At 39.1% G+C, this 72,089-nt stretch overlaps 3 protein-coding genes across 7 annotated transcripts; all 3 read left to right on the forward strand.

Moving 5' to 3' along the window:
- The first annotated feature begins 16,230 nt into the window (after positions 1–16,230).
- On the forward strand, positions 16,231–19,830 carry LOC107766924 (elongation factor 1-gamma 2-like). The gene is given in 8 exon segments (XM_016585823.2): positions 16,231–16,387; positions 17,565–17,714; positions 17,809–17,869; positions 17,958–18,010; positions 18,109–18,210; positions 18,299–18,434; positions 18,437–18,796; positions 19,204–19,830. Coding segments are annotated over 8 exon segments (1,251 nt in total). The 5' UTR covers positions 16,231–16,378; the 3' UTR covers positions 19,584–19,830.
- A 136-nt stretch (positions 19,831–19,966) lies between these two features.
- Positions 19,967–24,596, forward strand: LOC107766923 (MATH domain and coiled-coil domain-containing protein At3g58250-like). 5 transcript variants are annotated; one of them, XM_075252538.1, is made up of 7 exons: positions 19,967–20,536; positions 21,154–21,283; positions 21,625–21,810; positions 22,020–22,189; positions 22,362–22,636; positions 23,016–23,179; positions 24,260–24,596. In XM_075252538.1, the coding sequence occupies exons 3-5, from the start codon at positions 21,689–21,691 to the stop codon at positions 22,508–22,510; spliced, it is 441 nt and encodes a 146-aa protein (XP_075108639.1). In that variant the 5' UTR covers positions 19,967–20,536; positions 21,154–21,283; positions 21,625–21,688; the 3' UTR covers positions 22,511–22,636; positions 23,016–23,179; positions 24,260–24,596. The 5 variants fall into 5 exon arrangements, with proteins under 5 accessions (XP_075108639.1, XP_075108640.1, XP_075108638.1 ...); XM_075252539.1 differs by having other exon boundaries at positions 21,635–21,810; XM_075252537.1 differs by having other exon boundaries at positions 21,154–21,810.
- Positions 24,597–51,809: 27,213 nt separating this feature from the next.
- LOC107766926 (uncharacterized) lies at positions 51,810–53,027 on the forward strand. Its single transcript, XM_075251077.1, has 4 exons — positions 51,810–51,925; positions 52,036–52,205; positions 52,334–52,574; positions 52,703–53,027. Exons 1-4 carry the CDS (start codon positions 51,810–51,812, stop codon positions 53,025–53,027), a joined length of 852 nt encoding a protein of 283 aa, XP_075107178.1.
- The last annotated feature ends 19,062 nt before the right edge of the window (positions 53,028–72,089 follow it).

The raw sequence follows: 72,089 nt of genomic DNA on the forward strand, positions 1-72,089 counted from the left end.
CTTGTGGTTGTCATAACCACTGAGCATCTAGACTGTCTTTGTCTGGAGAATCATTATCTTCAGTTACTATTCTTCTTCTGCGTAGGCCCGGTAGGCTTGGGCTATTCCGTGTGGGTCTTCCATGTCCCCATTGTCTTGGTTTTCCGTTGAGGAAGATGCTGATACTGTGTCTAACATAGCCTGTACTTCTACTGGGCTTGCTGTTTCAATGTTTGCTAAGACTTCTAGGAGTCTCTTTTTTTAGTTCTGCTTGTGAACTGGTAGATCCACTCCTGCTGGCTGGTTTGGGTTTCTTGATCTCTCTTGATTCAGGAACCCATCCTTTGATTTTTGGTATCTTAACTAAATATTGGATTCGTTCGATTTGTTCTATTTCGAACGTCCAACTAATAACAAATGAAATCCTTTTTGCACAGTAATATTTGCAAATCTTGATATGGTCTGGTAGGGTAGAGATTTCCTGTTCTTTCTGGAATCTCTCATAATGAATATGGAAGCTTCGGGGCATTGATTGCTCTGTTCCTCCGAATGCTTTCCACCAATCATAGAACCATCTCGGTATAATTGACTTAGCTGCTTGTTCGCTATATTTTACGAACCATGTATGAGAACCCGGGCGTAGGAACATAAAGTTATACCATGCATCCATGTAATCCTTAAAATTGTATGTTTGAGGTCTGAATTGTACAGAGAGCACAATCGGGGTGTGCAAATGATCCATTCCCCATTCAAAAGGGGCTCATAATTTTATGAATGGTAAACCTAGAATACTTGATACTGTCAGGGTCTTTGTCATCTCTAAGGGTATGTTCAAAACTGACTGATCCTGTATCTGTAAGGATAAATTCATAATACCTTCTTGATTTGAGAGGGTCACTTGTTTCAACATAGTTCCTGTTTGTATAACAGGGTCTGATCAAATCTTGTTTGTCGAAGTTTTCATATCCTTTGTCCAATGCTATCACTTTAATTGGTGCTTTGGAGATTATTTCAAATGTTTCCTTTTCTTGAGAAATCGGTTTTTTACTTTTCTTTTTGGATAGTGTCTCTGGCTTGACTGCTTGTGCAAATGACTCTGGGGTCTTCATTTCATAATCTGAACTGGTGAGTGTTTTACCAGTTTGGCTTGTTGAAGCTTTCGAAGAAGCTTGTTGGAATGGTCCTGGTCCTTCTATTTTTGGAATAGTACCAAGGACTTTCATTGTAGCTGGTTTATTTATAGTGGGAACTCTCGGAGGGGTTACCATTATATTTAGAGGTGGTCTCACGGGTAAGGGGGGATAATAATCTGCTAGTGCAGAATATCTATTTTCTCTCTTTGGTGAGGCCCTGAAAGGACCCTTCTGGTTCGGTCTCATTTTTTCCCTGTAGGAATTCTCTGGTTAGAAAGTCGGGTAAAGAATTTTCCTCACCTTTAATAAACTCAATTTGAAAATCAAAACTAGATAATAGTGCTTGCCATCTGGCAAAAATCTATTTTGAAATGAGGTTTTTAACATCCTTTTGTAAAATCTCTTTAGCTGACTTACAATCAACTCTTAATAAAAATTCTTTATTTATTAAGTCATCTTGAAACTTCGTAATACATACTACTATAGACAAAATTTCTTTTTTGACTGTACTATAGTTTTTCTGAGCCGAATTCCATATTCCAGAAGTGAAACGGACTAATTGTTCTGAAGAGTTCAAAGAGACTCGTTGTTTGAGAATACCACCATATCCTTCATCAGAAGCGTCGGTTTCAACTATCATGAATGCCTGAGGATTAGGAATGCCTAGACAAGGAAGTTTTTGAACAATAGATTTGACTCTTTTGACAATGTCAGTTTGTTCTTGACTCTATGGAACTGGGTTCTTTCTGAGACGCTTGTATAGTGGTTCACAGATTTTTCTAATATCAGGAATGAAGTCTGCTACGTAATTAAGGCTTCCTAAAAACCTTTGTAATTGTGTTTTATCTAGAATTTCATCAGGAAACTTTGAGGAGAACTCAATGGCTCTACAGATTGGTTTGTAAGTGCCTTGGTAAAGATCATGTCCTAAAAATCTGATAGTCGTTTTAAACAACTTATTCTTCTTAGCACTTACTACTAGTCCATTATGTTTTACAACTTTAAAGAATGTATTTAAATGTTTAAAATGAGATTCTATATCTTCAGAAAATATTAAAGTTGCTGCATATTTGTCTGACGCTCTTTTCATTTTATAGGTAGTTACTGCAATACCGATTTCATGTAGTTTTTTGTAGATTTGGCTTTCAGCCAATCCGTTTATGTTCCATTCTGTGATACCAGTTCCTTCATGACTAGAACTAGTTAAATAGATATCTTCTTCAAATTGTACATCTGGGAATGAAGCCCTTCCATAATATTTCTTTTTATTAGAATGTCTTGGATCGTTAGTGATTCTGTTGATTTCAGAATCAATAGATTTGATTGTAGAGACTGTTTCAATTTTACTAATTTCTTCAGAGGTATTTCTGGAGCATTGTATTAGAAATTCGAGTTTTTCCTTTTTACCGGGGAAGCTGTGATTACTTCGCTTTGGACTGGTAATAGAATTTCTTCTAAGGGTGGATTAACGTCTTCTATTATACCTTTATTTTTGGTATACCATTTATTAACAATCATTTTTAAAGACTCCTTTTGTTTTGGAATCTGTCCAGTTATTTCAAACTATTTAAAGAATTCAATATCACATTTGATTCTTTTTAAGTCTTTAATCCATTTATCTTTAAAAGATAATCTTTGTTTTAAAGAATAAGTATCTACATACCATTTTCGATTGATGGTATTGTTGGGATGTAACCACTGAGCATCTAGACTGTCTTTGTCTGGAGAATCATTATCTTCAGTTACTATTCTTCTTCTGCGTAGGCCCGGTAGGCTTGGGCTATTCCGTGTGGGTCTTCCATGTCCCCATTGTCTTGGTTTTCCGTTGAGGAAGATGCTGATACTGTGTCTAACATAGCCTGTACTTCTACTGGGCTTGCTGTTTCGCTATGCCGTGTGCTCCTCCCCTTTGTTACTGGAAACTGAAATCGCGTTCATCTCCCTTGCTGCATGTTGATCTCCTCTTATCTGTTTATTGTTTAATTCCCTACGGAGTTGGAAATTTCAAAAGTTGATGGTATGTTGACGGCACAACCTTCATCTCGTGCAGCCATGGTCTTCCAAGAATGATATTGTAACCCATATCGCCATCTACTACTTTGAAAATGGTCATCTTTATTACCCCTTCGGCATTCGTGGGTAGTAGGATGTCCCCTCGGGTTGTTATGCTTGCTAAATTGAACCCGACGAGGAGCTTTGTGGCCGGAAAAGTGCTTCCGGTTAGCTTGGCTTGTTCCAGCACTCTCCATTGGATAATGTTGGCTGAACTTCCTAAGTCCACCAAAACACGTTTAATTTTAAAATCTAAAATATTAAGAGAAATTACTAGGGCATCGTTGTGAGATAGTAGGAGTCCATCTGGGTCTTCTTCCGTGAAGGTAATGTCATCCTCAGTGACTTCTCAGAGTCTCTTATTGTGGGTCACCGATACCTTCGTCTTTTTTGCTGCCGAAAAGGTGACACCATTAATCTCGTTCCCCCCGAAAATCATGTTGATCGTCAAGAGAGGAGGATCTTCACCTGCTTTCGAAGGTTTTGCGTTATCCCGGTTACGACCTTAAGATGTTCGTTTTTTACCAATGTCGCCACTTACTTACGCAGATGTCGGCAGACCCCAGTCCGATGACCGTTGGTCCCATGGTACTCGCACCATAGATTAGGATCCCTCTGACTGGGGTTGGATCTCATCGACCTTAAGAGCCGTGCTTCCTTAAAGTTTCTCACTGCCGATACTAGTTCTATCACGCTGACGTTGAAATTATATTCGGACAGCCTGGGGTAGGTGGAGTATCGGGAGACCGATACCTCTTCGTCTTGCAATGATCTGTTATTCCGGATGCGATCAACTCTCCTATCGGTAGTGAATGTTTTCGCAGGCCGAAAACCTCTGCCACATCCTTCGGCCCTTTCATAGGGCAAAAACCGACCTCTAGAAGACAGTGCGGTCTGCATCAAAATCATCCTTCAACTGGTCGTCCTCTATCTTTATCTTCGGCTCGTAGCGGTTGTGTACATCTGCCCACGTTGTTGCATGGAACTCAATCAGACTTTTTTTCAGTTTCTGGGAAGCGTTGGAACTCCTCGGATTCAGCCCTTTAGTAAATGTCTCAGCTGCCCATTCGTCTGGCACGACCGGTAGTAGCATATTTTTCTTCTAAATCTGGTCACAAACTCCCGCAACAATTCAGACTCTCCTTGCACAATCGTGAATATGTCGGCCTTTCGGGCCTGTACCTACCTGGCCCCGACATGAACCTTGATGAAAGAATCCACGAGCATCTCGAAAGAATCTATTGAGTGCTCAGTTAAAAGCGAATACCATGTCAGGGCCCCTTTCATGAGGGTTTCCCCGAATTTTTTCAATAAAACTGACTCAATCTCGTGCGGAGCCAAGTCGTTTCCCTTCACCGTTGTTGTATAGGTGGTGATGTGCTTCCGAGGATCCGAAGTCCCATCATATTTTGGCACGTCTAGCATCTTGAACCGCTTCGGGATCAACTCCAGTGTCGCGCTTGATTTGAACGGCAACTGGTGTATTTCCTTGAATTTGGTCCTTTCAATATTGGCGGTACTCTGGGAATTTGGTCCATTCGGGCATTTATTTTCCTCATAAACCGGATGAGTTCGGTTTTAAAGGGATCATTCTCATTGTTGTTACCGGATCCGCTACCGTTCCCCCCGGCTGTATCAAAGCCGCCCTCGCCCTCGGTGTGTTGTTATCAACCCTCTGTGTTGTTTGGTTTGCGGGAGTACCGGGAGGAACTGGACCTCATCCATTCGCATTGTTGGAAGCACCCGACAACGCTTGCCTCAACTCTGTCATGACCTGATCCTGTCGCGAGAGATGACCCATAATAGCCTTTTGTTGTTCCCTCATGATTCTTACTGTTTTCTCGACATGCTCGCTTCAGCATCATCAATAGTTGCCTACCGAACATGTCGTGGATATTGGCCGCCATGGAGCGGCGTGGCCTCATCCCCCTCGTTGAGGGTATTACTGATCAAGTCTTCGTGTTGAGGCCGATTTCGTTGGGCCTCAACGTCGTGTGTGACGTTGACATCGTTATATGCAATTTTTTGTGATTTTGATAAGAAACAGAGAGTTTAAACAAGTTAGTAATAGATGCAAGGATCAACTCAATTACGCAACTGTCTAAGCCCCATGGTAGGCGCCAAACTGTTTACCCGTAAAACGATACAATTGAATTTATACGTGATTTATAGACAAGCGAATCGATTTGATCCCAAACTGATAAATAAATTAAATAAGAATGCAAGACTTAGCGTTGAAATCGAGCTAAGACGACAGATAGCTTGGTTCCGGGAGCAGAGCTTCCGGAGGCAGTAATAGCAATATTAATAAGCAAGAAATAAAATGTTATTGAGCTTTTGAATAGTGTATACCATAAGTTTATCAGAAAATTCCTCCCTACAATGTTTGTTGAACTCACTATTTATAGTTGCGCCTAGGGAACAAGGTTCTAGGATCGAGCCTCTTTTAAATGACAATTATGAGGGTCATTAAAGAATGTGTAACAGCAGGCTATGAATGTCATATTCTCTATAACAGACTATGTATTTAATAATGCAGAATATTCCTAATGAAATGTTGTCGGGTGGCATGCATTCATGAGCAACATTCCCTTCGGGGGTTACCAAGATTGCTGCCCCCGGACTTAATTTCCTCGTGTCTCGCTATCTATTTGTCTCTGGTTCCACGTGTCGCTCTATTACGCGAGTATTTAATATGAATATATTTTGCCCTATATACTAATCACCTCTTCCCAATACTTCTTTGATGTTACAAAACAATTGGAAGGAACTTCGTTTCAAATATGGCGAAAATATTTTTTTTTCCCTGGAAAATATATCTAGGTTTTGGAGATTTTGGAAAGCGTTTCGCATAACTTTTTTCAGCCAAACATCAATTTAAAAAGGTTTCACCCTTGTTTAGCAAAATAGACAGATGAATATGAGGAACGGAAAAACATAATTAAACTTGGTTTATAACATACAAGAACTAAATGAATTTAATGCTTAAAAACAAAAGAAGCTTATCAATGGTTAGTCTAGCGAATAGCGATGCTAAAGTTGAAATAATTCTTTTGAAATTTGTATCACGATAGAGGGTAAAAGTCTGAATTTTTTTCTCTATTTGTTCAGAATTTAGTAGAAACAATTATGGATGTACATAGACCGGGTTCGGTTTTTATCAGAACCAAACCAAACCAATTGTATCGGTTTGGATTGGTTCGATTTTGTCGGGGTTTTCAGGCTTTTTGTTACTTAATTATTATTTCAATCTTACGTTGTTAAATTTTTGATAAATAAATATATATTTAGTAAAAATATAAAAATTTACAAACATATTAACTATTAAAATATTCTTATGGGAGAATTTTGTTAGTAACACATAATAGTAATTTTTTAGTCAGACAATAATTTTTTGTTGATGTACAAGGTTAACCAAATTTAGTAATTAAACATAAAAATCAATAAGATACGTAAATAATAATAATCACTTCACATTCGAAAAAGAAATAAAAATTTATTAGATCTTAAAATATGATATGAATATGGAAGAACAAAGAGATTGACGCGTTTCAATAACACTTGATGAGAAAGTGATCATACAACCCATTATTTAAGGTTAATAAATATGAAGCACTTCATATATTATTAAATATTATATCCCGCAAGAGAATCCCAAATATTTCTAGACATTTTTAAAAAAAAATCTATATAAAATCTTAAAAGTATATATAAAAATTATATATTTATATGTCGGTTTGGTTCAGATTTTTTTACTAAATACAAAACCAAATTAAACCAAACCTAATCGGATTTTTTAATCGGTTTGGTTTGACTTTTCGATTTGGTGCGATTTTCTGGTTCAGTTTGAATACCCCTAGAAATAATTATCGAATACTTGTATACATAGACGGATACTAATACCAATTACCAACTACCAAGTGAAATAAATGAAGTGCATAATTATTGATACGAAAAATAGTCATATATATCCCTCTACTTTCATTTATTGTTCAATCATATCCCCCGTCATACTTTCCGTTCAAATATACCCCTGTTGTTCAAAGTTTTATATTTGTCCCTATTTTAACGACGAATACATGTGGCAGCATTTAATCAAAAGATCCAACTCACAATATTAAAAAAAGAGGAAACTATACAATTTGCCTATGAGGCACAAACTAATTACCCATTTTGCCCATTTAGGAATTAATTACAATTTCTATCTATTCATCAAAATCTATTTTTGCTGGCCATCCATAACTTTTTCTTTGTGAAGAAGTATGAAATCTAATTTTAATTACCCGTTACTGTTCATTCTAATTTATCTTACAATGTGTACCTATGCAATGTAAAGTATTTACCCAACTAACTATTTTCAAAATCCTTTCCTTTCTAATCCCTAATCACGTGAAAATCCATTAATTGTCCCAACCTATTTTCTCTTTTATTGTCTTCTCAAATATAAATAAACGTTTTTCTTCTATCTTTCTCATTTCATAATAGGATCTACGTGTCCATTGAATATTTTTTATTAATCTATTCTCTATTTCAAAATGGTATATAATATATTATTATAACATATCTAAATTTTAGTATAATCGATGACGCACAAAATTGAGTTAATTAGATTATGTGACAATTGATATTATTTCAGTTTAATAATTGAATTAAAAAACTTTTTTTAAAAACTCTTTGCGTGCAATTGTATACCTTGTTGGTATATCTATATACTATACTGGTATCATATGTTAGTTGGAACGTTTTTTGGTTGTATTAGCTACATTTAATTGGTACACTATTTGATTTTTCTTTAGTAATAGTAGAATAAGACAATATCTTGAATTTTTTAAATTTTTCTTTATGCATATGTATTATGTAAGTATTTTTGATTTTTTCTTTATGTGTTTGTTTTATATATAGTATTATAGTACAATATCTTGAAATATATTATTATATTAATATGTGGTACACTATTTTTTAATTTTTCTCTTTATGCATGTGTATTATGTAATAGTAGTATAGTCATATATAGTTGCCTGAAATTAATTAGTAGAACTGTATACCCTATTGGTATAATTATATGTCATATTGGTATCATATGGTAGTTGGAATATTTTTTGGTTTTTTTAGCTACATTTTTAAGTGAATTCTATTCAGAAATGATTTATATTATCATATTTTCCTGTGTTGGATCTTCTTGTACCTATGGACATAGATTTTGTGTATTATGTAATAGTTTTTATAGTTATATGCAGTTGTTAGAACGACCCCGTACAACTATATGCCCTATTAGTATAGCTATATACTATATTGGTATCATATGTTAGTTGAATCCTTTTTTGGTTGTATTAGCTGCATTTAATTGGTATATTATTTGATTTTCTTTTAATAATAGTAATATAGTACAATATCTTGAAATACTTTATTATATTAATATGCGGTACACTATTTTTTATTTTTTTCTTTATGCATGTGTGTCAAGTAATAATAGTATAGTCATATAGTTGCCGGAAATTAACCAGTAAAACTGTATACTATGTTGGCATAGTTATATGCCATATTGGTATCATATGGTAGTTTGAACATTTTTTTTTGGTAGTTTTAGCCGTATTTTTAAGTGAATTCCATTATGGGGATATTTATATGAACATGATTTGCAGTGCTGGGATTTTTTGTGCCGATGTACATAGATCATGTGTATTATGTAATAGTTTTACAGTTATAGGCAATTATTGAAACTAACCCATACAACTATATACCCTGTTAGTGTACGGAATGAGCAAGTTGATTTGCAAATATTTAGCTTGCAATGCGAGCATGTAATTTCTCATATTTTTATTGCATCCTTTAATGTTTTAGTACAGTAGTATAGTCGCAGATAGTTGTAGCAATATTTTAGAGCAATCATATATTCGGTGGTATACATGTATACCATATTGGTATCATATGGTACTCGAAGTCTTTTTTGCTACTTATACTTTTATTGTATTTTTTAATATTTTATTATCATTTCTATTCTAACTAGTATATATGGAGATTTGGCGGCCGTAGATTATGTTTTGCTCCTTAACTGGTTGTGTTACTGCTAATGGTAGAGTGTGTACTAATATTTGTAGGGAAGGAGATCACGGTTTGCATGGCAATCGCGTGAAATTAGAAAAGGAACGAGAAATGAAGAAAATAAATAAAAAAGAAAAAAATAAAGAAGAAGTCAAATTTGAGTGTGAAATAAGTTATGGTAAAAATATAAATAATACGATTTGGGCAAAAATAAATGAATAAAAGAGAAAAAAAAAAGAAGAAAAAGAGAAAAAAGAAAAGGAGAAAAGAAAGAAAAAAAGGAAAAAAGAAAAGAAGCATAGAAATAAAAAAGAATTAGAGAAAAAAGAGAAAACTCCCCACAAAATTACTATGGGTAGTAAATTTAATTAGTTTGATGGGTAGAAAAATAAATAGGTAGGTAAGAATAAATAATTTTATTTTTTTGGGTAACTGTGTCATTCACCCATTACAAATTGAAACCCAACTAAAACACCCCTCTTCTTCTTCTTCTCAAAAGATCCAATAGTTCAAAAAAGGAAACTCGAGGAAATCAGCATACTCTTGGTTTCAATGCCATCTATTGAAATTTTTGGTTGCGCGCACCACAACCACCTCTATGCTTCAATCCACAAATTTAATAATTTACCCACTTATAACTTCATTAATAGTGATAAATGTATGCTCTGTAATTCAATCAATACAGCTCATTCTTCACCCTTTCATTGCCGCCATGGATTCTCGTTCTGGAGGAAAAATTGTTAAGAATTGGTAAAAGAGATATGTCGTTAGTCCTTACGACACCACTGCCGCCGAAACAACAGGCGTTTCCCGACAGCCCTAGTTGTCTCATCGGCCATGTTTTTCCAACGATGCGCACAATTCTTTCTGGCGCTGCTAAGACTCTGAATCGGTCTTTAATTCTGACTCGTCTGCTTTTTCCTTCTCCGATAGCAACTCCATGTTTGGTATTCCATGAAATTGATGAAAAAGAAGAAGAGAATATGTGGATGCTTGTGATTAACAACAACAATAACATAGTATAATCTCATATAGTGGGGTTTGGGGAGGGTAGTGTGTACGCATACCTTACCCCTACCTTTGTAAAGGAAGAGAGGTTGTTTCCAATTGACGCTCGGCTCAGGAAAGAATATGTACCATAATAATAACAAAAAACAAGATGGGGCAACAACGAAAAATCATGTAAAAGCAGCATACACAACAAGATAGTAAGATGATCGAAATGTAAAAAAAACACAACAATAACATACCCACCACACCATGGGGTCTGGGGAGGGTAGTGTGTACGCAGGCCTTACCCCTACCTTGTGAGGATAGAGAATTTATTTCCAATAGACCCTCGACCTAGGAAAATATAAGTACACATTAATGGAAATATAGGCAAAAAGGGACAGTACCAAAAAGCCATATAAAAGTAATATAAAAACAACAAGACAGTAAGGTGATGAACAATGAAAGAAAATAACGGTTAGTCATAAAAACGTACACCAACAGAAAGCGAGACTACATGCCAATACTACTGTTATGAACACTCTAGACTACCTACTTGTAAGGCCCCATAAAATTTTACTTAAAAATTCGAGTTTTCGTGGTGCCGAAGTGGATTGCGATTCGGACTTTTTAGATTGAACGGTGCGTTGGGGAGTTGAAGAATTTTTTTGAAAGTGTAGGGAGTTTCTGCGGTCGTAGAACTGATCTACAGACCGCAGATCTGTCGTAGACTGAAGCAGAAATCTAGGCAAATTTTTGAACTATTATGCGGTCCATTATGCGGCCGCATACCATTTCGCGGGTCGCACAACCCATCGCAGATCCAACATAAAATATTCTGAATGGAAGTTATGCGGCGCATTATGCGACTACAGACCGGTTGTAGAGTGAGGCGGGAGTGCCAGTTCCGGTGGGCCATTATGCGGTCCATTTTGCGGACCGCAAAAGCGCTATGCGGTCGCATATGCGACCACATATCTACATCGGGGTTTTATTTTTCTGGTTTTATAAACTCCCCATTCTTATAAAACAATCTTAGGGATCTTTTTAAAAGGTTCAAACTTATATTTTAGAGAGAGAAAGGTGGTCTAGGGTGAAAAGGAATTTCTAAGTCATTTGTTCATCAATCTTTGCTCAAGCCTTGAAGATTTCACAAGGGTAATTCACTAGGTTTTCATCCTAGAGGTAAAATTCTACTCCCTAGCCCTTAATTTCGTGATTTTACTGAAAATAGGTAATGAGAAAAGTCATTCTTAGGTGTGGGAGTACCATTATGCATGCATGTACTATCAAGGGCTGGGGAAAGAATTTTGAGCTAAATTGGGTAGAGTTTGGGTAGTGAGATGGAGGAATCCACCATAGGAGGACCTTGAAATTATAATACTCACCTAGTGTTTGATAAAATGCTCAAATAAGCTGGAACCATAAACTCTCTCCTAGTTTGTGTTTAATTTTGCTATATTTCTAAATAGATCGAAGTGGCTAAGAATTTCGGAATATTGTAGTAATTTAAAAGGCTCGAGGCGAGGTATGTTAGCTAAACTTATCTCTTAGAATTGAACCCCACAATATCCTTGTAAGTCCCGAGTTGTTCATTATGAATTGATTATTCCGAATAAGCATTGTGTCGAAAGTTATATGTTCAATATGTATTCTAATGTTCTTGTTATGTTATATTCTATTTGAATGTGTTCAAAGTATGGGTTGCATGTCTAAATGATATAACTTCAGGTCGTGATCAAGCGAAAGCTATTATGCCAAATTGTGTAAGAAATCCCAATGTGCTTAAGACTCTTACTTGCTCACATATGTACTCAAGTCTTGAATAAAGAAATACTTTGTTGTTAATAATCTGTGATGATGTTTGAAAGTGAAAGAGGGGAGCAGAGCATGAAACATGAAATACAGCCAATGTGCCAAGAATGATTTTACATTTGGGGCCACTAGTGCCAATGAAACTAAGGAACGTTTAAAAGACGTTGAAATGAGTTGTTAATCCTTTTTAATAAATAAACACCCTGAGAGTATCGTTGGTCACCGAGGAAGGGTAGGTTGAAATAACCTAACCCTGAAACTACACGTGCCGATGTAAGAGTGAATTGTGATTATACCCCTTTATTGGGACGAGATTATTGTAAAGAGAATATCCCCCTTCGTTGGGATGAGACGATTGCTAGAAAAGGGTGATGTCGATCTACACAACATTATGGTGAGACGGCCTAGCCGGTCGGGTCGTGATCGGATGCCATGCCGCACACATGGCGGTGATTTGTGCTTGAACTTGTTGTTGAGATATTGATTGCAAACGTGATAATGATTGTGATTGTGGTTGACCTCTTTGGATGAGACGGCCTAGCCGATCGGGCCATGACTGGACTCCGTGCTAAAAATCACGATGGTATATCAGTGCTAAGATCTCCCAACCTAAAATAATGGAAATTTACTTGGCACTTATCTTGCTCCTAATTTGATGTTTTAGTATTGTCTGAGGCTTCAATTGATTTATGACCGTCCTTCCTTGTGTTATCATTCATTCTAATGAGAGGGCGTTTAGTCTCACATACTAGTACTATTCCATATGTATTAACGCCTATTTTTCCGGGGGCACCACATCTTTAATTGATGCAGGTGGTTCCGCAGCAGGTGGCATTGATCATTGATAGCAGTACACCCTCTTCTCAGCAGATTTGGTGAGCCCTACTTCATCCGGGGTCGTGTATCTTTTGTGCCACGTGTATTATGTTTTGAGGTATAGTCGGAGCTTTGTTGCCGGCGTTATCATAGTATTTTATATCCGTAGAGACTCCGTAGATACAGTGTGGGTTGTATATGGGTGTTGGAAAAGTCAAACTAGCCTTGTTGTATTTGAATCACTTGTTACACTTTAACTATGATTGTGTATGTATTTTGAGACTATAAAATGAAGTGACTAATGGTAATGGAATTGGCGTTGTTTAATTAATGATATAAATATGTCTTCTCTTTATTCATGGGCGAGTTGGGTAGAAGATATTGCACAAGCTTGCTCGGCTGGGGTATCTGGATTTAGCGTCGGTCGTGCTCCCTATAGTCGAGGCGTGACACTACTCTACTACCCTAATCACCGACTTTCATACCTTCCTATCAAGGGTCATGTCCCCGGTCAGCTGAAGTTGCGCCATGTCTTGCCTAATCACCTCTCCCCACCTCTTCTTTGGCCCACCTCTACCTCTATGTAGGCCCCTCAATGTCAACCTCTCACACTTCCTCACCGGGGCGTCTGTGCTCCTCCTCCTCCTCACATGACCGAACAACCTAAGCCGTGCTTTCCCCATCTTGTCCTCAATAAAGGCCACACACATCTTGTCGCGAATAACCTCATTTCTGATCCTATCTAACATGGTGTGCCCGCACATCCATCTCAACATCCTCATCTCTACTACCTTTATCTTTTGGACATGAACGATCTTGATTGGCCAAAACTCAGCCACATACAACATCGTTGGTCTGACCACCACTTTGTAGAACTTACCCTTATGTTTCGGTGACACCTTCTTGTCACACAAAACACCGGAAGCGAGTCTCCATTTCATCCATCTCGCCCCAATACGATGAGTGATATCTTCATCAATCTCCCAATCCCCCTGAATAATAGACCCAAGATACTTAAAACTCCCTCTCCTAGGATGACCTATGAGTCCAGCCTCATATACCCTTCCCCTCCTTAAGTCTTGCCATTGAACTTACACTCCAAGTATTCTGTCTTGGTCCTTGAAACCTTTAGATTCCATGGTCTGCCTACGTACTTCTAATTGCGCGTTCACACTGTCTTGCGCCTCGTCAATTAATACAATATCATCTGCAAATAGCATGCACCACGGCACATCCCCTTGGATGTGGCGCGTCAGTACGTCCATCACCAAAGCAAACAAAAAGGGCTGAGTGCCGACCCCTGATGCAACCCCATCATAACCGAAAAATGGTCCGAGTTCCCACCCACCGTCCTCACTCGGGTCTTTACTCCATCATACAAATAAACAACATGTATTCAAATAAGCCTACTACCAACCAAATACGAGAGTACGTACTAACACTATCGGTATGAATAATCTAGACTACCTAACCTACTATCCTAATCTTCGATCTCCACACCTTCCTATCATGGGTTATGTCCTCGGTCAGCTGTAGCTGCGCCATTTTATGCCTAATCATTTCACCCCAACTCTTCTTCGGCTTACCTCTACCTATCCTAAGGCCATCTAATATCATCCTCTCACACCTCCTTACCGGAGCGTCTCTGCTTCTCCTCCTCACTTGTCCAAACTATCTAAGTCGTGCTTCCCGCATCTTGTCCTCAATAGGGGCCACACCCACCTTGTCCCGAATAACTTCATTTCGAATCCTATCTAATCTGGTATGCCCGCACATCCATCTCAACATTCTCATTTCTGCTACCTTCATCTTCTGGATGTGAGAGCTCTTGACTGGCCAACACTTAGCCTGGTCTGACCACCGCTCTATAAAATATATCCTTAAGTTTTGGTAGTACCTTCTTGTCACACAAAACACCGGAAGCAAGTCTCTATTTCATCTATCCCGTCCCAATATGATGTGTGACATCTTCATCAATCTCCCCATCCCCATGTATAATAGACCCAAGGTACTTAAAACTCCTACTCCTAGGGATGACTTGTGAATCCAACCTCACCTCCCCTTCCACTCCCTCAGCAGCACCACTAAACTTATACTTCAAGTATTCTGTTTTAGTTCTGCTCAGCTTGAAACCTTTAGACTCCAGTATCTGTGTCCACACCTCTAACCTCGCGTTAACACCACCTCGTGTCTCGTCAATCAAAATAATATCATCTGAAAATAACACGTACCACAGCACCTCCTCTTGGATGTGGCGAGTCATTACGTCCATCGCAGGGCAAACAAAAAAGGGTTGAGTACTGACCCCTTGCAACCTCATCATAGACCGAAAAATGGTTCGAAACCCCTCCCACTGTCCTCACACAGGTCTTCGCTCCCTCATACATGTCCTTAATTACCCTAATGTAGGCCACAGGTACCCCTCTAGCCTCTAAACATCTCCACAGAACCTCCATCAGGACTTTATCATAAGCCTTTTCTAAATCGATGAACACCATATGCAAGTCCTTCTTCCTCTCCCTATATTGTTCCATCAATCTCTTAACAAAGTGAATAGCTTCCGTAGTCGAACGCCCTAGCCCAAACTGTTTCTCGGAAATAGACACCCTTCTCCTCACCGTTAGCTCCACTCCCTCTCCCACACCTTCATAGTATGACTAAGCAGCTTAATACCCCGATAATTATTGTAATTTTAGATATCACCCTTATTCTTGTACACAGGAACCATCGTACTCTATCTCCACTCTTCGGGTATTTTTTTCGTCTTAAAAATGACATTAAATAACCTAGTAAGCCACTCCAAGCCCACCCTGCCCACACTCTTCCAAAACTCCACCGGGATTTCATCTGGCCCGATCGCTCTGCCCCTACTAATCTTACGAAGCCCCCACAACCTCCTCAACTCTAGTCCGTTTGCAATACCCAAAGTCGCAACGACTCTCAGAGGATCCCAAATCACCTAGAACAATGTCTCTGTTCCCATCCTCGTTCAAGAGACTATGGAAGTAGGTCTGCCACCTCCGATGGATATGCGCCTCATCCAACAAAACTCTACCTTCTTCGTGGATGCTTGTGATTAAGAAGAGTGAAAGGGGAATAGGGTCGGGCGGATTATGGGTAACGAGTCGGGTTGGATTCTTTTTTAATGTTGGGTTGGTTCAATCTCTGAGAAAACGCCATGTGTCTTGGCCGTTAAAATAAGGACAAATATAAAACTTTGATTGACGGTAGGAGTATTTTGTACGGAAAGTATAACAGGGACATAATTGAACAATAAATGAAAGTAGAAGGATATATGTGTCCCTTCTCCGTTGTTGACACCATACATAATTTTATCGCAAAGTTAATTTAGATACTCTAAGAAAAAAAATAAAAATAAAAAATCTTCCGTGGTATTCCAAAATTGTCCATGTTCCCGTGCTCACGAGGGCCACTACATTACATATATAGACACATCACTGCGAAACCCTAAAATCTCTTTTTCTCTCTTTCTGCCTCTCTTTGCTTAATTTTGGGTGTAAAAGGGTGAGCAAAGTTTCAACTGTGCAGCCATGGCTTTGGTATATTTCTTAGATCTTTATTGATTCCTTTTGATGTTAAAAAAATAGATCTGGGTTTTCAATTCTTTATGATTTTATAGCTAAAGATTTCTATCTTTACTACGGGGTTTTCGATCTGTTAGTATATTTCATGTTCTTTTGGTTGTGGGGTTTGTAGTTTTTATTGAATTATTACTGTATTTTGTTTTGCTAAGTTCTTTATCTGGATGTCTAATAATTTTATTTTTATCTCTTCTAGAATTGAGTGTTAATATGAATTTTATAGTTATAAAATCTAACCGGTGGTTAATTATTTTGCTGAATTTTCCATCTACCTATGCCTATTGGCTATTTGAATTTGTCTTCTCCTAAAGTATTTTTGCATGTATGAAACACTCAATTAAGTAGAGAGCTTATCACTGTATTGGCTGAACTGTGAAGTCCCTTTTTTTCTCCTTTTCTAGATAGCATTTGACCTCTTGCACGCACCTTGACAATTCCACTGATTACTTATTACGTCGCACTATCATAAGTACCGGGTAACTTTGCCCACCTAGAATTAGGCTGACACGTTTTTGGCCTCTGCTGTCGTTTGAACATGTGAACTCATGGTTCTCCTACCACTTCATTGATCACTAGGCAACACCCTTCGGTGCCTTGCCTTGAGTGGAGAATGCTGAACCTTTTTTCTATTTATAGAGAGGGGGCTTCACATTCTTAGTATGGCCCTTTGTTTTTAGTTGCTCTGTCCTATAAGCATCTCTTTTCCCTTGAGAAAGACAACCTACACAGAAGACCAGGTATCTGTTGGAGGGTTCTGTATCCGCTGAGTCAAATGGCATTCAAATTATTATTTTTTATTATGAAGAATGTGGCATCTTGAAAGTTTTTAGGATTTTTGAGGTGTTTAACTTGATGATATATTGTGCCTTTATTGAATCTGTTGGATGGGAGAAAACATCAGAGGATCCAAATCTATTTGGATTGCTAGCTGAGAATTGAGGTTCTGCGTTCCGATTGATTAAAATGGGACATTATGCATGAATGCTAGAAGCTTTTCCTCAGCTACTTTTTCAGTAGCAGAACTCTCTTAAGAACAAGTGCAGATGATATGTCCAATTGTATTCTGTTCTTCTTGGGGATGAAATTTCTTGACGATATCCTCGCATTTAAATTTTCTTCATTATATATGTTGCAGGTTTTGCACTCAACAAATAACAACAAAAATGCCTCAAAGGCACTCATTGCTGCTGAGTACACAGGTGTAAAGGTTGAACTTGCAAAGAATTTCGAGATGGGTGTATCAAACAAGACACCTGAGTTTATCAAGATGAATCCAATTGGAAAGGTATGTTATATTCTACAGAACCGTATATATTTTCTCATGTACTTCAGACAAGGTTTTGCTAATCTTGGTTGGTGTTTTTTTTTTTGACATATAGGTTCCTGTGCTTGAAACACCCGATGGACCTGTTTTCGAGAGCAATGCTATTGCACGCTATGGTGAGGCTATTTCTCATTTTTTTTTGACTTATGATCATATAACAGAAACTAAATCTGAGTATCTGACATTGACCTTTAATTCATGTAGTTACTAAATCGAAGCCCGACAATCCCCTTTTTGGTTCATCATTGATTGAATATGTAAGTATTTTGGTTTCTTAGTTTCATTCATTCAGCAGTTACTTTTTTCATATGTGAAATTCTTAATTCTTGATTTATGTTCACTTTCTCCTTGATAGGCTCAAATCGAGCAATGGAATGATTTTTCTGCCACTGAGATTGATGCAAACATTGCACGATGGCTATATCCACGCCTTGGCTATGGTGCATATATTCCTCCAGTATGTTTCGCACTGTGCATTATTTATAATTTTTCTTGAAATAATAGAAAAAAGCAAAACAACTGAAATCGTCTTGTTTTGCAAAAAGGCCGAGGAAGCTGCAGTAGCTGCATTAAAGAGAGCTCTTGATGCTTTGAACACACATCTGGCATCTAACACTTACTTGGTTGGACATTCAATCACATTGGCCGACATCATAATGGGCTGCAACTTGAGCATCGGTTTTAGGATATAATGACCAAGAGCTTTACCAAGGAATTCCCACATGTGGAGAGATACTTCTGGACTGTGGTTAATCAGCCAAATTTCTGCAAGATATTGGGTGAGGTGAAACAAGCTGATTCTATCCCAGCTCCCCTATCCAAGAAGCCTGCACCGGCGAAAGAACTCGCAAAACCCAAAGCGAAGGAGGAGCCAAAGAAAGAGGTTAAGAAGGAAGAACCAAAGTTTGAAGAGGAGGAAGAAGCACCCAAGCCTAAGGCAAAGAATCCTCTTGATCTCTTGCCTCCAAGTAAGATGATTCTGGATGAATGGAAGAGGCTTTACTCCAACACCAAAACCAACTTCCGCGAGGTTGCCATTAAAGGTACATATTAGTTGCTTCTGTAATCTATTTTTCTTATCAAAGTTTAGAGAGATATCTCAATATTAGTTATTTAAAGATATTTGCTTTCTTCGATCAGTGCATGCTTAGATTTTTTGTAAAAAATATTCTGTAACCTATAATTAGTTCGAGGAAAGGAAGGTCCCCGAGGGTTGTTCCGTTTTTCATTGTTGAATCTCTCTTTTGAATGATCAATTTATGATCTTCTGTATCTGATTGATCTAGTTAAACACTAATCTTTACAGAAAGTTTTATCTTCTGACAATTTTTAGTTTCAAGTATATGGATATGGGGGTTTAGAATTTGGAAACCTAGTACTAGAAGAAGGAATTTTCCACTCCCACAAGAATATACTTGAACTTGTTCCTTGTACTGTTCTTGATTTGCAGGTTTCTGGGACATGTATGATCCCGAAGGATATTCTCTCTGGTTCTGTGATTACAAGTACCAGGATGAGAACACAGTTTCATTTGTAACGTTGAACAAGGTTGGTGGTTTTCTGCAGAGAATGGATCTGGCTCGCAAGTATGCTTTTGGTAAGATGTTGGTAATTGGTTCTGAGGCCCCATATAAGGTGAAGGGCTTGTGGCTTTTCCGTGGAAAAGAAATTCCCAAGTTTGTTATGGATGAATGCTATGACATGGAGCTCTATGAATGGAAGGAAGTAGACATCAACGATGAAGCACAGAAGGAGCGTGTCAACCAAATGATTGAGGATTACGAGCCCTTTGAGGGAGAGGCTCTGTTGGATGCTAAGTGTTTCAAGTAAACATTGTGTTGCATTCGGCAATGGTTCCTTTCACCTGAGGTTGTAGTTTACCTTGGTTTTGTCCTCCCAAATTTACTTAGATTCTTGTTTTAAAACTATCTTGCCCTTTTTTTTTGTTGTTGAGAAAGGTTAAAACATATGTTGTCTTAAGAGGTTTTCTTGTCTCTGTAGTATGTTTTCTAAATTTTCGATTTGACATAGTGAACTGGGATATATTTTTGATTGAGTTTATCCTTTTCCAAGTAAAGCAGTTTTGGCAGTGCTTCATTCATGATCTGTGAAGATACTAAGCAATGATCTGTGAGCTAACTTATTGCGCTTAACCAAAAATTTTATCAAATTTTCACTATCATTTGTATTTCTTAATCAAGCCACCAAAAAGCATATAGGTGAATGTCATACTATACATGCTTAAATATATTCAAGTAGAGCAAAGAAAAAAGAGAGATAAAATCATATTATGCTTAGGCAATAAATTCGAGTAAGAAGAAGGATAAAATTATTCTTAGGCAATATATGGAGAAAACTGGGGCAATAGTGATTTCTTACTAAATTTTTACATAGTTAAAATAAGAAAAGATTCAGTTAGCAAAATTCTAGTTGATTTAAAATTCCTAAGTACTATTAGGAAAAAGAATATGAATATATTATATTTATGTTATGTAATTCACATAAGAAAATGATTAATAAGTAAAATTGTAGTTGATTACAAATTCTAAATAATAGAGTTTCGCATTGTATTTGAAGAAAGTAAAAATACGTTTATTTAAGACAAAACGGGAACTTGAAAAGTTGATATTAATCTCTTCGTTAGCATAGTGGTGAAGCAGGAGTCTCCTTATATAGTGAAGCTTTTTAGCCTTTTAGGGTGCGCAGTCAGTTTTGTTTTTGAACAGAGGTCTCTCACTTTCTACCTCCCGGCAGTATGGCTTTGATTCCTTGTGAAGAGGAAGGTAATTTACACACACACACACAAATAATATTCAAGGCTTTGGTTCTTCTTCTTTAGTTTTGCACTCTTGATCATATCACCTAATCTTGCAACTATGGGTTCTTGGTCCTCCTTTTCTTCATCAAAATCTTGACTTTGAATTTTTTTTTTTATATTCTATTTGTTTTATTCTATAAGATGTTAGTACTTTTTTTACTTTAAGAACCAAAGATGGTGGTGGGGATAACTAACTCTCCATCAGGGGCAGAGGCATAAGCCGAATTACGGGAACCCAGTGGGAACCCAGTGGTTTTTGCTCAAACAATGTATTTGGTGCTTAAAATTCATCAAATATGTAGAAATATTAAATTAAAAAAATTCAGAACTCATAAGGATAAAATCCTAGTTTCGCCGCTCTCCATCTTTAATGAATTTTGGGGTTCGAGTTTTGGGTATGAAGGGAACCAAAAGTAATATTTTAAAATTAAAAAGTTTCTATATATATATATATATATATATATATATATATATATATATATATTTGGGTGGTTGGGGGGTTTGGGGGGGGGGGGGATTGAAGATGTGTTTCTTGTTTTTCATGTTGGATTGTGATTTTCTTTGATCTTTGAAAATGCGCAGCAGTTACAGTGGGAGTTAGGGATGCATCCCCATCACACTACTTGATGAAGTTTGAATCTTTTTACAAACTATCAGAGAATGGTATTGACATGTATGAATCAAATGAATTTGAGGCCTGCGGCTATAAGTGGTAATGAACATCCATTGTTATTTTCTCGATTCTTTTGAATTTCCGTCGCATTTCTCCAGAAAAAGGAATTTTTAGTGAATTTCTTAATACATACACATGGTCTGGACAAAATAGCTACTGGTTCATGTGAACCCATAACTTGTAAGCTTGGTCCGCTCTTGTCGATGGCATTGAGAGTGTTCACTTAAAAAAGTTGTAGACATATTTGCAGAACTATTCCTAAATATGCGATGGAGAATCAATTAAAGAATTATACTTAGCATCCAAAGCGCAGGAGTGCATCATTCTTGAAAGCTAAAATTAGTTGCTACTGATGCAGATTACTCATGTTGCATTTGTAGTGTATTTCAGAGTGCAGTTGGCGGAATCCTCATCACATGAAGAAAGAGTTATGTAATTCTAGACATGAATCTAAGAAATCAGGTTAAGATACTCTCAAAAATGCTGCCGCACCCGTGTGCGATCCCCCAAAAATACACCAATTTTTCAGGATCCGACACGGATCCAGGAGAGTCCGACCAACAAAGGTTAAGATTATGTTTGACAGTTAAAAGTATAATAAGGAATAACTATTATTCGATCCACTAAAAGTCAACTCAATACGTGCTTTATATTTAAAAACAGAAGTTAGACTTGATTAATGCACATTCTTGATGTCGCATTTCCCACAATGTCGTTGTTTTCTTGTACCATGATATGAATTTATGGAAATTAGTTGTTAACGGACTTGGTGCAGGAAGTTGATCATCTATCCCAATGGGGATGACAACATAGAGGGAAACGATTACATCTCTGTCTACTTGGCCATTGCGAATGACAGCTCCTTACCTGGTGGTTGGGAGGCTAATGCTGTGTTTAGCTTCTTTTTGTTTAATCATCTTTGTGAGAACTATCTTGTTATACGTGGTACATATCCTCTTACATTCTTCTACTTTACATTCGTTTTTTCCCTTTTCCTTCAACTATTTGATCGATAATTCGATATAGAGCATTTTCTGGAACTTCTATGTTGGATATTTTTCCATCTGAACTCGGACATAAGATTATAGGAATGATTATATATGATTTATTGCTTCAGGTCAAGTGCTGCGATTTCACAAGGTCAAGTCCAAATGGGGTTTCTCCAAGTTTATCTCTCACAAAGCACTGAAAGAGCAGTCCGATGGATACCTTGTCGATGACAGTATCATTATCGGAGCTGAGGTATTCGTCGTCAAGAGCCAATGAGTTGGTGAATGTGTGTCGATGTTGGAAGACATCGAGACTAATAAGCACGAATGGAAGATCTTTGAGTTTTCAAAATTAGGGGAGTCTTGTTTTTCTAAAGAGTTTTACTGTTGGGGATTACAAATGGTATGTCATTGATGTCAGATGCAGATCCAGGATTTAAATTCCATGGTTTCAACCTTTAAAGTTTTTAGCATTTAATCCATTATGTTTTTAAAGTTATGAGTTCACATCTACTATTTGTTGTAACTGTAATGAATTTTACACAAATTTGTACTCCGCGACTAAAGTACTAAGTTCAGTTGAACCTGGTACCGAAGTGTTGGATCTGCCCCCGATTGATGTATTCATATACGTTATATACTATTTCAGTTTGGTGTTTGATGTATTCATATACCTGATGTTTGATGCAGGAATTTATGTTTGGATGCAGGACTATTTCAGTTTGGTGTTTGATGTATTCATATACCTGATGTTTGATGCAGGAATTTATGTTTGGATGCAGGAAAATTCGGATTTATCCTAACGGTGTTTGTTGTCAAAGGGACCAAAGCATCTCTATCTATCTTACATCAGTTGATGCTGAGGGATTTGGTTGCCGAAAAAGGGTTAAGGCAAAAGTCACTCTTTCTGTCAAAGACCAGATAAGTGGTGAACATCACAAGAAAGGTTAGTATTTTCTCTTTGTTCCTTAATATAAATTCATGCATTAGTAGGTGCATCGATTTGGAAGAAAAAAGAATTTCTCTGTCTTTTCCTCCTTATAGGTTATATCTGCCTTGATTGGGAAACTACATATAAGTAAAGTTCTCTTTGTTAAGAAGAAAGTTTGGACTTCATAAACTATATTTATTTTAAAGAAAATCCATTCTTGACGTTCATAGGGAGTGAAAGATAAATTGTCATACTGTTGCTATAAATATGTTCTCTAATAAACCATTTTCAATCGTTGGCAGATTGAATTTTCTGAAAATATACCATTATTCATTTGAACTGATTTTCAGGTGGATGTAATCATGGTAAATAATGCATAATGGGGAAGATAAGAGGACTTCTTAAATTTATTTATAACATTTCCCATTGGAAGGGGAGACTTGGCGTAACTAGTAAAGTTACTGGCATGTGACCAGGAGGTCACAAGTTCTAGCCGTCAAAACAACATTTTGCAGAAATGCAGGTTAAGACTGCGTACAATAGACCCTTGTGGTCCGACCTTTCCACGGACCTCGCGCATAGTGAGAGCTTAGTTCACCAGATATTTTATATTTATGAGAAAGAGTACAAGAGGGATGACATAAAAAGCAAAAATTTATTCTGCCACCCCACATTCTAACTTGGACTAACTAACAAAGAAATTAGCCTTGTCATATCTTAGCCTAATGGAAGGCATCTAAAATTTGTCTAACAGGAAGGGACCATTGGCACCATTAGGAAGATCTCTGGAAGTCTGATAAACAGAGCCATGGTGATTTTCTTTGCTACATAAGCCGCACCACTATTAGCCTCCCTTAAACAGTGTGTTACTATGACATTAGCCTGACTCAACTGTTGAGAGGCTAAGTTAATAAATCAAAAGTAATTATATCTCTCTATTTTTGAGCTAAGTTTGGTTGAATTCGTTCACCTTAAAAGTCAATTTTCTACATGGTTAAAAAGCATTTTCAATATCTTTATCAAACGGATCCTTCATTTTATTGCTTTCTAGATTTGATTAGTTCCTTTGAATAATTCGACATTGTTCTCCTGCAGTTTTTTCAAATTGGTTTTCAGCTGTTGATGACAGTCTGGGTTTGCATGCATTTATGCCGCTACATGAATTCAAGGATCCAAAAAGAGGCTTCCTTGTCAAAGATTGCTGCATTGTCGAAGCAGATGTTTCTCTGTCATTGGTGTTGTCAATGGCCTAACCTAATTGTTGTTTATCTATTTAACAAGCAAATATTACATAATATTTTGCTCGCACTTGGACTAAACATCTTAAGTTTAGTAATTCTGTAAGCCACTTTATTGAACATAACTTATGACATGTTCTGATCTGCAAGTGTTTGAATTGATTATGCATAGGTTTCTCATCTCTTCCTTGTTATCTTTACTGGTCTATTTCTATGAGTCTTTGGTCTAGTTATTGGAGAATAATGCTCATTCCTGCATTCGTATGGTGATCGATTTTTCACGCAATTCAACTTACCAATTGAATTGCATGGAAACAGCCTCTTGCAGAAATGCAGGGTAAGACTGCATACAATAAACCCTTGTGGTCCGTCCCTTCCCCGGATCTCGCGCATAGAGGGAGCTTAGTGCACCGGGCTGCCCTTTTTTTTTTCTTCAACTTACAGATTGAAGCTTGAAGCTCTTTTGCAATTTCGGGCTGTGGAAGCAACCACTAATGGTTGCATTAAGGTAGATTTGTTTACATCACACCTCTTGGGGTGCAGCTCTTTCCTGAACCTGTGTGAATGCGGAATGCTTTGTGCATCGGACTGCCCTCTGCAAGTACTTCTTAAAAGATAAATGATCAAATGTGTTATCGTCCTCTATATAAATAACTACAGCAACCCGCTTTAAACTTATATTTAGAAGTTGAGTTGTTCAAACATATTTTACCCTTCCATAAACACTAGGAGCTTGCTTTAAAGTCAAATTCAAAGCTAGGAGGTTGCTTAACAAAGACAATTTATGAATTCATTCACAAATGCACTTTTTAAAAGTTTGAATCTTTTAAATGATGCATAGGAAACATTCAGTGATTCTAACCTGGATGAAATTGGAAGTGTTGTACACAAATCCTATTAATGAGATATCAATTAGAATATTATGATATGCAGAAGCTAAAAAACAGCCAAAATATCCAAGGCTAGCAAATGGTCAAAAGCCAGCAATTTCGTATTCCTTTAGGTTTTTCAGAATTAGTTTATTCAGCGAAATAAGGATGTCTAGGTATCGGTACGACTAGATACCATATTTGCACTAAAGGTCGAAATTCATCACTCTTTTTAAAACTAATTAATTAACGAGCCACCAAGCAAGGGCACGTAGCGCGGTAGTATCCAGTTCAAGGAAGTGAAACTAAGACAGGAAATTTCCTTTTTTTTGACTTTTAAGTTGAACTTAATTAAACTAAAGAGTCACGCTCTTTAAACGCCCTATAAGAAGAAGAACTTCGTCAAGCCTGCACGAGTAGTAAAGATGTATAGAGCACTTTGGTTGGTTGTTGACCAGCAGAAAGCATGGAGAAAAAAAGATGGACGAAGACAACCGTATGGCTATTGCTGGGATTGTTCGGACCGGTTCTTATGCCGACGTGCATACAATAGGACGAGAGGGACCTAGATGCCTCAGACTAAGAAGAAAGGGCGAAGGAAATGGCCTTGTTTCCGATTCTTCCGACCTTGAATCTAGGTTTCCCCTGATGCCTCCTTGCTCTAACTAAAAAGTCATTCAAAACTTGGTCGAAAAATCAGCGTTTATTGAAGAAGCTATAGAGTCAACTACTAATAATACTTGAGATATGACCTCCACAAAGGTATCAAGTTTAAAAAGATGGATGAAATTGCAAAAAAGACTCGTAGGAAGTAGACAGTTGCGCTTTATGGCATTTCCACTACAAAATAAATCTAATCCCGCAAAGGATTGTTCATGGAACTACAATCGAGATTCTTTGGACCATGTCCGTAGTCTTTCAATTACCATATAGTTTCTATGATTATAATAAAGGCTATGGGTCATCCGCTGTGACGTTTACAAAGGGTCAACCCCTGGATCTTTTTAGTTCTTGGACTCTATTCATACTTAAACATCTGGCTTATCTGGCCCAAAGCCCAAAAATGAATTACTAAAATATCCTACAAAAGCCGAAAGACCATTTTGTTGAATGTAGCACTTCTAAATGAGAAGACAATAGCATGAAAAATTACCCCTTCGATCACATAAAACTTGGCCTCTCGTATAATTCCGGCGGTATTGATCAGTTACGTTATCTCTCCCTTGGTGGTTTCACATGCCATGTTGAACCCGTTTAGGACTCGGACTGCAGGTATGATTTTGTCTTATAGACCGAGCTGTTCCACGGCCCTCGGCCGAATGATGTTGGCCGAGCTACCTAGATCAATTAACACACATTTAATTCTAGTTTTATTTATGAGTACAAAATTATCAGTACATCATTGTGAGGTTGTATGATCCCTTTCGCATCCTCGTGCTGAAAGATAAGATTCCTTTGGGTATGTAGTCTCGAGTTCGTTTCTCCCTAGTGATGGATACTTTGGTGCATTTCAACACCGGCCCTTGTGGGATATCGACTCCACCGATGATCATATTAATGACGTGTTGAGGTTTGGTATCTTCTTGTTCTGTGTGTGTGTTAGAATCCCTGTTCCTGAAATGATTCTTGGCCCGGTCGCTCAAGAACTCTCGAAGGTGCCCATTGTTGAATAGTCGGGCTACTTATTTTCTGTAACGACACGACTTGTCGTTTTGAGAATTTACGCCTCGTTCAGTGGCTTAAGGTCTCGAAAAGCTTCGCAATATGTATTATGACCCGTGGGTGTGGTCGAGTTTGATTTTCAGAATTTAATTAAAATAACAATTCTTATTTACAAGCTTAAATGGAAAGAGTTGACCGGAGAGTTGACTTTTGAGCAAACGACCCCGGAATGAAATTTCGATGATGGCAATAGCTTCGTATGATGATTTCAAACTTAGGCGTATGTTCGGATTCGGATTTGGAAGTCCGTAGGACAATTCGACATATTTTGGCGAAAGTTGAAAAATAGAAGATTTTTGGAAAAATCCTACCGAAGGGTGAATTTTTGGATAACGAGGTCGGATTTCGATTTCGGAGATGGGAATAGCTCCATTGCGTCATTTATGACTTGTGTCCAAAATTTAAAGTCATTCCGGATTGATTTGATACGTTTCGGCGCAAAATATAGAAGTTGAAAGATTTGAAAATTCAAAATTTGATTCGATGCGCGATTCGTAAATTTCAGCATTATTTGATGTCATTTGAAGCCTCGACTAAGTTCTTATTATATTTTGGGACATGTTGGTATAATTGGTTGAGGTCCCTTGGGCCTCGGGCGAGTTTCAGATGGTTAAATGGACCAAGATTTGGACTTGAAGGAACTGTTGGAAATCTGCCACTAATGTCATCGCATATGCGATGAAATGGAGCGCAGATGCACAATCGTAGATGCGAGGTTTAGATCGCAGATGCGAAAGGAGCAGGCCTGGGCGGTGGTCACGGGTGCGAAAATTTTCCCGCACCTGCGAGACCGCAGAAGCGGAACTCCTCCACAGGTGCGAGAGGATAGTGGTCAGTGGGTATCGCAGAAGAGAGGTCGCAGGTGCGACTAAAATGTCCGCGCGGAATCTGGGCAGAACATAAAATGGTCATTTCGCCATTTTTCGTTTTCGATTTTTGGAGCTCGGATTTAGGCGATTTTGGAGGGATTTTTTACAAGCTTGGTTGGGGTAAGTGTTCTATATCCTAAAGTATTTATATTTCATAAATCCATGATTATATTTACGAATCGCCCTTTCAACTCCTGATAAAGTTGCAGATTTTCAATTCCTAAGAATTACTTCATCTTACACAAGAAACGAGGAGACTAAAGTCGCTAAAAGTCTATTCCCATCGGAAAGTTTCTTCTTTCTCTTCAACATGGCGTCGATTTCTGCGGAAGGTGATGGTTTGAACTTCTTCTAAAATCTTTGGTGTGAATAAAATCTTCACTAGGTACCTTGACATATGGTGTCAATATTCAGAGAGGCGGATTCAAAATTTGAAGGTGGCGGGCACATGAGCGAAGTGCTTAACCGGTGCCCCATTGGACTTTTAATTTTAAGGATTTCAAATAAAAGATATGACCATTTTTCAAAATTTTAATGTACGGAATATGGGTATGGTGTTTCTTGAGTACAATGACATGCAGAGGTAGATTTTATTGAATATAGATATGGGTTTAATCATTAAGATTTTTAAATTGAACTTATTACACTTTTGATCGATGCATAGTTGAGGAGACCAATCATTATCACTACAGCCTTGGGAGCAATACTTGTTAGGGAAGGTTAAGACGGTGCCTCACATATGGGTAGCAAGAAGGCGCATATGCCTTAATGGTGGGGCCTTATGGGGAAAGGCCTAGCCCAATAGGGACAACACATCACCCACTTCAAGCGCACTTCTATATCGACTGAATCACTCTTTTGGTTTAGTCGGTGGAACCGGTGAACCACGCGTCATATCGAAGTTATATAACTAGTTACTAATTACTTTCTCTGTCTCAATTTAGATGATACATTTCACTTATCGAGAGTATAGATGTTGTTTTTCCAAGAAAATATCCAACGTTATTTTCACGTGTTTCGTTTATACTATTCCTAGAAATGTTAGTAACATTCTTATATTTTAAGGACCTTTATGAGGCTTTCCAATCTACAGCTTGTTCTGCATCCTCCTATCTTAGCTTCTTATTCTGATTTTAGCTTTCTGGGGAGAAAAAGCCGGAGGCATTGCTCTTAAGAAGAACTTAAGAACTAGTATAGTTGCCAGCTCTGTTTCTATTTATTTGACATAGTTTGATTGGACACATGGCTTAAGAACAAAGGAGTCTACTATATGACACATAGGGTACATATGTATAAAATATCAAAAGTACTATTTTACCAAATAACTTATGTTTGTATTCATTGAGGCCTACCATGATCATGTCAATGTAAAATAGGGGGACATACCGGACGTAACCACTCCCTTGGTTGGGGGCTGTGCCGCCCTACCTTTTGATTGATACACAGTTGAGGAGGCCGATCATGAACACTACAGGTTTGGGAGCGATACTGGTCAAGGAAGGCTATGATGGTGCGTCGTATATGGGTAGCAAGAGGGCACTTATGCCCTGAGCCCCTGACGGTGGGGCCTTATGGGAAAGGGCTCAACCCACTAGGGTAGCACACCCACTTCAAGTGCACCTCTGTATCGATTGAATCACTCTTTTGGTCTAGTCGATGGAACTGGTGAGCCAGGCGTGATATCGAAGTTAACTAGTTACTAAATATAAAAAGGTGGTTAATGACACAAAAAATATTGGAAGTCGCTAATCTTTTTAGGAAGGACAAAAAGGAGGAAATAGTGCCTAACAAATTGGCGCGGAGAGATTATCTCAGTAGTGTTTTTCTTTAAATGAATAAGAAGTATTAATAATATAAAAATACTGATAATACCGCACATTCCTGTGTAGTTATGAATTTAACTGTTCACTGCATTTTGGACAGGAAAATGATCACCTATCCTGACGGAGATGGAAGTGAAGATGGATGTGATCATATTTCTGTATACTTGGCCATTGCCGAGACAAGCCCTGTATTTCTGCCTTTGCTTTTTGTCATGCCTAGTTGATGTAACTATCTAAGCTGCATCAATGGTCAAATATTGTACTACTATAAGAAGGGCTGTCTAAGCATCTGATATGTATGTGGTTCATTCGAAAAATCTGGGCATTTAAGTCTAAGCCTTAAGATGATGGTTGGGGCAGTTCAGAATCATATAAATCCCTTTGGAAACTCTTATATAATTAATGAAGGATATTATATATGATATTGTCTCTAACACCTACGTGCCATTTTATTGACTTTGATTACATGAGACTAGCTTTGCTTGCTTATAGGTCTCTTATCCTCACTAGTCTTACCTGTTGATCTCCCTCAAAGTATTTCCTCTAGTTTTTCATTATTTTAGACAAATCGATATTGGATACTTTGACAGTATTATCATCAATAACATTGTTCAAGTATTCATATGATCAGATCATATCATATGTTGATCCATTTTCGTGGTGATTCCCCAGTTTTAACTTACAGACTGAAGCTTATAAATCTCCAAGATATTCTGTTTCTTGATATCACCAACTTGAGATTAATGGAGAAGCATTAATTAAGTATTCATTCGTATAATTTTATTAGATCTTGCTAATTCATATATAGGGTGTGTTTGGTATAACGAAAAATATTTTCCGTGAAAAATATTTTCCAAGAAAATATTTTCTTGAAAAACTAGTAGTAATCTTATTCATTTTCCGGTGTTTGGTACGCAAATTAAGGAAAATAACTTCTCAAGAGTATTCATAAATAATTTAGATACAATAAACATGAAACCATAAACTTTCGAACCAACAACCTTGCGAACCCATAAATTTCATAAACTTCTGAACCGCTAAACTTTCGAAACCACGAAATTTTGAACCCGTAAAATGTATAATTTCTAAACCCGTAAACTTCCAAACACATAAACCTCCGAACTCATAACTTTGGAACTTGTAAAATTTCGAATCTGTAAACCGGAAGATGAAAAAACTAAAACTGAAAATATATAAAAAGAATATTTTTTTTCGGGGGAGGGGGCAGGGGCGGGAGGGTGTGTGCAGAAAAACGAAAAAACGAAAATTTGAAATTACAAAAAAAGGTAAAAAATAAAAATAAAAATTGTGGGGGTGGGGTAGGGTGGGGTGGGGGGTGCAGAAAAAAAGAAAAAAAAAGAAATTTGAAAATTACAAAAAAAAAAAGTATAATAGAAATTTGAAAATTACAGAAATTTGATTTTTTTTTTTGTGCGGGGGTGAGGGATGGGTGTAGGTGATGTAGAAAAACGAAAAAATAAAAATTTGAAATTTGGGTGGGGTAGGGTTAAGTGGGTGGGTGTGGGGTGGTTTAGTGAGGGTGGGGAATATTGAGAAGGAGAAGGAAAATATTTTCCTCCAATTGAAAAAAAAATGAATTCATAAGGAAAATATTTTCCAAAATATTTAAACCAACCAAACATATGAAAAAATTAAAAAATATTTTCAGGAAATTTTTTTCTTCGTACCAAACACACCCATAGTTGTTACGTGTTAGCTAGAGGCTTTCAAGAAATATGTATTTTTGAAACTATGTTAATATTTGTTTTCTGTAGCTTGATTCTTGAATACCTTATATTATGAGCCCCTACTTACACTGATGGGATCTACAACTAAAAGCCCGATTTTTGACGCCCAACGCCCCTCAAGATCAATCCCTATTATTGCAAAAAGTATACAACGCCAAATTTGACTTGAATGTTTGATGTCAGCCAGTTAGTCATGGCATCTCTCATTCTCCACATTATTTACATTGTTTGATGTCAGCCTGTTGAATGTTTTGACAAGGTGAGTTGCTCTGATGGTAAGCACCCTCCACTTCCAACCAAGAGGTTGTGAGTTCGAGTCACCCCAAGAGCAAGGTGGGGAGTTCTTGGAGGGAAGGATGCTGAGGGTCATTTGGAAACAGCCTCTCTACCCCAGGGTAGGGGTAAGGTCTGCGTACACACTACCCTCCCCAGACCCCACTAGTGGGATTATACTGGGTTGTTGTTGTTGTCTGAATGGTTTTGATAGTTGTTTTTTCTGCTCTTCCTTGTACTGTTTAACATGCCCAACTAGAATTAATTACTTTAATTTTTTTTAAATCAATTACGCCATATGGTGGTGTGGCCCTATCATTCAACCAACGAAGAGCACAAAAATATGCAGGGGACCTATGTCGTTACCTTGCACAACAGGAAGGCAACAACCTTTGTAATAGATCTATATTTAGTGAAGAAGATAGACAAGAGTAGATTGCTCTAGTGGTGAGCACCCTCCACTTCCAACCAAGAAGTTGTGAGTTCGAGTCACCCCAAGAGCAAGGTGAGTAGTTCTTGGAGGGAGGGAGCCGAGGGTCTATCTAAAACAGCCTCTCTACCCCAGGGTAGGAGTAAGGTCTGCGTACACACTACCCTCCCCAGACCCCACTAGTGGAATTATACTGAGTTGTTGTTGTTGTTGTTACTGAAGAAGATAGAGATGGATTCCAACGACAAACAATATCGGATACAAGGAAAAGGAACTAAAAAAAGAAAACAAGAATGGAGGGAGGTTTCAGAGTGTTCCAACAAGAGCTAAATCAAATAATAGAAAATACTCAGTATTTCCATAAGGATCTTCTCCGCATCTTCCCCATTTTATATCCATATTAGCCTTATCTTAGTTAGGGTCCCAAACGTCATTTGACAGGTTCTTTGGCTGATATTTGGGCCTACTTCTCTTTCTAATGGATCCACTTTCACCACCTTTGTTATCTTGGGCCGCATTCATAACAATACCCTCATCGTCAATAAGAATTAGGGACAATGGTTGTAGAACACTCCCCACTAATTTTCTCCAAACAACAGTGCTCTTTATGGGTTAAGAATAAGATGTGACCGTGTATATTTGCGAGAACAACAAATACTGCTTTTGAAACAATAGAGGGATAGATGTCACAGGCCCATTTCCTTACATTGGGTAGCGTCACCTGCTCGCCCGTGCGGCGCCTGCAGTTCCCCTCGCTGCAGGCCAGCCTGTTTCCTTTCCCAGATTTTCTAGCATGATCATGTGCCTGTTGGTGGGACTCGCCTATGAGGCACGTCCCAACTTGTACCGCCCGTAAGATGTCTAGGCACTTGGCCCTAGACATGTCGTGGCGCTTCATCTTAGGATCACAATCCATGCACGCCCTGGGGGATTGGTTTAGGACATGTCTTGTCCTTCGCCCAAGACTGAGCATCGCTCCCGCGTGCACAACCCAATCCTCAAGTTTGACACTCGCCTAGTGCATCCGCAACTAGCTCGTGCCTCGCCCAAGTGAGGCAACATTTAGTCCTTGGCCATTGTCATGCGCGTCTTTCGTGCCATGCACATACATAGCCCTCGCGACACGCTTCCATCCCGAATAGTGCAGTGTCGCCCCACAACTGCACCTTTAGACCAACTGACCCTTGCTTGCATGGTTGAACCCAAGCCATGCTCACAAGTCGACACATGATGCCCCTAAGACAGGTGCGTCAAGTATCCAATCGGCACAGAGGTCTCCTTCCAACATTCGGCGGCCCGCGGGGCTGGCCGTCCCACACATCGAGCCTCCAGCGCCACTTTGATGCCCAACGCTAGCCCGAAGGCGTTGCGCCGTCCATAGAGTTCCAAAATTCGTATGGATACCTTTGACACTCCTTTGAGTCATCTAGGCAGGCCCTTGAGGTTGCCCCCAAGGTAGCTCGTTCGATACGGCTTGGTGAAAGCACGTATGGGGGAGGCAGGTCGGAACTTTCATCACCTATACCCCCTTATATATGCTTAAAATTAAAAAAGCCCAAGTTGCCCGAGTAGACAGATTTACGTCAGACAATCAGAAGAGCCTTTTCTCACCAGATCATTGCCGAAATCACAACTCCAAAGTGCGAGTTGTGACATCCTCCCACACTCATAATGTCATCGTCCCCGATGACACATCATGGCCTACGACATCCCGGTGTCTGCCCCCTCAGGTATGCCCATTTCAGCTCCCTTTGTCCTGTGGGTTGGACTTCCTCGAAGTCCTGTCTCAAAAGGAGTCGTGCCCCATGCACTTCTCCCCCAAGTATCTTCCAAGCGTGCCTCTGCACTTCACCTCCTTTCGGTGTTCGCTTGGAAAGTGCCTCCGCACTTGCACCCTCTGGTGTCTCACTGTGTAGTTGACCCATACTAGTCAACTACACCATGACCCTCACGACCTTCATGTCCGTCTGAAGCTTTCCTTCACAGGTAAGCACATTAATGTACTCTTTGGCGCGGCTCTAGTAGCTAAATCGCTCACATAGCCTTCAAACGCCTCTGGCATAGCTCCCGTAGCCTTCCGCTCCCGTAGCTTTTCCTTACCCTCACTACCTTGAAGATGTGTTGGCTTCCGGACTCACAACTTCGCCCATATGCCTCTTGCATAGGCGGGATCCTCCCACACTTAATGTGGAGGATACATCTTAGCGCTGTCGTCCCACTTGGCATTCGGCCAGCTCTTGGGACGACCTTTGGTGAGTACTACATTCCCAAAGTCATAGCATCGCCGCATTCCCGAACAAAGCTCTTTGTTTTCCAACTGTCACTTCCTCAACAAGTAGCTAATGCTCCCGGTAGTACTTCAATACTCGCCCTATAGACAGGTACCTTCTTGGTCCTGCTAGCACAGCTTCCTGGTTCGGTTGTGCCTCGCACTCAGACTCTCAACGGTCCTCCGATCATTCAACGTACTTCTTTCCAGAATGACACCTTCTAACTTGGAAATTCGCCCAATTCCGAAGCTTCACTATACCCTCGAATCCGTTTCCTCACCTTGGCAATGCCCTCAGGCAGCTCACAAGTCTATCCCGAAGGGAAGACACTCAACTGATGCGTCGCACGCATCCTTGGCAAGATCTCCGCTATGATCATACCCCAAAGTTTATAGTCCATGGCTCTCACTCTTTTGCAATATGGTTGCACAACCTGGCAAACATGGCTTTCTCTTGACCATCCGACTCATCGGCATATCACCTCATTCAGTAGCGACCTAGACTTCTGAAAGACAATGGAATCACCTATTTCTTTCTTCGACCATCAGTATCGGGTTCTCGATCTCTGGTGGAAAATGGACATCAATCTCTGCTTTGACATGATCTCCGCACTGACATCCAAAATGCACTCGCCATATCCACCCTTTCCTTGACATTGTGCTATGACATAGTATGGCCTTAATCAGCTCTGATACCAAGTGTCACAGGCCCATTTCCTTACATTGGGTAGCGGCACCTGCTCGCCCTTGCGGCGCCTGTAGTTCCCCTTGCTGCAGGCCAGCCTGTTTCCTTTCCCAGGTTTTCAAGCATGATCCCGTGCCTGTTGGTGGGACTCGCCCATGAGGCTCGTCCCAACTTGTGCCGCCCGTAAAATGTCTAGGCACTTGGCCCTAGACATGTCGTGGCGCTTCATCTTAGGATCACAATCCATGCGCGCCCAGGAGGATTGGCTTAGGACATTGTCTTGTCCTTTGCCCAAGACTGAGCATCGCCCCCGCGTGCACAACCCAATCCTCAAGTTTGACACTCGCCTAGTGCATCCGCAACTAGCTCGTGCCTCGCCCGAGTGAGGCAACATTTAGTCCTTGGCCATTGTCATGCGCATCTTTCGTGCCATGCACATACATATCCCTCGCAACACGCTTCCATCCCGAATAGTGCAGTGTCGCCCCACAACTGCACCTTTAGACCAACGGACCCTTGCTTGCATGGTTGAACCCAAGCCATGCTCACAAGTCGGCACATGATGCCCCTAAGACAGGTGCGTCAAGTATCCAATCGGCACAGAGGTCTCCTTCCAACATTCGGCGGCCCGCGGGGCTAGCCGTCCCACACATCGAGCCTCCAGCGCCACTTTGATGCCCAACGCTAGCCCGAAGGCGTTGCGCCGTCCATAGAGTTCCCAAACTCGTATGGATACCTTTGACACTCCTTTGAGTCATCTAGGCAGGCCCTTGAGGTTGCCCCCAAGGTAGCTCGTTCGATACGGCTTGGTGGAAGCACGTATGGGGGAGGCAGGTCGGAGCTTTCATCACCTATAACCCCTTATATATGCTTAAAATTAAAAAGTCCAAGTTGCCCGAGTAGACAGATTTACGTCAGACAATCAGAAGAGCCTTTTCTCACCAGTTGTGACAATAGAGCTCCATTGCAAATGATATATAGGCTCCACCAAAATTAAGACCCACCAAAAACACTCTCCCTTAGCAAGCTTTTCAAGAAAATCAGTGAGTGGCTGTGCATATTGCGATAGGCTAGTGATGCTATTTGTGTCAAAAGAATGAATATCTGAACTAGTTAAATCCACTACAGTCATCTTAAATCCAACCTTTTCTAACAGAGCAATGGTTTTATACCAACACCAAGCTCTAAATCCACCACCATGGACAAGGACATAATGGTTCTTTTCTAAATAAGCAATTGTTAATTCCCTGGCTGCCTCCTCCAGACCTGTAACTTCTTGGATAATGTCATTGGACGCAACCAAAATGTGAGTAAGAGCAGAATACATACTTCCACCATCCCTAGTATCAACATTTGGGCCAGCAGATAGAGGTAAAAATATTTTTAGAACTGCCTCGGCACCATATCCTAACTCTTCATTAGTCCCTTCCACTATAAAAATTGATTGAAAACTCATCACTGTCGCGATTAGTTGTTGCATAAACAGATTAGCTACTTTTGTCAGCATATAATCCACGATATCAATTGCACTCAATGCTTTTAAAACTGTGCGGGGCTTAATCCCATTGACACCAGTGATGCTTGATTGGTACTGTTGATGAACTATACTGCTTGTTGGATCAAACCACACTGCCTTGTGAATATATTGCGGAAGCACCTCCTGAACCTGCCTATTGTCTCCTAATTCAGTGGAACATGCATAAAAAACAATGTCACTGTACTGACACTCATTCATAAAGGCTCTGAGCTTTGTCAGCATGGATCCTTCGCATAATTGTGAAGAAACAGTGTTGTGAAAAGCATGGACACGTTGCGCCTCGTAGCATGCAAAAGTAGCTCGCTGACGCAGTGTGAAATACGTGGTTGCCAAAGTACATCCAAATAAGCAACAAGATTGGAAAAGATAATTTTTCAACTGTTCGTGTGTGATTTTCTTCATATCTACAAATGGTTCCTTAAGCAAAAAGTCCTTTGCGACAACCACAGATATTGCTCTAGTATGTTTATCATCAGAATAAATTAGCGACCCCTGTCTAACTGTTGCTAGATCCAAATATGAACTGATCATGCTAACAAATAGTATGGTATCTGGTTGAGCCCCAATGAGTTTCATCAAATTATACAACTCCAATGCACCCTCGAAACATTTCTCAAGTGACGTCACACTACTTGCCCCATCACAAGTTGTCTGCATTATACTTAAGACTATAGGTGTACTGATAAAATCAGTCCTCTGCTCGCTCTTAAAGTCCAACTGAAAGTGATTGGCCAATTTGTTATCAAAATCTATATTGCTCACAATGTTGGTCAGACCATAAGCAATTGCAGCAGCTGTAGGCTCTGTAATAATACTTGTGATATTTAAACCAACATTGATATTAGTGTCCTTAGTAGCCTGACATTGTGTGTTATGGAAATATGTAGGAACAAGCATCGCAGCATTTTGCACAACTGATCCAAGACATGCCGCAACAATTTCGGTAATCTTTGTCAGCACCATAAATGATATTTCATTAGCAAGTTGTTTCGCTGCAAGATTGATTAAAGCAGTAACCGGAAGTTACCAGATTTTCATGACCAAGTGATGTGGAGGGGCTAACACTCAATAACAGCCATGTGGTTGACAATAATGGATTCACCGAAGCATAAACTAATTCCCTTGGTGCTAGAGCCATAAAACCATGGCCAATGATGACCCCAATAACACCTTGGCCGCCCAATTGAGGCACAAGATATGGAAGCAAGCTAAACATGTTCTCCAATGCATTTGGAGAACTTGTCTGATGAAGTTCAAAGTCATCATCCAATAATAGAAGTGTTTCAAGATAGAAAGCTAATAGGTATTCCAATGTTAAAAAGTGAGACTTTCTATCAAGCAATCTTGAGCAATTTGTTCCCTGCCCCGTGTCAAAAATATTATCGTCAAGCAATATTATCAATTCTTGCCTTGTGTCCAACCAGGGACATTGATACATGCCAAAGTCAAATGCAAGCCACCCATTGACTCGAATAACTATTTCATCAAGTTGTTTTTCATAGGCTCTTCAAAGATTTCTCTCATATGCGAACGGTTAAATAGAAGCTTTGTGGCATCCATAATGAAGTCATTAGTTACACCAAATGTGGAGTCCACAGGCCTTAGAGAACTCCCACCCCACCGAGTGGCAATATCATGCGCAACATAAAGACCGGGATCAAAAGTAAGTTGTAAGTATTTAATCGTATGCACCAATGTGATTATATCCATAATCAATGCCACTCTCAGATTTAAGGTACCTTCTTGTAGGGCCCAGATCAAAAGAATATGCATAATATCCTTTTCCGGCTTTATATCGAACATCTTGCAGCCAAACTCCATGTCAAGCTTCTGTCCAGATTCAACGATCCATAATTTTCCTTCAATATTGGTCAAGCAACTGGCATTACGGTCAGCACAAGCTCCTATTGCACCTTTGTCTATAACAAGTGTAGCTGCTGAACCAGGATCAAATGGGAGATGAAATAACCTATGTTGAGCAGCCAAATTTTTAGAGATAGACTATACCAATATGCTCCACACCTGTCAGCCATTTTATCGACCAGTGAGGAAGCAACTCTAGATTTATCAAGGTCCGTGAAATGAGTAATGGACACAGCTTCGTGCCGCTCGATTTCGGACTTCGTATCGCCAGTAACAATTACATGTGGCTGCGAAACAAGATTTTCCGTCACAAAATCTGCTTCCTCTGTTTTGTTATCCAAATAAGAGTTCAACTCAGAGGAAAAAACGATTGCATCCGCAATTTTCGTAGATTCAACATACAAAATGGCAGCATCAACAAAGTGCTCGAAATCCAATGTGTCGGGCATTTGTTTGGTCTGTGGAGCAGCAAACACCTTGGAGATGCAGTGAGGCATTTCATCGAACATCAAGTCTGCAGTCATGTCTGAGTAGACATGTACTGAAACTGCAGCTTTCGTATTAGTCTCCTCATCTGCCAGTTCGGCGAATATAGTGGAGTCGCAACTAGGGGGAAAAGGGGGGTTCTGGGTTGGAGATGTAGCTGGAAAAAATGACTGTTGGAATGGGTATGGAGGAATTGGAAAGGAAGTCACCCAATTGGTAGAGGAGGGACAATATGAAAGCAGCAATGTAATGGATTCATATTTACTGAGGAAGATAGAGATGGATTCCAAATACAAACAATATCGGATACAAGGAAAAAAAGGAACTAAACAAAGAAAACAAGAATGGAGGGAGTTACAGAGTGCTCCAATAAGAGCTAAATCAAATTAAAGAAAAGACTCTAAGATCTTCTCCGCATCTTCCCCATTTTATATCCATATTAGCCTGATCTTAGCTAGGGTTCCAAACGTCATTTGACAGATCTTTTGGCGGATATTTACTTCTCTTTTTAATAGATCCACTTTTACCACCTTTGTTGTCTTGGCTGCATTCATAACACCCTTCCTGTTTACTAATTATTTACTGTCCTTACGCATTACATACAAAAACAAAAATGGCCTATGCAGTTTGGCGTATACATCATTACATATTCACCATTGCATATACAATAACCTACCAACCAAAAAAACACTTCTCCTTAATTTATGTTGTGTGTTGCAAATTAAATGTTATCAGTTGAATCTTATTCCATCAAATATGAAATGCTATCACTTATTGCATTTTATCCCTCGAATTAAAAACTAAAATTATCATTTATTGAACAAATTAATCATCTTTTAGTGCTTCTTTGAAAATTGATCAAAGAAAACCAAGTTTTTGATCTATCCAGTATACAGATATTATGTTCTAGATTATAAGACCTGTGAGTATCTTGGTCGGAATGTGTTGTTATTACATTTCGCACGATAAAAACGAGACCTTTTAGGGATGAGACAATTTGGCTAATAAATAAAAAAGTCATAGATCGACAATATTTTGATTTAATAATGAATTAATTTCTGGGTATGTTTCGTGATGGAAAATAATATTTTTGAAGAAAAAAGAATCTTTCCTACGAATCTTCAAGGCTGAAATAAATGTGGATTTCTCCTCTATGAACAAACTATCATAGATCTGTGACAAAGGAGAAAAGCAAAGGTATAAGTATCTTTTAAATCTAAATAAATCCATTTCTACTTGAAAGGTTATTGATTTTGATCTTTATGATCAGAAGGGGTGGATGTAACATTACTGAGATTTTTTATTGTCAAGATGGTGAAAATTCTTATGAGGAAATTGTTGGAATGTTTTATGCAAACTTAAGGGTGACTAATGATGGTATCTTTGAGACCCTGTAGGGTGAAATGTTGGCTATTGACTTAGTTTTCTGTTATTTTTTTAGTGATTTTAACTTCCTATACGAATTTGACTTTTTTCATATTCCAAAAAAGTAAAAAATTTGAATTCTATCAAGAAATTCTCAATGGTATGCAGTCATGAAAAAAGAAAATATGATCGCAGGTATAACTAAAATCATAATAAACAAATAGTTATAAGAATACTAAAAAAATAAATTCAAGCGATAGTGTAAAATATATATACTAATTAAATTTCCCAGGTAGGAAATTTTAGTTAATAATTAGAACTCATAATTTCATAATGAAATACAAAAATATAAAGATACTATTATGATATTATACATAAGATAAAATGAATGGACATACATAATTAATGATATATATATATATATAACACGTAAAACTTTATGAACTAATTTTCTTGCTCCTAACAATAAAAGGGCTTAACGAGCTAAGTAGCTAATCTTTTTAGGAAAGATAAAAAGGAGGAAATAATGCCTAATAATTTGGCGCGGAGAGGGTAGGTAATTATTTTCTTTAAATGAATAAAAAGTACTACTCCAATAATTTTAAAAGGCTGATTGTCACACCCCTTTTATGCCCCCTCCCTCCCCCCCCCCCCCAAAAAAAAAGTTAAAAAAAAATATGATAATGTATTATGGATTGTGGGTTAAAGAATTTTTTCAATTAAAGTGATAAATTTGAGTAGGGATTATTTTATTTATAGAGTCGCCATTTGGAATTGATTTTTGGTGTTCCAAGTCACCTTTTATTTGAATCCCTAGTCAAAGGAAGGTTTGACTCTTTTATTATTGGTTTGCGAAAACAAAGTCCGGATAAGAAATTCTGTTGACCGGGGAGAAGGTGTAAGGCATTTTCCGATTCCCGTGGTTCTAGCACGGTCGCTTTCTTGACTACAACTTGGCTTAAATTAATTTTGGATAAACTGTGATTTATTGATTTTCATGTTTTATCTATGTACGCTTTTATTGCTTGATTAGATTTATGAAAATTATCTTGAAACGAACCATGTGTGTGTGAATCCATTTTATTTAGTGTTAAAATCATGTCACGTGTACTTGTACGATTAATAACACATTATTTATTAAGGTTGTTTCGCTCAAAGTTGCGCGAACGCATACTTCGGTTTTAGTTTGGGAATCATGGTCATGTCACGCGAACGTATACATAATCATGATGATTAATTAATTAATAACGCGCCTAAAATATATTAATTATATTCATAATTTGTTGTTTTCCTACCTTTGAGATTGTTGTGAGGCTCGAGAGTTATTATTGGAGCTATTTAAGCAATTATTTGTTACGTAAAATAAGCCAAATCACTTATCTCAAACCAAGTGTTAATGTCCCGAATATTAAAATGTAAGAATAAACTAAAGCCCAAGATTACATCAATTACCATAAACCCGTGAATTTACAAAGCCCAACATGATTAACTGTCCTAAAGTTCCAATGAATTCAAACAAAGCTTCTTTAATCCAACATGATGATAATGTATTAACTATAATGAGGGGAGATAGCAAATCAACATACAACAAATATTAAATTGTAAATAATGAGCTAAGCATGAATCTCACAGATCAAGTCATGGCATAAGATAAAAGACTAGCTAATTAAGACTACTACTAAAGACAAAACAACACAGAAGAGCAACAAATAACCAGAATCTTTTACTATGCTAGCAAGACCAAATTGAGATAACATAAGTGTAAAGAATGGACCTTGTTGCTTGAAACTTCCTTTACATTGAAGAATCTCTATCGATGCCAAAATACAAGGAAATTGGCAACTACAATTTGACCGAAGCAAGAGAAAACAGGGACCTTCAAATGCAACAGAGCCAATCGACCATAACCTCGATGACGACCTGAAACCAAGATCTAGATGAAAATTATACCGACTCGACTAGCTTTGGACAACTAGTTCGGATGGGTCATTTCGATGGATGTTTGTGACTGGTTTTGGACGGTGTTTAGTTGGATTTTTGGTGAAAAATTTGGGATGGATTTTTTGGGTTTTTTGGACTGGTATTTTAGCAATTTCGCAGCTGATTTGGCTGCTCTTTGGAGCTATCTTGCGGACAGTTTTTAGGGCTAGTTTGGGCGACGTTTTCGGTTGGGTTTTGGGGTATTCTTGGGGGTGTTTTAGAGTTGAATTTGGGGTTATTTCTGCTCGTTTTTAGTGTTTAAAACTTGGAGTTCATGGGCTGAAAATGGAACTGAAGTTGCAGCTCTTTTAGTGATGTTAGAAGCTGGTTTTTCAGATTTCTTTGTTGCGTTTTGGTGAGGGATTTGAGCTTATTTTTGGGCTATTCTTTGCTGGGTTTTAGGGCTGGACAGTGATGGTTTTAGGTGGTCTTTTCAGCGGGGTCTCCTTTATGTGGAAACAAGGCTGATCTTCTTATGAAGGAGAAGACATGTGGGGGGTTGTGAGTGGGGACAAAAATGGGGGACAAGGAAAAGTGGAGTGGGGACAAAGTGTGGGGGGACAAGCATGGGGGGACAAAGGAAACTAGGGTGGGGACACGCGTGGAAAGATGGGAGCAGGAAAGATGGAATGAGAAGTGAGGTATTGGTGAGATGAGTGAGAAAAAATTCAAGCATGGTAAAAAATTAGGTGCTCACAGCATGCCCCTCTTTGCTTGGAAACACGAAGAATTTTCAGGCAAAGAAAAGATGAGCGATATGACTAATTTTTGGCTATACCATCATTCAAAAGGGAAGAGATAAGAGAAAAGAGTGCGACCGAGTCTTGGTTATAGACAACCCACATATCCCAGGTTACAAGGAAATTATGCCGCGTGTAGTTCAAGGAAAAAGGATGGAATGCTGAGTTGAAGAGTCAAGTGAGGTTCCGTCGAGACTCCGGTCTGTAGTCCAGTTATTACATCAAAATCAAAAGAAACTAAATAAACTTATCAGCTATGGGTTACAAGATTCCTATCTATAAGTCTTCTAAAACTTGATTTGAGTCTTGACTGATTCTTCATGCAGACTCTGGTCTGAACCTTGATGCTTGCTAGCTGTAGGTGCTAGTTCATTCTTCTACGGCTTCTTCTGAGCAAAACGGAAAATGTGAAGCTCGTAACTTCAGTCATGTTTTGAGCAGTCCATATCATTTCCATCTGCTTCTGCATTTGGATTCACTTTTTTTTTCTTTTCTTTATTTTGGATTCAGACTTCACATCTCGAACCTTGTGCCTCGAGGTAAAACCTACTCAGACATCACAACAAACAAACGAACGAAATTTTTCTGTCCCAGTTTTCACTAGGAAAAATTTCGTGAGTTATTGTAACAAAATTCTAAACTACTTCTTTATTGAAAGCAAATAAAAAAAAAACAGTAATGATGTACCCTGAAAAGGTCATGATGATTTTTTTTCCCCCAAAAGAATGTCTCAACTAAGGATTTGTGTACCTTATGTTGGAAAAATATGGTCAGAGAATGGGATACCCTATATTGGCAATGATACCAGGAAGTGGTGTATCCTGCATTTAAAATCAAATCAATTAGGGAGTGGTGTACCCTATGTTGGAGAACACAACTAGGGATTGGTGTACCCTATATTGGTAAGGAGATCAGGGATTGGTGTACCCTATGCTGGTAAGGAAATATAATCAGGGGATTGGTGTACCCTGTATTACTGAGAAGAAAGATGTAACCAGAGGTTGGAGCCCTGTATTACTGAAAAGGAAATGTAACCAGAGGTTTTTGCCCTATATTACTGAAAAGGAAATGTAACCAGGGGTTGGCGCCCTGTATTACTGAGAAAGAAATATAACCAGGGGTTGGTGCCCTATATTACTGGAAAAGAAATATAACCAGGGGCTGGCGCCCTGTATTACTGAAAAGGAAAATGTAACCAGGGGTTGGCGCCCTGTATTACTGAAAAGGAAACGTAACCAGGGGTTTGCGCCCTGTGTTACTGAAAAGGAAATGTAACCAGGGGTTAGCGCCCTGTATTACTGAAAAGGAAATGTAACTAGGGGTTGGCGCCCTGTATTACTGAGAAAGAAATGTAACCAGGGGTTGGTGCCCTGTATTACTGGAAAAGAAATGTAACCAGGGGCTGGCGCCCTGTATTACTGAAAAGGAAAATGTAACCAGGGGTTGGCACCCTGTATTAATAAAAAGGAAATGTAACCAGGGGTTTGCGCCTTGTATTACTGAAAAGGAAATGTAACTAGGGGTTGGCGCCCTCTATTACTGAAAAAATGCTGAATCCCCTGGGCGAAAAGGTTCTACCTGGGTTAAACTACAAAAATCAAACCTGGGCGAAGAGTACTTCTACTCGGAATATGAGCTGGATCCCCCTAGGCGAAAAGTTTCTACCCGGGTTAAACTACGTAAAACAACCTGAGTGAAAAGTACCTCTACCCGGAACTATGAGCTGGATCCCCCTAGGCGAAAAAGGTTCTACCTGGGTTAAGCTACGTAAAACAACCTCGGCGAAGAGTACTTCTATCCGGAAACTATGAGCTGGATCTCCCTAGGCAAAAAGGTTCTACCTGGGTTAAGCTACGTAAAACAAACTAAGCGAAGAGTATTTCTACCCGGAACTATGAGCTGGATCGCCCTGGGCTAAAAGTTTCTACCTAGGTTAAGCTACGTAAAACAACTTGAGCGAAGGGTATTTCTTCCCGGAACTATGAGCTGGATCGCCCTAGGCTAAAAGATTCTACCTGGGTTAAGCTACGTAAAACAACCTGAGCGAAGAGTACTTCTACCCGGAACTATGAGCTGGATCCCCCTAAGCGAAAATGTTCTACCTGGGTTAAGCTATCTAAAACAGCCTGGGCGAAAAGTACTTCTACCCGGAACTATGAGCTGGATCCCCGTAGGCGAAAAGGTTCTGCCTGGGTTAAGCTACAAAAACTAATCCTGGGCGAATAGTACTTCTACCCGGAAACTATGATCTGGATCCCCCTAGGCGAAAAGGTTCTACCAGGGTTAAACTACGAAAAATAACCTGATCGAAGAGTACTTCTACCCGGAACTATGAGCTGAATTCCCCTAGGTAAAAACGTTCTACCTGAGTTAAGCTACAAAAAATAACCTGAGCGAAGAGTACTTCTACCCGTAACTATGATCTGGATCCCCCTAGGCGAAAAGGTTCTACCTGGATTAAACTACGAAAAATAACCTGAGCGAATAGTACTTCTACCCGGAACTATGAGCGGGATTCCCCTAGGTGAAAACGTTCTACCTGAGTTAAGCTACGAAAAATAACCTGAGCGAAGAGTACTTCTACCCGGAACTATGAGTTGGATCCCCCTAGGCGAAACGATTCTACCTGGGTTAAGCTACGAAAAACAAGCGTGGGCGAATAGTACTTCTACCCGGAACTATGAGCTGGATTCCCCTAGGCGAAAAGCTTCTACCTGGGTTAAGCTACGAAAAACAACTTGGACGAAGAGTAACTCTACCCGGAACTTTGAGCTGGATCCCCCTAGGCTAAAAGGTTCTACCTGGGTTAAGCTACAAAAATGGGAGGTATGAACAGTAGTGATGCATGCTGCAAATAAAGGAAAGTGGAGATTTTGACGAAACTTACCTTTGGTGACATTCGTCCTTTAAGAATTGTCATTCTGCACTACTTTGTTCCTGCTTCAAAATAAAGAATAATTGTGAGTTTTAAAAGTGGTGGTCGGTGTGGGGCTTTGATGTCTTTGGCAGCTTGGCTTTGTGCCCTTCTTCTTTTGAATGATGATTTCAGCCTACCACTAGATGTTTCCTGAGTACATTTCTGGCCCCGAAGAGCCTTTGAGTTTTCAAACTTTTACATGACGGTTGGTCGCGTGGGACTTTTCAACTTTATTTTGCCTTTGTGGAATTTCACTTTCGACTTCTTTCCTCCGAAACTTTCAATTTCTGAGAATTGGGGAACCTTTGGCTTTTCAAACTTTGCCAAAACGGTTAGTCACTTGGGACTTAACCTATTCAACTTCATTTTTCCTTGTAGGCACTTTCAATTTGATTTCCTCCTTACAAGAGTATTTGATTTCTAAGCATCAGCCGCCATGGCCAGTCGGGGTCGACTTGATGTCGCTGTCGAGTCTGGGTGCCTTTTTTGCATATTAGCTTGTATCAAACGAAAGCCTTGTAAATCAGTCTTGCTATCTCTTCTTTACCTTAGTTTTGGAATAGATTTAGACCAAAATGGATTCAAAGAAAAACAAATAATGGAATGGACAATGAATTTAGACAAGAGGTATCCCTTTCGGGGAAGGAAAGAATGACTTATCTGGAGTATATGCGGACTTCAATAAACATGACATGCCTTTTGGACTTGATGTTTGATCTGTGTAAACCGTCCGACTCTTAGAAATTCATCACAACTTTTGCCTCGAAACCTAGAAACCTTGCCCAGGATTGTCAATACCAATGGCTGTGAAGATCCTCTTTTCGATCAGTAGTGCCCTTTACGGGTTTTCACCAGCTAAACTCTCTCATTTCTCTTCTCACCATCTCCTTATAGTGCCCTTTGCGGGTTTTTACTAACAAGACTCTCTCATTTTCATTTTCTTTGCTCGTCATCGCCCTATGGTGCCCGTGAGGGTTTTCACCAATAAGACTCTCTCATTTTATTTCTCTCATTTTGGTGGCATCAGATCCAAGTGATTGTATCCTCTAATTCTTGAACATTCTCGTTGATTGATCGGAAGGACTTGAAAAGGATTTGGGTAAAAAGGATTTGGATTGAATTACAACTTTGGAACCTCTCAGGCGAAACCATCGCCGAACCATTATAACACCTGCCCCAGTTTCAACTTTTGGGGGAATGTAGAATTTTATTTTGGTGTGACTGAACCCCAGAGAGATGCTGCCTACGTATTCTTTCAGAATCAAGTCGAACGTAGTTCGATTAACATGAACTTGTTTGATTTTTTATTTTATTTTTTTAATTTTTTTTTAATTTTTTTTAATTTTTTTTAATTTTTTTCTTTTCTTTTTTTTTTCCATAAAACTTTCAGGATCCAAAGAGGGTAATAAAAGAAAAGTAACCGGCTCAAAGGGGTTTGCAAAGGGTTGATAGTGTTTGGGTAGCGAGAATGAAAGCCTTCGTCATCCCAATCAGAGAACATTAAAGATACGTAAAAGGGTCAAACATAATACCTTTTGAGCGTGTCTGTATAGATAGTTGTTTCGGAGACATTCCCTTTGAACTTTCTAGGCCGCACTTTCTTGTTGTAAGCATGGGCCATTCTTTGTTGGTACAACTGCCCGTGGCAAACTGCGGCCATACGTTTTTCATCAATCATAGTCAATTGTTCCAAATCGGTTCTTGACCCAATCTTTATCCTCAATCTCAGCTTCGACAATGATCCAAAGAGAGGGAATTTCAACTTCTTCCGATTTCATTTGGATCTTGGCTTAGGCCTAGTGTTCCACTTCTTTGCTTATTTTCTCACAAGCCTTATCTTTAACACATTCTGCTTCTTGATTCATTATTTCGAGGTCTGACGGCGTTTTAGTATATGGGTATGAAGTCCGCAAGCATGTCATGTTATTAAAATCTCAATTAATAGGACTGAAAAGAGAACAAGAAAGGTGACAAGATTAAGAAAAGAGACTTTCCTAGACAATGAAATATTAATTTCATTTAATTGATTTTTTTTTTTGATTTTTTTTTTTGAATTTTAAAGATAGAAAGGTTTACATCGGAAAGTAAGACAATAAAGTAAAACATAAGGATTACACCCTGAAATAATCCGGACGCAAAAAAGATAGCAAGACTGGCTACCGAGACTCCCGTCTGATGGGGGACTTTTAGGCTTGGCGACCGGTTTTTTTTCTTCTGTCTCGGCAGTGGCTGCAATGGCCTTCAGTGCTAGATCAAATTCCTCATCTTCGCAGATCATTCTGACTACTGGCCCATTGGTGTGAGGAGGCAGAGAATTGTTCATCATATTAGGGGCTTTTTCATCCCTAAGCACTACTGTGAACCATTTTGAACGGTCTGTGATGTGGCCTTAAAAGCAGCATGACTCAAGATTCGGCCCGTTTTTAAACCATTTTCGACCATCTCCCCAATTTTGATAGCCTCGGTGAACGGATTACCCATAATGGACATCATGTTCTGGAAGTAGTCCGCCTTTTGGACCTGTAGGAAGACCATAACCATTTCTGCTTCGTCCATTGGAGGCTTTTCCATGGCGGCTTGCTCGGCCCATTTGACGGCATATTTACGAAAATTTTCTGCTATTTTCTTGTCAAACTGGACACACTGTTCTATTTTTGGATTTTTCACTCTTGCTTTTTTTTTTTTTAATTATTATTTTTTCTTTGTTTTCTTTGTTATTTTTGTCACTCTTTTCTTTCTTTTTCTTTCTTCTCTTTTTTTCACTCAGTTTATTTGATATAAATGATCGAATCTGATGGGGATTGCCTACGTATCATGACGCCGCATGAATCAGATCTTGCATAGTTTGGGCAAATCGGGAATAAAGTAAAATAAACTAACTTTTTTTTTACTCATATACAAATAATCCCATAAAAGCTGCTAACAAGGAAAAATATTTCGGTTTTTTTTTTTGAATTGTTTTTTTTTTTGTTGAAAGAAAACTTCTAAAGACAGATTTTGTTTTTTGCTTCTTTTTTTTTTGGAATCTTCGAAAGAAATACTTTTTTTTAAATAAAAAAAAGAAAGAAAGAAAAAATTTTGATTTTTTTTTGTAAATTTAAAATGACAAAAAATATTTTTTTGAAATTTTGGATTTGACGTCTCAAAGAAAGACTTCTAAAGAAGAAATTAAAGATTTTTTTTGTATTTTTGAAAATCGGGGGCCGGAATCGATGAGGTTTGCCTACGTATCTCACATCCGGTGAGAATCAGACCCGCGTAGTTCGGTTAAAATCGACTATGTTCTTTTTTTTGTTTTATGAAAATTAATCTTTAAAAGCCATATGCACTAAACCACATTATTTTTTCTCTCTTCGTTCAACTGATATATGCTAAAGCCAATCGACATGCAAGCCTCCCAAATAATGCAACAAGTAGCCATAATATGACATAATGGTCTCAACAAATCCTGTCCTAAAACTGAACTCGACCTCTGTGTCGAGCGCTGCTAAGTCAAATGCATATGATGCAAATAAAGCGTAGCCTACCAGGGATATTCATTGCTTGTGGCTTGTTCTTCTAAGTTTGTAAATCCTAAAGGAGATGGTATCTAGACCTGGCTTACCCGGGCGGACAATCCGAGCCGAGGAGCGTCAAGCGTCACCAGTAGTAGAACATCACTGACTAGCTAACGACTCTTCTGCCTAAGCATGTGTGACTAAATCCTTCACCAGAAGCTGGTAGGTTAACTGGCTTTATCTCAAGACAGAAATTTTGTGATGCTGGTAGGCAAACACAACATAACTAACTATAAGAAGACTTAGAGGGGTGCGAGAGGATACAATTTATATGTACAGTTCAACAATATCAAAACGGATAAAAGTGGACCAGTAACACATTAGGCCCAAATAAATTACAATATATACAAAAATTAATAAAGCCAAACAAAGTCAATGCACAAGCTCGAATTCTTGGGGCGTCCCCAGCAGAGTCTCCATAGCTGTCACACCCCTTTTATGCTCCCCCAAAACGATAATGTGTTATGGATTGTGGGTTAAAGAGTTTTTCCAATTAAAGTGATAAATTTGAGTAGGGATTATTTTATTTATAGAGTCGCCACTTGAAATTGATTTTTGGTGTTCCAAGTCACCTTTTATTTGAATCCCTAATCAAAGGAAAGTTTGACTCTTTTACTATTGGTTTGCGAAAATAAAGTCCGGATAAGGAATTCTGTTGACCGGGGAGAAGGTGTAAGGCATTCTCCGATTTTCGTGGTTCTAGCACGGTCGCTTTATTGACTACAACTTGGCTTAAATTAATTTTGGATAAACTGTGATTTATTGATTTCCATGTTTTATCTATGTACGCTTTTATTGCTTGATTAGATTTATGAAAATTATCTTGAAACGAACCATGTGTGTGTAAATCCGTTTTATTTAGTGTGTTAAAATCATGTCACGTGTACTTGTACGATTAATAACACATTATTTATTAAGGTTGTTTCGCTCAAAGTTGCGCGAACGCATACTTCGGTTTTAGTTTGGGAATCATGGTCATGTCACGCGAACGTATACATAATCACGATAATTAATTAATTAATAAAGCACCTAAAACATATTAATTATATTCATAATTTGTTGTTTTCCTACCTTTGAGATTGTTGTGAGGCTCGAGAGTTATTATTGGAGCTATTTAAGCAATTATTTATTACGTAAAATAAGCCAAATCACTTATCTCAAACCAAGTGTTAATGTACCGAATATTAAAATGTAAGAATAAACTAAAGTCCAAGATTACATCAATTACCATAAACCCGTGAATTTACAAAGCCCAACATGATTAACTGTCCTAAAGTTCCAATGAATTCAAACAAAGCTTCTTTAATCCAACATGATGATAATGTATTAACTATAATGAGGGGAGATAGCAAATCAACATACAACAAATATTAAATTGTAAATAATGAGCTAAGCATGAATCTCACAGATCAAGTCATGGCATAAGACAAAAGACTAGCTAATTAAGACTACTACTAAAGACAAAACAACACAGAAGAGCAACAAATAACCAGAATCTTTTACTATGCTAGCAAGACCAAATTGAGATAACATAAGTGTAAAGAATGGACCTTGTTGCTTGAAACTTCCTTTACATTGAAGAATCTCTATCGATGCCAAAATACAAGGAAATTGGCATCTACAATTTGACCGAAGCAAGAGAAAACAGGGACTTTCAAATGCAACAGAGCCAATCGATCATAACCTCGATGACGACCTGAAACCAAGATCTAGACGAAAATTATACCGACTCGACTAGCTTTGGACAACTAGTTCGGGTGGGTCATTTCGATGGATGTTTGTGGCCGGTTTTGGGCGGTGTTTAGTCGGGTTTTTGGTGCAGAATTTGGGACGGATTTTTTGGATTTTTTGGACTGGTATTTTAGCAATTTCGCAGCTGATTTGGCTGCTCTTTGGAGCTATCTTGCGGACAGTTTTTAGGGCTAGTTTGGGCGACGTTTTCGGTTGGGTTTTGGGGTATTCTTGGGGGTGTTTTAGAGTTGGAATTTGGGGTTATTTTTGCTCGTTTTTAGTGGTTAAAACTTGGAGTTCATGGGCTGAAAATGGAACTGAAGTTGCAGCTCTTTTAGTGATGTTAGAAGCTGGTTTTTCGGATTTCTTTGTTGCATTTTGGTGAGGGATTTGAGCTCATTTTTGGGCTATTCTTTGCTGGGTTTTAGGGCTGGACAATGATGGTTTTAGGTGGTCTTTTCAGCGGGGTCTCCTTTGTGTGGAAACAAGGCTGATCTTCTTATGAAGGAGGAGACATGTGGGGGGTTGTGAGTGGGGAGAAGCATGGGGATAAGGGAAAGTGGAGTGGGGACAAAGTGTGGGGGACAAGCATGGGGGACAAAGGGAACTGGGGTGGGGACACGCGTGGAAAGATGGGAGCGGGAAAGATGGAATGAGAAGTGAGGTATTGGTGAGATGAGTGAGAAAAAATTCAAGCATGGTAAAAAATTAGGTGCTCACACTGATCCCGTGTAGTTATGAATTTAACTGTTCACTGCATTTTGGACAGGAAACTGATCATCTATCCTGATGGAGATGGAAGTGAAGATGGACGTGATCATATTTCTGTATACTTGGCCATAGCCGAGACAAACTCTTTACAGGCTGGTTGGGAGGTGAATGCCACATTTAGCTTCTTGATATTTGATCAAATTCATGACAAGTATCTTGTAATGAGAGGTATTGTGTTCCTTTTTCTGGAACTTCTCTTCTTTGAAGTTTCCAAAACCTGATAGTAGAATAAATAGATAATTTCAAATTTAAGTAGGACATAAAGTACTACTTCATATGACAATACTTTGTTACAGGAATGGAGCAACGATTCCACACTATCAAGACTGAATGGTGTTTCCCGAACTGTATATCTCATGAAACATTTAGAGAGCCCTCTAAGGGTTACCTTGTTAATGGCAAATGTGTCTTTGGAGTTGATGTATATGTCATCAAGAACCACGGAGTAGGTAAGTGCGTATCCTTGTTGGATCAGAGCAAATCTCGTAAGCACAAATGGAAGATTTCAGAATTCACAAAGGTGACGAATACTGTGAGGTCTGAAGAACAGTTGGGGGTTACAAATGGTATATTGTTCATGCTCTTTTTATCCGTCATATATATTTATATTCGTCGCACATGATTCTCTTTGTAGTGTAAATACAATTTGATGTGTTTGGATGCAGGAAACTTTGTCTATATCCAACAGGTGGTGATAAAAAAGGCGAGAACATCTCCATCTATCTTGAATCAGTTGATGCTAAAGGATTTGATTTCCGCAAAAGAATCCAGGCAAAATGTAGTATTTCTGTCAAAGATCAGATTACTGGTGCACATCACAAGATGACTTGTACGTTCTATTGGTTTGCAGCTGCTGCTCGCGGTTGGGGATGGCCGGCATTTATGCGGCTAAGTGTATTGAAGGATCCAAAGAAAGGCTTCCTTGTCAAAGACTGCTGCATTGTGGAAGCAGATGTTTCTGTACTTCATGTTGTCAATAGTTTAACTTAATCCTTCGTTTATGATATAACAACAATTAGAGATTTAGAGAACAGTTGAAAACTTACTAAATATAGAACAATGTTATTCTTTTGGGACTGACTAGAAAGGAAAGACTCTCCCATAAATGAGACGGAGAGAATACGATAAGGACTTTCTATGAGTTTGGTCAAGAATGGCCTTAGTTTAAATATTTGTGTCTCTTTTTGGTATATTTTTCTTCTGTTATCTGATTTATCGTCGTTCAGGGTTTGCTTTACTAGCTTTCGCATGACGTCTGATTATTTTGATCCTAACAGTACTAACGGTTGTCTATGAGTTTGGTCAGTAGCTAAGCATATGATATGTATGTGGTTCAACTATTCAAAAAATCTGAGCATTTAAGTCTAAGCCTTAATGATGGTTGGAGCAGTTCAGAATCATTTAAATCCCTTTGGAAACTCTTAGTATATGATTAATGAAGGATTTTTCTCTAACACCTATGTGCTATTTCATTGACTATAACATTTTATAAGTATGGTTACATGAGACTAAAGCTTGAAACTCTTGTTATAATTGGTTTTGCTGTTGGCTATACTGGTCCTCTATTTCTTGAAATCAGCTTGAGACTAACAGGGAAGCAATAGTAAAACATGAAGTCTTTCATTATATTACATCTTGCTAATTCATAAACTTTAATTACAGGCTTTCGTGAGCTTGTATCGGGTAAACTCTATAATTTGTTATTTGTAGCTTGAAAATAGCGAATACTACCTTATTTTATGAGCCTACTTATATTTTGACGGGCAACGTGGTCAAGATTAGTCCCCTATAGTCTGAAACCAAAAATTTCAACAAAATTTTGACGGTAAAAACTCGCATAAGTAATACTCTATGTGGTGGGGTTCGGATTTTGATAGCCAAACAAGTTTTTTCTCAGATCGTCATTTTTTCATTGGTTTTTGAATATTTTGAATTATTAATTATTTTAACTTATAGTGTTTTTTATGTTTTTCAAATATGTAACCTTTATTTTACAAAAAACTTAAAGATTCTATGTTCAAATTCACAATCAAATTACCAAATTTGACTCTCGATATCTGCAAATCTCACATAAATTGGAATAGAGAAAGTAGCATTAATGCCACAAAATTTTTTGTGTGTGTGTCAGCTTTTATACACCCGAATACTTTACAGCTTGTTTGGATGGTTGTTATGTATCGTTTCATAATGTATTATATAGTATTGTATTGTATTGTATTGTATCGTTCTGATGTATAGAATATTTGGATAGATTGTATTATTTGTCATCGTTTCATGATGTCATGCACCAATAATATGAAGAATAAACTTGCAATATTATAAAGAAAAAGTAAGGTACGAGGTAATATTAATATATAAAAAGGTTGGGTAAAGGATAAAATACGATTATTTAATAATAAAAAAGGATAATATGAGAGAAAAAATCAAGGTAGCGACAGGATCACACCAAATTGGTCGTTCCATAAAGTGGCACTTTTCGTCGTTACGTAACGACGGATTTAATGATACAATATAATAAAATTTAAATAACAATCAGAATAAACATTATATTTAATGTACCAATACGATACAATACAACAGGTTCAAACAAGGTGTAAGCCGTCAAAATTACTGTCTGTTTGAAAATAATGCCAATGGTGGACTAGCTTTTATTTTTGAAGGTGGTGGGTGGAGACAAGCCCACATCATATACAATATTGTCTATCTGAAATTATTCGAGGGCCTGTCTGTCAAATATGACACGTAGTTGAGCCAAGGATGTGTCATGACCTAAAATTACACCACAAACGTCGTGATGACACTTAGTCTTTAAGATTAGATAAGCCGATTACAATAACAATTTAAGCTATTTTTTTTTTAAACAATAGTTTAATACAAGTAACGAAACCAAAAGCGGAAACAATTATAACAATCTCCCAAGACTGGTAATACAGAGTCATGAACTCTAATTGAATACATGGAATGATCTCAAGGATCGAAATACAATATTGTTCAAATAATAGCTGACAGTACAATATAAGGAAAGACTCCAAGGGATTTCTACAATCAAGCAGCTCTACCTTGAATCCTTACGATCAACAAGCTAACTCTGCCCGAGTACGATATCTCAAATACCTGGCTCTCCATAAAAAAGTACAGAAGTGTAGCATGATTATACCACGGTCGGTACCCAGTAAGTATCAAGACTAACCTCGGTGGAGTAGTGACGAGGTACAGTCAAGACATTCACTAATCAAATACCTTATACAGTATAACAATATACAACTAATAATGGAAAACATGAAGTAATAGATGGCAACAAGAATCAACCAGTAATATAAATAATAAAGCAATAAGAACACCATAAAATATCGTTCAAACCAAATAAGGAACACAAGGATAGACAATTAATCAACTCTTTCTAACACAAGTTTTCACAATAAAGTCACTCTGTGGTACCTCATCTCATTTTTACAAATCACATGCCTCAACCCACCATCATATACTCACTGCACCTCGTGCCCACATCTCAAATCACAACCTCACGGACAACTCACGTGCCAATAGTATCAATATGTGGATCCGCACGAACAAGTCACGTGACAATAATATCAATATGTGGATCTGCACGGACAACTCACGTGCCAATTATATCAATATGTGGATCTGCACGGACAACTCACGTGCCAATAATATCAACATGTGGATCCGCACGGACAACTCACGTGCTGCACAGATAACTCACGTGCCAATAATATTAATATGTGGATCTGCACGGACAACTCATGTGCTGCACAGACAACTCACGTGCCAATAATACAATCCGTCTAGCATAGTCACAAGCTTACAATCTCAACATAAAACGGATAATACCAGAGTACATGGACATAATCAATAAATGTCATGTTTCGTACTCATAAACTAGTATAAGTAGTATGTTACAGTGTATGCATGTGCAACTGTACTACTGCAGCCCAAATCATCAAAAATGTCAAGTACATCAAATATCTCATCGAAAAAACAAGGCAAGTTACTCAAATATATAACAAACACAATGAATATACATTTCTTAAAAATAATTCCAATACCATACCAAGCCTTCGGCTCAACCACACTGAGTACAACAACAACAAAAATGACAACAATAGGAATGAGATGATTAAAGAAATACACCGAGAATAGCTACACCAAACTAAGGAAATTAAAGGTTATGAAACAGTCGATTGCAATAATAGTACCCAATAAGAGTCGGGGTCGATTTTCACAGGGAGCTATATATTGGAGTAAGGAGTATATATTGTAGTAAGCGAGTTAGACTATCTTAATTTATACTTCCACAAATTTGGGTTGTTTCTATGTCTAATTTAAAACTAAGATTGTAAAGTTGAGAAATAAAACTAAGAAATTATTTTTTGTTGTTTTTAAAGTTTTGTAAAAAACGTAGGGCTATGACCATCACCTAGGTGTTTGCCTAATGGAATATAAACCTTAATGCTTGTTCTATTGATCGGGGTGTATTATAGCTATCAACTCTCAATTACCCACTCAATACTTCTCAGTCACAGAGTCCCAATTTGGCTTTCTCAAGTCCAAATGGGTATTGCACAAAATGGTTGATAAGATCTCAAGTCGGGTTATTACTATCTCTAAGTTTAACCCTTTAATTGGGCTTATCAATCTCTCAATTGACCCAATTTCTTGTTAGCCAAGTTTTCCTAGACTAAGTCTTTCTTTCTCAAGAAGAGACTAAGTCAACTAGGCATGAACTAATGTTTGAAAATATTAATTCCACAAATTAAAGCATGAACAAGGCTAAATAATAAATACACAATCATAAACAAGCATCAAGTCAAATACCCATAAGGTTTACACACTAGGGTTAGGTTACAACCCTAGTAAAAATCTAGCTACTCATGCTTGAAATTGAAGAAATAGAAGAAGAAATGATAATTAAACTCATATTGTAAAATTAAAATGATAAAATCTATGTTAAATATCCCAAAATATGAAAAACTACGAAAAGAAGCAAAGAGAAATGGCTACTATAGCTGCTAATGTTAAAGGTTGACCTAAAATTGTGAAACTCGTCTATTTATACAAGGCTGGAAATTTTGGACAAAAATGCCCTTCGGGAGATTGTGCGGCTGCACAATTCCATGTGCGGCCCGCAGATTTCTTCAACTTGTAGGAACTGGAGATCTGCGGACGCATAATTCTGATCCGCGACCGCGAGGCCTTCTTTATGTGGTCTGTAGAATTGTAACTGTGGTCGCATCTTGCTCTTCTGTGGTCCGTACAATTACATCTGCGGCCGCGTAGCACTTCTTCTGCGGCCGCACAATTCCTTTGCGGTCTGCCCTTCTGGGAGACTTGGAATGCACATTCTCTGAACTTCTGTTCCTAGCCATCTTCTGCGGTCGTACAATTAATGTTCGGGCCGCACTTTGCACAAAGGTTTGCTGCCTTTTTCTTCATCATCTGCGGCCGCTGATGATATTTTACTGTCCGCACTTGTGAGTTCATGTGTATTTTATGGCCTTGAGTTTAGATTACTCCTTTTTGAGTTGGATTTTATCTCGGGAGTCCATCTTCCAATATTCCTGCAATTTAGCAAATTTTATCAATTTTCGAAAATACAATTAAACGCTTTTGGACTAAAACAAAAGTTAAAAGGCGCTAATAAGTAGTCAAAATCCTCACTTATCAAGCCCGTACCTCGGAGCCCAACAAAATTTTACGAAATAGGAACACCCATTCCGATACGAGTCTAACTATACCAAAAGTATCAAATTCCGATAATGAATCGTCCTCCAAATCTCCATTTTACAATTTTGAAAGATATGACAATTTTTCTCAATTTCTTCCATTAAATTCGCAATAAATGATGAATATAACCATGAAATTATGAAATATAATCGCTTTCAGATATAGAACACCTATCCCATGGAATTATCTTTTCTCCTTTTGTGCCTTGATACCTCTTTCAAGTTCCTCGTCTCTCCCCCAAACTTACGTTTTTAGCCAAATGTTTCACAAGAGTGTTAAGAAAAGCTCGGGTGCCAAGAGAGGGTTATGACAAAACGGGTAAAGGATTGTAACATGATTATCAAATGAGAAAGGTTCGAGTCTCAAATGGGTTGACTAGGGATAACAATATTGGTGGGAAATGGAAAACTTCAAGCGGGTCAAGAAAAGCCTACAATCACTTCTCAAGCCAAGCAAAACTTGAAATTTTGCCTTGAAACACATTTGGGGCAAATTCTAAACCATTCGCACGGGTACTTGGACTTGCAATAAAAATATCTCACTTCTCACGTAGTTGGATTGTTAAAGAGGATAGAGTCGAGGGCCCACAACGACCATATTCAAGATTGAAAATCACTATGGTTCGATTAAACCACTCGATGATTGCCTAAGTCAACACAAGAGTCACAAGGTCACTAACTAGAGCTATTTCTTTCCAAAAACCTTGTTTTTAACTATAAGCACGTAGTTAAGTGTGTTGGTACCAAGTGAAGCATGTTTGACTCTTCGAGCATGACTCAATTAGGTGTTTTTATTCATTACTACTACAATTATTACCTAAACACCAAAAATAGACTCAATCCCTTAAGAAGGTTGTCACGCCATCCATCGTTGGGAAGAATCATCCGGTTCACACAAAAACTAAATTTGGAAAGAACCGTGGCATTAAGAAAACCAAAGGCTTATTATCTCCTAAAACATAAAAAGAAGCTATTAAATAAAAAAAAGCTACTAATTCAAAAAGAAAACAAACATAAAGATAAATAAGCTATAAAGCAAAACACTATTAAAAGCGTAATGAATATACATAATGAGAGAGAAGAGAGAATATATACATAATGATAAAGGAAAAGAGAGAGTATATACAGAATAAGGGGAAAAAGGGAAATACTGTCAGTTATTACATACCAATTTGTCTCAGAATCATCAAAATATATCAAATAAACTCCCCCCTCCCCCGAATAAAAATAAGCATTGTCCCCAATGCTTAACAAAATAAGAGTAAAGGAAGGGTGAGGGTGAAGAAAACTTCCTATGGCTCTGTGGCCATCTCTGTGTCCCCAGTAGTGGCACCGACCTCTGCCTCATCCAATTAGATCTCATCATCCTCAACTTCGGGAGTGGCTGGGTTGGTGAACATCTGACGTACTACCTCGGCAGTGTCAGCAGCAAGGTCTGGCTCCTCATATTGGCCAGCTGGTATTGTATGTGCTGTAGGATCTGGGCCCGGGTGGTGCGGGTCAATCAGCATATCAAATGGAATGTCTTCTGCTGCCGCAATCTTCGTAACCTGGCTCCAAAGCTCGTCCACTGACTTCTTAGAGGGCTGCCACTTTCTTATCTTCTTTACTTTTTTACCCAACTCTTCGATCACTGACCCATGCTGCACCAAAGTGGCCATGATTGTGTTCTGATTCTCCAGGAGCTTCTTCAAAGTTTCTTCAACTATGGGGGAAATCTGGGGTGCCTGAATGGAGGATTATGTTGCAACTGTACTGGATATGTTAGACAACTTTGCAGTAGCTGTCTGCATCCAATTGTTGAGGCTCGCCAGTGTCTGGGAGACTCGCAGCACAGATAGTGGAGCAGTGGGCATCTGCACCGGCTTCAAAGCCGGGGTGGAAGGCACTGAGGCTGAAGGTGGGGGCATGGCTGTTGCACTGGCTGAAGGCTCTACTGAAGTGGACGGAAGGTCGGTTGTCTTTGCAGCTACCACCGATGGCTCATCAGACTGGCTTGTGGTGGTAGTCGGCTGACCCTTTTTCTTAGGGTTATGTGCATCCATCAGAGAATACCATGAGAAGGGCTTCTTAGCCCGAACCTTCGTGCGAAAATCTCTCGGCTCCACCCGTGCATCTGTAAGGTACTCAATAATGGTGTTGGGATACGGGTATGAGGTATCAGCTTGCCTGGCGACTACAGACATGTTGACCGATATCACGACACCCACATTGATCAGGTACCCGGCCATGATGTAGGCGACTAGAATTGCCCGCGGGATAGGAAGGTTTGTTTCATTCAGGAACAGGTCTAGTCTGCTGTAGACAAAGGTCTGCCATCCCTTCACCTCAAAGTTTAGGGTGTTTCACTGAATAGGAATCCCTGCTGTGATCCATGGTGGTGGTGGCCCCGGAGCTGCCAGAATCTCAGCTAGCCATGGGCGAGCTGCATCTCCCATTGCCATCTTCTCCAAGTACTGTGCCGGCTCAACATCATCAAATCCCAAGTAGGAGTTCAGTGTGTACTGGTCAAAACGCACCTTCAGGTTCCTCACTTTAGTCACTTTTGTCCCTTTCTTTATGTGCACCACATTGGCGTAGAACTCCCGGACAAGATACTCCTTTGCATCCACTACGTTTGGGTGTACCACACCCACCCCTTTCGCTCTCGGAACTACCTTAAGGCTGCCGGATTGTACTTTTCAAGGTCTTGTAATTGAAACTATCGCTCAATAGTGAGAAACCTCACCGGCTACCACTCACGGAAGCTAGTGAAGGCAGCCAGACTGATGAACTGGTCCTCCAAGACCTCTTTCTTCTTCGACCGCTTAAGGCCGGCAACTGTAGTGTCTCCCCTTCGAACATCATCTGGAATATCATCAACTGTAGTCACTGGTGCCTCAGGGACAGGTGTAGAGGAGGGCTCGGAAGCCTGACTGGCACTCTTTGAACCCTCAGAGGTGCTATGTGATGGGGAAGGCTCATCCCAAAGTTGATACCTTCCTGATGGCTTTGATTGGACAGTCAACTGCTCTTGAGCTGAGTTGCCCTCCGATGCTTCCCTAGACGGGACATAAGAACTGGATTCGGAAGGTTTTGCATTTCTCCCTCGGCCGATTATAGCCTTCTTTGTGATTATCTTTTGAAGGGCGGGGGGTAAAACACTCTTGCCTCGACCCCTGGAAGGTTCACCCCTCCCTTTTGAAGTATTACCTCCGCCTCGAGATCTAACCATTTTTTGTAACAAGCAACAACAGGTGTCAGCTGTAATTCAAGTGCAAACATACAAGAACACATTAGAGAGACAGTGAGCAACACAGTGTAAAACATGCTTACAGGGTAGAGGAGTGCGGTCCGAAGAATTATTAGTGCGTCCGTAGGCTGGGCATTGCGGACCGCATAATTTAATCTTGCAGCCACAAAACTAGATCTGCGGTCCACACAATTATCAGTGCGATCGCAGAATTGGAGTACGGTCCGCACATTTTCTATCGCGGTCGCACATGTGAGTTATCAAATTGATAACTCTCTGATGACAGAGAACTAGCTGTTCTGCGGCCGCGATGAGTTTCCTGCAGTCCGCACAATTTGCATTGCAGCCGCAGAATCATGCTTGCTTAAAGTACCTTAATCTCAATTTTTGCGGACCGCACAATTTTTTGTACGGCCGCAGATTTCAAAACAAATGTGAACAGAGTTCTAGGGTTTACAATTTTTGCACAAATTGGACATGGTATTAACATTTAAGCATGATAATCAATTCACCCATTCCCCTTAGAACAATTACTAGTTGACCTACTACAGTTTTAACCCCACATAGTTGTAAAATTGAATTATACTGACAAATGACCTAAAACTAATTAACAAATTTTAAATTAAACTAAAATTTGAAAAATTGTACAAGTAATTGAGACATACCAGATATGAAGTAGTGCAAATGAGTGATCACATACGTTGATTGTATGTGGCAGATGATTTACCAGATGGTTTCAATATTTTAGATTTGTGAGTGTTGAGAGAGGGGAAAAAATAAACAGTAGCCCCTAGGTCTACTATTTATACTGGACAGTCTAAGTAAGGGACAAAGGTTGAGTGAGGCCGCAGAATTCCTACTGCAGTCTGCACTCGGTTATCTGGGGCTCAAAAGCCTTTGTTGTTGTGTGGTCCGCAGAATTTGCTGTGCGGACGCAGAATTTGTTGCGGACTGCATATTTTGACTTGCGGCCGCACTTTGGCCATTTATATGACAAACCAACTTCATAGAGTTTGCATTTTTCCATTTCAATTTGTGCGGTCCGCACTGTAATTGTGCGGCCGCAGTTCGCCTTTTGTTGGAGCACCTAAAATTGTGTAGTCTGCACAATATACTTGCGATCCGCACTTTGTCCACACTTAGCTAATTTTCTTGGCAGAATTATTGTAAAGAACACTCATCCCTGCAACACACTTCAAATCCAGTTAGCATAAAAATAACACCTATCTACAAAAGAATAAAAGAAAATAAAAAGAAAAACATGGGTTGCCTCCCAAGAAGTGCTTGATTTAACGTCGCGACGCGACGCAGATTACCATCATTTGAAATGAATAACTGCCACCACATGGCTATCATCAACCTTTCCCAAATAATGCTTTACCCGATGACCATTGACTCGGAATACCTCATCATTTTTGTTCTTCAAGTCTAATAAACCAAAAGGTGTCACACCCACAATTTCAAAAGGACTACTCCACTTAGATTTCAGCTTTCCGGGAAACATCTTCAACTGTGAGTTGAACAAAAAAACAAGATTGCCCACCCTGAACTCCCTATTGCAAATGTATTTGTCATGGAGGTATTTCATCTTCTCTTTGTACAAGGACGAACTTGCATAGGCATGGTACCGAAACTCATCCAATTCATTCAAATGTGGAACCCGCAAGTTAGCGGCTGCATCCCAATCAAGATTCAATTTCTTTAAAGCCCACATGGCTTTGTGCTCAAGTTCCACCGGAAGATGACAAGCTTTGCCAAACACCAACCGATATGGATACATCCCGATTTGAGTTTTAAAAGCAGTCCGATAAGCCCATAGTGCATCATCAACCTTTTTTGACCAATCCGTCTGATTAGCATTCTTTATTTTAGACAATATACTCTTTATCTCCCGGTTGGAGACTTCCACTTGACCGTTAGCTTATGGATGATAGGGAGATAACTTTATGAGTGACACCATACTTGCTAAGAAAAGTGTCAAAAGCCTTGTTGCAAAAATGCTACCCCCCATTGCTTATGATAGCCCGCGGAGTACCAAATCTTGTGAAAATATTCTTCTTCAAGAATGCCACCACACTTATCACTTCATTGTTGGGTAGATCAATGGCCTCAACAAATTTAGACACATAATCAACCGCAACCAAGATGTAGGTGTTTCAACAAGAATTCACAAAAGGACCCATGAAGTCAATACCCCACACATCAAAGATGTCAATCTCCAAAATGGTAGCGAGAGGCATTTCATTCTTCTTCGAGATTCTACCGGCCAGTTGGCATTCTCACATCTTTTCACCATATCACTTGCATCTTTGTAAAGAGTGGGCCAATAGAAATCGCAACTTAGCACTTTGGCCGCTGTTCTTGCTCTGCCATGGTGACCACCATAAGGCGAAGAATGGCAAGCCTCAAGAATAATACACTTTGCTCTTCATTCGGTACACATCTTCTAATTATCCCATCCATGCAAATCCAGAAAAGGTATGGCTCATCCCAATAATAATCTTGACAATCCCGTTCGAGCTTCTTCCTTTGATTTGAAAAGAACTCATCCGGGATAATTTCACACACAAGGAAGTTTGATAGATTCGCGAACCATGGCACCTCCTTCATTGAGATAGCCAAGAGTTGCTCATCGGGGAAAGAGTCATTGATTTCAAGGCCATCATTCGGCCTCCCCTCCTCCTCCAAACGAGACAAGTGGTCCGCCACTTGATTTTCACTCCGTTTTCGATCTTGGATATCAATATCAAACTCTTGCAACAATAGCACCCATCTTATCAACTGAGCTTTTGAATCTTTCTTGCTCATAAGATAGCAAAGTTCTGCATGATCCGTATAAAAAATGACCTTTGCACCCATCACGTATAGACGGAACTTCTCAATTGCAAACACAATGGCAAGGAGCTCTTTCTCTGTAACGGTGTAATTGACTTGGGCATCATTCATGGTCTTACTATCATAGTAGACCGGATGAAAAATCTTGTTGATGTATTACGCCAAACCTACTCCAACTGCTACATCACTAGCATCGCACATGAGCTCAAAAGGAATACTGCAATTAGAAGCGGTGATAATGGGAGTGGTTGTCAACTTGAACTTTAGCAATTCAAAGGCTCTCATGCAATCATCATTGAAGTGAAACCTAACATCTTTCTCTAAGAGCTTGCACAATGGGTTCACCACTTTAGAAAAATCCTTTATGAAGCGCAAGTAGAACCCCGCGTGACCCAAGAAATCACCTCTATATTCGCCTTGTCGACCTCTATGCCATTCTTTGAAATTTTATGGTCAAGGACAATGCCTTCCTCGACCATAAAATGGCATTTCTCCCAATTTAGCACCAAGTTTGTTTCTTCACACCTTGCCAATACTCTATCCAAATTTGCCAAGCAATCATCAAAATAATCCCCGACTACCGAGAAGTCATCCATGAAGACTTCAAGGTAGTCCTCGGCCATATCCGTAAAGATCACCATCATACACCTTTGAAAAGTTATCGGTGTATTACACAAGCAAAATGGAATCCGCTTGAAAGCGAAAGAACCATAGGGACATGTGAAAATTATTTTCTCTTGATCTTCCAGGGCAATAAGTGTTTGGTTGTAGCCCAAATATCCATCTAGAAAATAATAGAAACCACGGCCGGCCAACCTATCAAGCATTTGGTCAAGGAAGGTAAGTGGAAAATGATCCTTTCTTGTGATTTTGTTAAGCTTACGATAGTACATACATACTCTCCACCCAGTCACCATTCTTATGGGAATCAACTCATTCTTGTCATTCGTGACCACCGTCATTCCCCCTTCTTTGGGACACATTGCACCGGAGAAGTACACGATCTATCGGAAATGGGGTAGACAACCCCGACATCCAACCACTTAATAATCTCCTTTTTCACCACGTCTTGCATAGCTTCGTTGAGTCTCCTTTGATGTTCAATAGATGGTTTGGCCTCTTCCTCCAAGTTAATCTTGTGCATGCAAAATGTGGGGCTTATTACCCGAATATCCGCCAAAGTCCACCCAATAGCTTTCTTCCTCTTGTAGAGCACCGCCAATGTAGAGTCAACCTGCATGATAGTCAAACAAGAGGAAAGAATAACCGGTAAAGTAGAGCGAGGACCAAGAAATTCATACCGAAGATGTGGAGGCAATGGCTTCAACTCCAAGGTATGAGGCTCTTCAACTGAAGGCTTTGTAGGAGGAGTTTTCCTATTCTCAAGATCCAAGGAAAGTTTTTGGAGTGCGTAGTTGTACGATCCCATTCCTTGCAAAGAATTCACAAATTACAAGAAGCCATCAGTCTCATCATCATCAAAGTTGAGCAAGACGGCCTCCAATATATCACCCACAATACGGATGAGGTGGCTTAGGTAATGGCACCTTAACCTTTTACACTACCAGTTCCGGTATGTCAATATCATGATCCCTAGATGGATTCACTTTCTCTTGAGTCTCTCTCACATTGTCATCAATATCAATTCGCACTTCATCATTTGCTTGCACCACATTGTTAGGGATCTCCTCTTCTTCTACCACTTGCTCATCATCTAAAGTTGCCTTTGAATTGAGGTAGGTGCATTCCCACCTCTTCCACTTCTTGTAGTAATGGCCATGGCATGTTCCGTGTTGTTCCCACCCTTTGGGTTTACCACCGTGTCACTTGGTAGTGCCCCCTTAAGACGAGAATGTAAATCTTGGGAGATTTGCCCCATTTGCACTTCTAAGTTGCGGATCGATGTGTTGTGTGAAGTAAGTTGGGCATCAGAATCGGCATTCTTCTCCATCATTTGTTTGAACATGTTCTCAATACGACCTATTTCATTGATGGAAGAGCTAGGACCATGGAAAGGGTAAGGAGGTGGGTTGCTCGATTGTTGATACATCGGGGGCCTTTGAAAACTCGACCCCTGATTGCCTTGATTGTTACTCCACCCGCCTTGATTGTCGCCTCCCAAATTTTCTTGATTATTGTTGTTATGCCAATTCCCTTGATTATTGCTTCCACTCTAATTGCCTTGATTGTTGTTGTTATTCCAATTGCTTTGATTGTTTCCACCACTCCAATTACCTTGGTTGTGAGAATTCCAATTGCTTTGATTATTCTGAGGTCTCCATTGTTGTTGGCTAGGGCCTTGGAAGTTTTTTCTTTGCCCTTGAAAGTTATTCACATATTGGACCTTTTCTTCTTGGTCATTGTAAGATTCATCTTTATCAAATTCGCTATCATCTTGCACAAAATTGTCTACTCTTTGTTGCAGTTGTGGATTTCTTTTTCTTCACTTGTTCACCATCATACCTACTCCCTCCATTGCATTGACTTTCCTCGGGTTTTGCACTTGTTGAAGTTGAGCCTTTTCCAATTGGTTCATGGTGGTAGTCAACTCGGCTATGGCTTGTCCATGATCATGCAACTCTTTGTGAAGGAGAATTACATTAGGATCACCTTATGGAACATTGGCCCGATATTGCCACGCCGATGAAGTATCCGCCATCTCATCCAAGATATCACATGCCTTCGCATAAGGCGTCGTCATGAAGTTCCCACCGGCAAGTTAATTCACTACACATTGGTTGGTTGTATTGATCCCCTGATAGAAAGTTTATTGAATCATGTTTTCTGTTATATCATTGTTGGGGCACTCTTTCACCATTGTTCTATACCTTTCCCATATCTCGTGTAGTGGTTCATTGAGCTCTTGCTTGAATGCTAGAATTTTCATCCCAAAGAATAGCCATGTGCCCGGGAGTAAAGTACTTAGAAATAAATTTCTCCGCTAACTCATCCCAAGTATGAATGGAATGATTTGACAAACGTTCAAACCAATCTAAATCTTTCCCCCGTAGAGAGAAGGGAAAAGGCCTTAGCCTCACAGCATCCTCAGAGACATTTGTTTGTTTACTCCCCCAACACGTATCTATGCACCCGTTCAAGTGTTTGTATGCATTTTGACCAGGTGCGCTGATGAAGAACCCTCGTTGCTCGAGCAAAGTGAGCATCACGTTGGTTATTTGAAAGTTTCCCGCCCTAATACAGGGAGGGACAATGGCACTTGCATACCCTTCATTCGACAACACCCGGTGTAGAGCCGCTTGTGGTGGAGGTGGGGTGGAGTGGGTATATTGTCATGAGGCGGTCAACCTCGTCTATTTGCTTGAGGTTCAAGAGGGACCTCATCCATTTGATCATACTCAACGTCCACATATCCCAAAGGTAAGTTTTCAAGCTCATTATTTGCCATGATTGCACCTACAATTTCGCAACACGTTAGTAATATGAAAGGAAAAGAAGATATTCCAAAAAAATACCTAAATATATAGTTAACACCATTTTTAGCTCCCTGGCAATGACGCTAAAAATTGATCTAGTCTAATTTCACACCTCAATTCAAGGTTATGAAACAATCGATTGCAATAATAGTACCCAACAAGAGTAGGGGTCGATTTTTACAGGGAGCTACATATTGGAGTAAGGAGTATATATTGTAGTACGTGAGCTTGAATATCTTAATTTATACTTCCACAAATTTGGGTTGTTTCTATGTCTAATTTAAAACTAAGATTGTAAAGTTGAGAAAAAAAATAAGAAATTATTTTTTGTTGTTTTTCAAGTTTTGTGAAAAACCTAGGGCTATGACCATCACCTAGGTGTTTGCCTAATGGGATATAAACCTTAATGCTTGTTCTATTGATCGGGGTGTATTATAGCTATCAACTCTCAATTACCCACTCAATACCTCTCAGTCAGAGAGTCCCAATTTGGCTTTCTCAAGTCCAAATGAGTATTGCACAAAACGGTTGATAAGAGCTCAAGTTGGGTTATTACTATCTCTAGGTTTAACCCTTTAATTGGGCTTATCAATCTCTCAATTGACCCAATTTCTTGTTAGCCAAGTTTTCCTAGACTAAGTCTCTCTTTCTCAAGAAGAGACTAAGTTAAGTAGGCGTGAACTAATATTTGAAACCATTAATTCCACAAATTAAAGCATAAACAAGGCTAAATAATAAATACACAATCATAAACAAGCATCAAGTCAAACACCCATAAGGTTTACACACTAAGGCTGGGTCACAACCCTAGTAAAAATCTAGCTACTCATACTTGAAATTGAAGAAATAGAAAAAGAAATGATAATTAAACTCATATTGTAAAATTAAAATGATAAAATCTATGTTAAAATATCCCAAAATATAGAAAACTACTAAAAGAAGCAAAGAGAAACGGCTACTGTAGCTGCTAATGTTAAAAGTTGACCTAAAATTGTGAAACTCGTCTATTTTTACAAGGCTGAAAATTTCGGACAAAAATGCCCTTCTGGAGGTTGCGCGGCCGCACAATTTCATGTGCGGTCCGCAGATTTCTTCAACTTGTAGGAACTGGAGATCTGCGGACGCATAATTTTGATATGCGGCCGCGAAGCCTTCTTTATGTGGTCCGCAGAATTGTAACTGTGGTCGCATCTTGCTCTTCTGCGGGCCGTACAATTACATTTGTGGCCACGTAGCACTTCTTTTGTGGCCACACAATTCCTGTGCGGTCTGCACTTCTGGGAGACTTGGAATGCACATTCTCTAAACTTTTGTTCCTAGCCATCTTCTGCGGCGTACAATTCATGTGCGGGCCGCACTTTGCACAAAGGTGTGCTGCCCTTTTCTTCATCATCTGTGGCCGCAGATGATATTTTATTGTCCACACTTGTGAGCTCATGTGCATTTTATGGCCTTGAGTTTAGATTGCTCTTTTTTTGTGTTGGATTTCATTTCGGGAGTCCATCTTCTAATATTCCTGCAATTTAGCAGATTTTATCAGTTTTCGGGAACACAATTAAACGCTTTTGAATTAAAACAAAAGTTAAAAGGCGCTAATAAGTAGTCAAAATCCTCACTTGTCAAGCCCGCACCTCGGAGCCCGACAAAATTTCATGAAATAGGAACACCCATTCCGATACGAGTCTAACTATACCAAAATTATCAAATTCCGATAAAAAATCGTCCTCCAAATCTCCATTTTATATTTTTGAAAGATTTGACAATTTTTCTCAATTTCTTCCATTAAATTCGCAATAAATGATGAATATAACCATGGAATTATGAAATATAATCGCTTTCGGATATATAATACTTACCCCAATCAAGCTCGTGAAGAACCCCTCCAAAGTCACCCAAAACCGAGACTTTCAATATCAAAAGAAATGAAGAAAAATAGCCAACTTCGACCCCTTAACATTATTCTAGAATCGCACCTGCGGCATCACTTTTGCGACCAAATTTGCACATTTGCGAAGAAGCACTGGAGACATCCCTTCGCACCTGCGGACAGAGCTCCGCTTCTGCGAGAGGTGCGAGCCAAACTGCCGCTTTTGCGATGCCTTCCGCGCATGCGTTAAACTTTCCATTCCAACGGATGCATAAGTGCGCATAGTGTTCCGCTTCTTCGGTTTCCTCCCTTCCAGTCCAATGTCGCTTCTACGACATTGTGGCGCACCTACGCCTAGTGGTCCGCACGTGCGACCACACCAGAAGTTTGCTAACCAGCCTTAACCAAAAATGATTCAAACGATCCGAACCTCGTCTGAATATACCAACAAGTCCCGTAACCCAACACGGACCTACTTATGGTCTCAAATCACATCAAACAACATCAAAATTACGAATTGCACCTCGAATCGAACTTATGAATTTTCAAATCTTTGAACTTCTATAATTTACGCCGAAATATATCAAATCAATCCGAAATGACTTCAAATTTTCCACACACGTCATAAATGACATATTGGACCTATTCTAATATCTGGAATCGAAATCCAAACCTGATATCCACAAAGTCAACTCCCGGTCAAACCTCTAAATCTTCCAAACCTTCAACTTTCCAATTTTAGCCAAAATGCGCTGGATTATCCTACGGACTTCCAAATCCAAATGCGGATGTACGCCTAAGTCAAAAATCACCATACTAAGTTATTGGAATCCTCAAAACACCATTCCGGAGTCGTCTATGCAAAAGTCAAACTTCGGTCAACTCCTTTCACTTAAGCTTCTAAAATAAGAATTTGTTCTTCCAAATTGATCCTCAATCACCCGAAAATCCAATGCGACCACACACGCAAGTCATAATACATATTGCGAAGATGCTCGAGGCCTTAAACCGTTGAACATGATGCTAATTCTCAAAACGACCAGTCGGGTCATTACATTAAACAGCGACCTCTCTTAAACAAACGTTCGTCCCCGAACATCCCAAGACCATTCTGAGGACATCAAATTACTGAGTGTATTCATCATATATATACTCGCAGGTGATCCCACGTCACCGTAATCGACATAAGTCCGATAACTTCATCTCAATTGAAGATTACTTCTCCAATCCGCACGTATAAACCTTAGAAATAAATTTCTTACACTCCAATCATTTTCAAAAGGACCGATTCTCACATCAACACAGGGTATCAGCCTCATCCGGCTGTAGCAACTCGGGCTTACACTCACCATAAATAACCACACGACGTAACACATTATACATAGGTCCATAATAATAACTCTGGCCATAATGGCTGCCCATAATCGATTACATCACCACCAATTAACCTTATATAAGTTAAAACCTCGTTTCAAACCTTAACAACACTGGCAACAACACGAGGAACATGAAGACCTTATAACTATTCACCCGAATCATCAGTTCATGTTTAACGCCACCTGGGCACACACCTCGTAAGCTAAAACCCAATAAATACTACGCGATTATAGCTAAATATGTAAAGATAAACACATAAGAAAACTATCAAATAATCCCAACATGCATAACTCTATATCAGTACTATAATACAAACTAATTTTACAAGGGAATCAAAACACATGAATTTACCACAAGGATCTCATCCTGATATAACTTCCACCGCGACACGTAGCCCCATTTTAACATATTAAACCCATGGAAGGTGAGGATCCCATCCTCCATTTTGAATCACAAGTAATATACACATCGTGCCAACCGAAACCTTCCTTTTTCTTCTTTTAAATAAATTCCGTTAAACAAAATCACAATACATAATGAACACCCATACCATAGGGCATCTAATTCACAAATTGTAACCAAACTATCCTGAAATTACATCAAAACTCACCGTACTGAGTAACAGAAAGTCACTTTTAGCCTTATAACTCTCAATAGTGAACGAAACAAAAATAATAGACATTGGCTAACACCATAGAATCTCCCAACATGGATAAACACATAAGCGGAGTACAAAATCACGAAGCTCACCATATATGAAGCATGATATGAGGTCTTACCTCGATAAGCAAAACCGAATCAAAATATGGATAGTGCTCGTCTATAACAATCAAAATCATACCTGTAACAACACCATCGATGTAGCAGCCTCAGTCATACCATGGCAAATACACCAACGGGCCGAGCCTCCCCCTCTAGGGCACCCTCTACCCGCCTATCCTCCACCTCTAATTGGCTGTGCAGGTGGAGTAGTAACTGGAATAGAGCATGTAGCCTGAGTGCTCTGATGAAATACGCCACTCCCAGGTTTAGGACAATCTCTCATGATGTGTCTAGTATCACCATACTCATAATAACCCCTCTGTGTGTGCGACTGCTCATACTGAGTCTGTGCCAGATAACTTGAATAACCACTGTAAAAATCCCGTGTCGGTGGTGCACTAAAAGATGACTACTCCATTTGAGTACCTTGACTAACTGGAGCATCACGAGTAGTCTAATGTGCAGACTAGGTAAGCCAATTGCCCGAGCCTCCGCCACAATGAGTCATAGCTGCAGAGTAGAATCCACTGAATCCTCTAGAACCTCGAGACCTCTTGGTCTCCTTAATTTCCTTTTCCTCATCCCGAAAACGTTCTAACATCCTAGCGATTTCCACCACTTGCTGAAATGGAGTATCGGTCTGTAGTCCCCGAGCCATACAGAATCTAAGATCATAACTGAGTCCTTTAATGAATCTGCAGACTTCCTCTCTGATGGTAGGAACCAAAGTAGGTGCATGACGAGCTAACTCATGGAACGTGATAGCATATTCTGACACCATCATGGTGCACTGACACAACC

The sequence above is a fragment of the Nicotiana tabacum genome, chromosome 4 (assembly GCF_000715075.1).
Source record: "Nicotiana tabacum cultivar K326 chromosome 4, ASM71507v2, whole genome shotgun sequence".
Classification (NCBI taxonomy): domain Eukaryota; kingdom Viridiplantae; phylum Streptophyta; class Magnoliopsida; order Solanales; family Solanaceae; genus Nicotiana; species Nicotiana tabacum.

What these genes read in the sequence shown, in the direction of transcription:
- LOC107766926 (XM_075251077.1), top strand. Translation starts at nt 51,810, where the DNA reads ATGGGGATAAGGGAAAGTGGAGTGGGGACAAAGTGTGGGGGACAAGCA. An exon ending in CGGGAAAGATGGAATGAGAA is followed by an intron (nt 51,926 to 52,035) that starts GTGAGGTATTGG and finishes CATTTTGGACAG; the next exon opens with GAAACTGATCATCTATCCTG. An exon ending in CAAGTATCTTGTAATGAGAG is followed by an intron (nt 52,206 to 52,333) that starts GTATTGTGTTCC and finishes ACTTTGTTACAG; the next exon opens with GAATGGAGCAACGATTCCAC.
- LOC107766923 (XM_075252534.1), top strand. Translation starts at nt 20,509, where the DNA reads ATGGCTTTGATTCCTTGTGAAGAGGAAG. An exon ending in GATTCCTTGTGAAGAGGAAG is followed by an intron (nt 20,537 to 21,153) that starts GTAATTTACACA and finishes GAAAATGCGCAG; the next exon opens with CAGTTACAGTGGGAGTTAGG. An exon ending in GAACTATCTTGTTATACGTG is followed by an intron (nt 22,190 to 22,361) that starts GTACATATCCTC and finishes TTATTGCTTCAG; the next exon opens with GTCAAGTGCTGCGATTTCAC.